The following is a 72,089-nucleotide window of genomic DNA, read 5'->3' as shown; positions in this document are numbered from 1 at the left end:
AAAGCTTGCCTACCAGTTTGCTGTGGCACACGAACTGAAGTTTGTGCCTTTGTGGGCAGAAAAAGAAAAGGCCAGCAAAGAGTGGTTTACAGGCTTTTTAAAGCAGCATACAACATTGTCACTGAGAAAGCCAGAAGCAACTAGCCTTGCCAGGGCAAGTAGCTTCAACAGAGAGAATGTCAATGCTTTCTTTGACAACTTAGAGAAAGTGTTATGCAAATATGAGTTTGGACCAGGAGACATTTGGAATGTTGATGAAACTGGGGTCACCACTGTACATAAACCAGACAAAGTGTTGGCCAGACGTGGATTCAAACAAGTAGGGTCACTGACCTCTGCTGAAAGGGGAACCCTTGTCACACTGGCCTGTGCTGTCTCAGCCATAGGGAATAGTTTACCTCCATACTTTATTTTCCCACGTGTCCACTTCCATGACCATTTCCTGATCAACGGGCCACCCGGCAGCAAAGGAGGGGCAAATTCCTCTGGATGGATGAAAGACACACACTTTGTTGACTTCCTGCAACATTTCAATGAACATACAAAGTGTTCAAAGGAGAAGCCCTGTTTACTCCTTTTGGACAACCACGAGTCTCATCTGTCCATTGATGGACTCAATTATGCCAAAGAAAATGGCATAATCATGCTGTCATTCCCACCGCACTGCTCACATCGGCTCCAACCATTAGACAGGTCTGTCTACGGGCCACTAAAGAGGCACATCAACAGCACGTGTGATGCCTGGATGAGGAACAACCCTGGGAAGACAATGTCTATTTATGACATTCCTGGGATTGTGGCAATTGCATATCCTCTGGCTGCAACCCCATTGAACATTCAGGCTGGTTTTAGGGTGGCTGGGATTCAACCTTACAACAGAAATGTATTTCTGGAAGCCGAGTTTGCACCATCCTACATCACAGATCGCCCTATTCCGGACCCTGTCCTGCCAGGCTCCAGCACCAACTCTGCACTGCCAGGCCCCAGCACCAACTCTGACCTGCCAGGCCCCAGCACTACCTCTGCACTGCCAGGCCCCAGCACTACCTCTGCACTGCCAGGCCCCAGCACCAACTCTGCACTGCTAGGCCCCAGCACCAACTCTGAACTGCCAAGCTCCAGCACCATCTCTATCACGAGCTCACCCTTACCCAGCACTGCAATTACTGACAGCGGACTACCAACTCCAGAGGACATCCGGCCATATCCAAAAGCTGGCCGCCGAAAACCATCCAGCAAAGGAAGAAAACAACGCAAATCAGCAATTCTAACCGACACGCCAGTGAAGCAGCAACTAGAAAAAGAAAAGAATAAGGCTGAATCTAGCAAAAAGCTGTTTCAAAAGAGAGGGACGCGAGGGGGGGAAACATCTGGACCTATGAAGAACAACGCAGCTAAAAGAAGAAAAATAATTCAAGAGTCATCATCAGATGATGAAGAGTGCTTCTGCCTTGTCTGTGTGGAGCCATTTTCAAACAGTTGTCCAAAAGAGACCTGGGTAAAATGCGTAAAATGCAACTAATGGGCCCATGATGCTTGCACCTCAGGCCAGGCAATTTATGTGTGCCAGAATTGTGACTCTGAAGTTGAGTCTGATTAATCAGAAATAGGGCATCTGTTTTGTTCAGAGGATAAACATGTTAAGTAAAGCAAGTTATTTGCAGCATTCCATTCATTTATGATGGATTTATGTGCAAGCCAGAGAACATTTGAGTTTAAAGTTCAAACTAAAGTTTTCTTTCTACTTAATGTTTTGATTAAAATGTGTATTGGATTGAAATAATTGTTTTTTTTCCAAATTCTCTTGGCATAATTGTTCAAATTTCCAGTTTTGGTTTGAATTTAACAATTAAAATCAATAATCACAATTAAGTATTTGTGTTCTTATTTTAAGATAATCTAGTGTGACAACTTACCTGCCGATGGGGCAAATTGTCACAAGTACACATTCTCCATTCAACAGTCTACAACTCCGTAATGAGATAAGATATGAAAATGTAATGAATACATCATATGTGCCCGAGACTTCCTTCTTTCATTTGGTGAAACATTTATTACGTTGTGATGTATGGTGCTCAGTAAGAGTTAGTCAGTGTGAAAAGTGTGACAAATTACCCCGCTCTCCCCTACTGAGGCAGGTTATTGGTTGGTAGTTGGAGGGGACCGGTCCCTTCTTGGGGTCCTTGGGGATCAGGACCATCCGACCTTCGGTTAGCCATTCCGGGTGTCTCTCGTTAACTAGCAGCTGGTTCATTTGTGCTGCCAGACGCTCGTGGAGTGCAGTCAGCTTCTTTAGCCAGTAGGCGTGAACCATGTCGGGCCCTGGTGCTGTCCAACTCTTCATACTGGAGACCCTTTCTTGGATATCTGCCACTGTGATGGTTACTGGACCCTGTTCAGGGAGGTCGCTGTGGTCTGCCCTCAGATCCACTAGCCACTGAGCATTGCCGTTATGGGTTGCGTCCTTCTCCCATATGCTCTTCCAGTATTGCTCTGTCTCCAGCCTTGGTGGTGCTGTTCTCTTATTATTATTGTTCCCTTGCCACTGAGAGTACACCTTTGCTGGTTCTGTGGAGAACAGCTGGTTTATTCTCCTGCCTTCTATCTCTCTGGTGTACCTCCTCAAGCGGCTGGCCAAGGCTATGAGTCTTTGCTTGGCAGTTTCCAAGGCCTCAGGTATGGACAGCTTGCTGTATTTCTTATGCACCTTCTTTGTCGCACCTTTCTGCAACTCCGTTAGTTGGCTAACCTCCCTCCGTGCTACTTTGATCTTGCCCTCTAGCCTCCTTCTCCATGGAGGGTACTGCCCCTTGTGGCTGTTCAACTTGTAGCCAAGCATCTCACTGATCACTGCTGCCGTATTGTAGATTAGCTTGTTAGATATATATATATATATATATATATATATATATATATATATATATATATATAGCACTTTTCTATCTGGGGACTCAAAGCGCTTCGCACAACTTGTCTCATTCTCTGTTCTTTCGATCTAACATGCACACCCATTCATACTCGGATGCATCCCAGAGCAACTTGACTTGAGCATCTTGCACAAACGGGAGGGATCTAACCACCAACCTTCCAATTAGCAGATGACCTGCTGTATATTTAATCATCATCCCATCATCCCCCCTCAAAATGCCCATTTTTACAAAATTTAAAAGACTTTATAAAAAAGTGATTTTGCTATTTTTCTTGCTGTTTAATGACTTCATGTACAGTTTTCCACCTTTTCCTTGTTCAGTGTGCGAAATCTAGTCTTTAACTAGATATTGAACCTGAGCTTTGAAAGTCAGTTTTTGTGCAAAGTTCGGTTGATGTTAACTGTATTATTTACACATATAAAAAGCCATTGTTAATTTAGTAATGTAGACCTGGATGTTGAAAAGATTGTGAGTTCAAAAAGTTCTGTTTACACTGTAATATTCATACTGATTTTCCTAAATCTTGCATCAAGCATTTGCCATAAATACAATAATACTTAAGAGACATTTTCAAACAATAAAAACTCGAGTGAAATGGGCAAACCTGCTCTGGAAACTAACTAAAATAAAATGGAATTAAAAAGAGAAACGTAAAAAAAAAAAAACTAATAAGAGAATACAAAACTATAATAACTTTGATATGTACTTAACTCCAGTAACAGACCATTCTCTGGTGTTATCTCAACTGCAAAGTTGATTAATTGTCGGTATTGCAATTGAAGCTCTGTGTTTCTGGCTGTGCCATCGATCCCTTTTGTTACAGGTTGTCCAGAGACGGGCACATTTTTGAAGACTTCTTTTTTCTTAGGACACATTAGCGAGGTAGTGTCGATCAAGCCCTCATTGCTAAACTCCCCATCAGAGAGTGGCTTACTGCTTTTTGTGATTTAGTGGGAAATTACAAAGCAGGCCTTGAATGCTCCATCCCTGGGTGTGTAAAGCTGGGTAAACAGTTGTTCTTGTCAGATGGGCATTTGAATCTCATCAGTCAGGTTCATGTTTTTTTCTGTAAGTTGAGTCTTCTAATAGTGATTTAAATCATGCTCCTTAAACGCAGCAAGCTGCTCTTCATTAAATAAATACTCAGGAGTGCAAATCTTGTTAAAAAACCATACATTCAGAAGAGAAACTTTTGTGGTTGTTCCATTCTCTTTAACTAACCAGACCAAAACAGCACAGAACCACATCATCAACTTTTTTATATTTACAGTTGCTTTAATTTCTGTATGATCTGTGTAATACTGAATAATATTCTTGTAGCTACAGAGCAGCAGATATGTCCATCCTACACTGATGATCTTGACAAGCATGAAGAGGCTATGACTGAGGAGAATAGTCTTAACAGAGTCATTTAAATTAAGTCATTTAAATGATTTATATGTATTTAATTTTAAATCATATCAAAGGATTCAGATCATGTCTTCATAATGGCTGGTAGCCTTATTTATTTGAGCCTACCAGGACAAATAACTTATATTGTGCATCACAAAGATGAATTGTAGACTAATTTGTTATAAATTGTTTGGTTTTTTTTTTAAATCCACTGTGGAAAAGGTGGACTGGGTTTGACAATGTCTGCAATCTGATACAACTGCAACTAGATAGTAATACGGAGACGTGTCTTTCTCTCACTGCAGCTGGACAATGTCCATGACGTTTCTGCTCAGATGTTTTTTTGTTAGTTAGTAATAATTATTTTGTTTTATTTTGTCCAGTTGCTTTCTTTTTTCAAGTTAATACAACCAAGCCGTTTGATGGAAGTGAAAATGATCAACCTAGGTGAATTCAAAGACACCTTTGTGCTGATATTTGGTACTCAGTAGTTTGTATGACCCCACGTGCTTGTATGCGTGCCTGATATCGGGGCATTCTCCTAATGAGATGTCTCCTGGGGGATTTCCCCCCAGATCTGGATCAGGGCTTTGATAGTGTGAGATGTGATCTGGGGATTTCAGATGGACCAAAACATCATCTCCTAGAGGTGTTCTGTTGAATTTTAGGTAGCATGGGGGCCAGTCAATGGTATCAATCCTTCATCCTCCAGGAACTGTCTGCATACTCCTGCTGCATGAGCCCGGGCATTGCTGCGGACCTTCTCCAGATCCTTTATCATTTGTTACATGTGCTCAGGGTGAACCTCCTCTCATCTGTGAAAACCACAGGGCACCAGTGGTGGATCTTTCAATTTTGGTATTCTGTGGTATTCTGATCCTAAAGTGAAGGGGGAAAAAAAGAAAATGCGAGGAGAGAAAAAAAAAAAGGCCTCTACTTTAAAAGCAGATGGGGATTGTCTCATTGTTGCCCTTCTAGTGTAGCTGCCGTTAATTTAATTAACAGCAGAGCAACAGAAACAGATAAAAAAAAAAACCCTCTGCTACTTAACTCAGCATATCAATATCCCAGACGTTTAATTGACTTCATCCTATACTCTGATTAAAAACTGTTTTAGCAGTATTTATTCACTAGAACAAAAATCTGTGGCAAAAAGAGCACTTTGATGCTGAGCAGTGGTGTGTGCACAAGAGAAATGACATCATTTATTATCAGGAAAACAGAGGTTTCTCTTCTAACTGTGGACTTGACTTATAACTCAGTGGGGAGAGTTTGAGAATTTCCAGCTCTGTGTCCTAACTGCGAGTGTCAAAGAAATGCATCATGAACCGGGTGTTTTCATCAGAGGGAAGCATCTTTCCTATGAAATGCAAAATGCTAACAATAGACTCTTCTCTTGTCAGGGTGTGGCTGTGGGCCATGCTGTACTGGAGGCTGACCCAGAAATTTGGAGAGCTAAAGCCCACGTTGGATCTGGACCAGTGCATGCTGAAGCACAGTGGATGAAAGTAACAAAATGTCCCACAGGCCTGCCTCTGATTCACAGTACTCATTCTTTCCTTAATGCTGTGATTAGACCTCAGTGCTGACTGAATGCCAGCTCCTTCCTCCCTCCAGGTCTGTGTTTAGTAACTACAGCTAAGGCATTGCCAGTAAAATAAAACAGTATTGTTTCCAAAACAAGAACCTTCTGTCTTCATTCTTTTAGGATTGTAAGGAAATGTATCAACTCTTTATACAAGAGATCATTATTTATTTATTTTTGCATTTACTACATATGGAAAATAATGGTGCCTCATTGGTGGCCAAGTGTTGTGGTAATAGACTACCATGTTCATTGTATTTCATGTAATTTAATAAGTATTATATACAGCAGTTCCTGTTAATCCCACACCTTTAATCATTGCATACATCCAAAATCGCAACACTAGCTGAATTTTCTTTTCTCCAAGTTTTAATTATTACTCCATCTGCTTGGAATGTGTTTAAAAAATCACCACATTTCATTATTTGTAAAGCACAAAAAACAACCTAGGGGCAGAAAAATCTAAGTTGAACTTTGCTCAACTTTATAATCAGAGACAAACATTGGTGGAGCTTCTTTTTAATGAATTTTTTTGTTTTTAATTATATTGAAGGCAATGGTTGACTGTGCTGAACTGTTATAGAGGAGACGACAGAGAACGGTCTGCGAGAGGCGGGGGATGGTATTGGCTTGCTTTAGAGGAAATCTGGAACCTATAAACTCGGGCAACTTCTGGGACCAGAAACGTCAGAGCGATTCGTTTCACTTGGTTGTATGGCACACCTTTGTCTCCGCCTCATCCTTTGATCCAACCAATCAGTCAGAATTCATTTTTTTCTGTTGTCTTGTGCTCAGCTGTCCCCCAGAAAAAGAAACCTTTGGACCAATCAGTGAGTCAGATGGGTGGGCAGCTGAAAGCTTCATGCTCCCTTCGCTTTAAAAAGTCTGATTCGATTTGCTGTTGTCTCACATGCTGCAGTGGGAGTGGGACATGAGAACGTTCTAGCTTTGCTGATGCAGCGTTCTCTCAGCGAGTATGGGAAGAGATTTTTAACATGTAACGCGACAGAGCTGATCAGAAAAACTGAACTCATTACTTACGTGTTTTGGTTTGGCATGTCTGGATATGACAATGTGAAAAGTTGGTTGGCGAAGAAGAAGAACCCAGCAGAAGATCAGAGAAACCCGCGGCTGTACTGAGGGAGTTCCCGACAGCAATCGGAAGGGAGGGAAACTGCTGTTACGGGTGGAGGAGTGGAGAGAGACATTAAAGGAAACTGGACAAAATAAGAGTGAAGGATACAGTGAAATAAAGAAGACAGGAGATAGAAGAAGAACGTGGCCAAGCATGCGAGAGGAGGAACACTCAAATGACCATCCTGAGGGAGGGGTGGTGTCCAGCAAGGAGAACAACAAACGACCACTTTCTAACGCCTGTCCTGTTGTGGTTGCGACGGCGGGGATCACCGGGCGTAAGCGGCAGATGGGTGCCCAAATGGAGGATCACATTTCCGCAATTACACCCACCATGTCGGCAGACGACGGCAAGGTCAAGCCAGTAGATGACATTCAGAGCTACAATCCTACTGGCCCCAAAAAGCTCAAGAAGAGTCCTCAGCATCACCCGCTTTCCCTTTCTCCTGCGCCCGGTCCCAGCCCTGAAGGTCTTTCAAGCGGCCTCGAGGACCCACACGGCCAGCGGGTCATCGCCAACATCCGGGAGCGCCAGCGGACGCGATCTCTGAATGAAGCCTTTTCCTCGTTGCGCAAAATAATCCCAACGCTCCCGTCTGACAAACTGAGCAAGATCCAGACACTTAAGTTGGCGTCACGCTACATTGACTTTCTGTACCAGGTTCTGCAGAGTGATGAGATGGACACCAAGCTGGCAGGATGTAACTACCTGGCCCATGAGAGACTGAGCTATGCTTTCTCTGTCTGGAGGATGGAGGGAGCCTGGTCAACCATGTCTGCTGGTCACTAGCCTTGTCTGGAAGCCTAAAAAGTATGATGCAAAGGGGCTGAGGAGATGTCCAAACTGTGTCTGCTCACTAGTGGATTCACACTACTTGACACCTCGGTTGCGATCTGGTTGCCTCAATGAAAAGACAGCGTAACACTTCATGAGAGGAAGCTTTCACATGAGCATTTGTTTGATTGGTTATGAACTTATGAGATGTAACCGTGGATTATTGTCATTCCACTTATCTGCTTTTACCAAAGCAGCTATCACTGCTCACGAATGCAAATGCAATGAGTTCAAGCAGGGACTGCTAGCTTATTTAGGGATTGTTTTCTCTCTTTTTTTCTTTTAACATGTGTATTTTGTTTACATGAATCACAATGGAAGCTTTCATTCAACATGCATTCGCTTCATCAAGCTGATGGTTAAGGACTCGATCGTCTTTGACGCTTCATAGCAGCACAGCTAATTCTGCTGGAGCCCCCTGACCCACCAGCTCTCTCAGGTACTGAAGCATGACAGCTGGTTTCATCATCATTGCCATCACCCCTGATTTTATCACCTTAAATAAAATCAGTATTATCACTATTATCAGTAACATAATCATCACCATAGGTCTACATACAATGAGCCATTTTTTATTTAACTTTCTTTCTTTCTTGAGGTAGAAAGTGTATAAAGGTTTGTGTAATATCTATAGAGCAGAGGACTTAAAAGAAAGAAAGAACTGCGAACACCATACTGAATGTTGCAAGAGTTGTCAGGATTTTGACTTTTCCGTGGGCTTTCAGCTCCTGGTTTTCCAACATTGACATTTAAGGAATCCCTGACTACCTCTGAACCTTAGCAAAAGTTGGAAGAAAAAAAAAAAAGCAGCCACGGCCGTCCGTCACTCTGCCTTAAGTTTCTTGTCCATCCCAAAACCTAGCCCCTTTGTTTCTTTCAGTGCCAAAAAAACCTCTCCCCTTGACGTTCTTTCCTCTCGTTCTGGCCCGAATTTGCTTGCGTTGCACGAAACCGCGATACAGCTAGCGAGCTGACGAGGAGGCGTAATGAAAACAAACGGTCTCGGAAAGCCATGAATCATGTGTGTCACCATCAAAGGGGAAGGCTGATGTGGCTCCCTGCTGGGCTCCCATAAACCACTGGTAGTGATGGAGGAGGTGAGAGCTGATTTATACACACAAATGTAGAGGTGCACACATGCAACTATGCACTTAAAAAAATACACTTTTTTCAATACATTGGCTCCACTAGGGAAATGCTATTGGAGTCCACATCATTACCAAATGATATACCTTTCTTTCTAATATTGTAGGCTTTTGTTTTGTGAGACGCAATGAACATTAAGTGTAAGGTTTACAGTTATTTCAAGACAACAGGACTGACATGCTGTTTGGCTTCAAAGCACATCCATGACAATCCATTTCTCCCCTCACTGCCAAAATACATGAAGACCGGCAACCTATCATTAGAACGTCCCAGGGAGGTAGCTAATGTTTCCAGCTCTTTTAAAGACTTATGGAGATGTTTACCGGGCCCCACAGTCAGCACAGTGCGGTCTCTGAAGGCTAGACTTCACTGACATGTTAGAAGACACTTGACATTTAGAAAGAATCCAGTTGTGGGCCAACAGAGAAAAAGCAGCCCCTGTGCATTTCTATGTGAAATGCAAACATTAAAATGAGTGCATGGCCTTGCCTATTCTCTATGTTGTCATGTAATTCAAGTTGTATTCTAAATTTTCATTTATGGATCAAATTGAAACTGGAAGTGACTCATCTCTCGCTTGAGATGCCTAAGAATAACATATAGTTATATCCTGCCTTTTGCCATTCTTACTTGGAAACAGGAATTTTGAATTATCTTTATATACGCAACATCCAATGCTGATGTGTATAAGTGGTTACAGTAGTAATATGTCTTTCTTTGTCTGACCAGCTGCTGAATAAAGTGACTGTGATCTTTCTTTTGAATCTCTGTTCTGCTCCTTGTTCTTCTTTCTGCGTATGCACTTTGTATGTCATGCTTCAGAGTAATGTGGGAAAACGAGGATCAGCTATACATACAAAGTGCCGTCATTTACCGAGAACATTTTTTGACCACTTTCCTTCTGTAGTACCTTAAAGAAGCTGATATTATAGCTGTCGCTGTAAAAGATTGTGTAGTCGAAGCCAGGCTTTCATTTCAGAGAGCATTAGCGTATCCATCTCTTGTGCACTTCTCAGACTTTAAAATCAGGCTTTGTTTTTATGACTTATTACTTGAAATGTGTACAGTGTGATGCTTTACATACTGACACAGTATGACTTCGTAAAGCATCCTAAGCAGAAAACTCCTGAAAAATAAAACTATCTGCAAAACTTTCTTGAAGTTCTTATTTTCAGTGATTGGTGCACAGATTTATACTCTCACCACGCCTTCCTTGTCTCCTGTCTCTCTTGTTAAACTGTCTCCTTTCCTTTCCCTTCCTCCCCCTGCTTTCTGTTTTTTAACGAGGTCTGTGTGCCTTTGCCCGGTCAGGAACACTTAATTCTTCCCAAAAGAAACATGTTAAAGTGCAATTAAGTGCTCAGGAAATATTTATAGTATGTTTAGACCTAAATAATAACTTATAGCTTTATCATCTCAGTTGTGCTACTGTTTTGAAACTTGATGATTTAACAAACACTAAATGAATAAAGCTTTTGCACCACAATGTAAGAGTATTTTATTTTCATTTTTATGATCGCAAGGGAACATACAGTATAAAACTAAGTGAAGAATTTCGGTACAAAAACCCTGAATTGCAAACTATCCAGTGATGACAAAGCTCCCAAATAAAACAAGAATAACGTGATCTTAAGACTTGTGATATCTGTCTGCTAAGATATGTAGCTCCCCGATTTACAGCTTCTGATGTGCTGTGGTTTACAGAAAAATATAAACCCAAATGATTTTGACACAACATAAATACACTCACCAGCAACTTTAATCTTTAGTGTTAGCTTGTTAGCAGCCATCGTGCTGGATTTATAGATGCAAAAGTGACGATATTCAGATAACAGATGAAGTCCTAAGTTTTAAGCTAGTGCTAGCAAGTTTGATTAGCAATCAATTACCAACCATAACAACCATCTGAAAGGTGGGACTTGAAAACTAAGTGATTTAGTATTTTTAAATGTCTCTTATCAAGTGACACGTTTTCGCTGTCAGCTACGACACTACATCCTCACAGGTTAGCGACACTGACATGGCATAGCAGAGCCTGACTTATCCTCCCATTTTTCTCGCTAATGGAAACAATAAGTTACAAAACAAACAGAATGCTGTAGTTTGTCATTTCCTTTGTAATTAAAGGAAAGTGTTTACTGAGCTAGCAGACAAAAGAGCCTTAAGCATCATTAAGTTGCCCCCTGCTGACTGTTAGAAAGAAAGCAAATTTAAGGTACTTCCATTATCTTTTTACTTTTCTGACCTAGAAATGTCCACCTTTTATATACAGTATTTCAGATTTACTGCACTTCTTTTAGAAATGCAATCATCAGATTGAGTGGGGGCAATCAGGTCCGTCAGCTAAACGCTACTTTTATTATCAAAAGTATATATATTATCAAAAGTGATATTGCATGTATACACTTATTAAAACTTGTATTAAATGGATAAACAGTTCTAGCAGATCTCAGACTAAATGAGTCCATTATGTTCATAATTTCTGTTTGTCATAGGTGTATTTTCCTTTCTTACGATGGGTCTTTTCGTTTTCACAGTCTAGTGTATACTATTAGTGTTAATTTCTGCAGAAAAAATAACTTTCTGAAAAAAATGACACGGAAAAAATCAAGGGCTTATACTGGAAATTATTTTTTAATCAAGAGGAAAAGACAAAAGTACAAAATAGATAATCTTTCTATACATACAAATGGTAGGAAATGTAAGAAAATAACATAAGTAAATAATAAAGAATAGTATGAAATAAAGATTTCAATGTCATGTTTAGAGATACAGAGTTACTGTACGTCCAGTTAGTTAAGAGTTACCAATACACATACTACTGAATGCATCAAGGCACATGTGCAACGTGTATTTTGGTCTTTGAGTTACTATTTACAGTGTCTTTCTTTAAGAAGAAGGTACAAATTACATAAGTAATAAAGGGAATTAAGAGCTGAGGCAATACTGGCCTCTACATAAGACCAAAAACACGAGTATAATACAAGAGAGGTCATTTACAGAATTACAGACAAGCAGTTTAACACTTGCAAATCCATGCACATTATGTACTAGTGTGCATGCAATAACAACACACTCTCTCTCTCTCATACACGCACACACGTCAGATAACGTTGACTTCATACTTTACTTTCTTTTAAGAAAGACGCAGCATCGCGTTTCAATGCTGCCACTTTGCTGTCGAGAATACTCTGGTACTCTACAAGAAAGACATACCAGCTGCATTTATCGGAGAACAACGATCCTCCGTGCAACATTTTCTCAATAATTCCTGTTGAGATACACGTGTACTGCAGCAACATTGGGATAATAAAAAAAATTTAAAAAAGGAAAAAAAAATACATTTTGGTGTCCACTGTAATTTTTGTTTAAGGTAAAAGCTCCGAGGCCTCCTGTCGGGCAGAGTGTACCCAGGGTCTGATTAAAACAAATGCTTAAAGTTTATTTTACCCGGATTTAAAAAAATGATTCTTTGTTATTTATAAACATCAAAATCATGGAATACAAAAAAATCTAATTGTGCTGCTCAATCAATCAAATCATGGATGTAAAAAAAACCAAAGAAAACTTTTAGACAAAGCTAAAGAGTGACTGCACTGATCAGTTAAGAATTCTAGTAGTTATTCGCTGTTAACAGAGGTCTGAACTTTACACTTTACCTTCAAAAGCTCAACTAAAAACATTAGTACTGGTCATCAAAATGTGAAACTGGTCAAACCTCATATGATGGGAAAAAAAAATACTTTAACAAACTAGATTTTGCTACAAAATAACCTAGAAGAAAAACGAAGAAATACAGTCTTGGACTTTGACTGTTTGGAATGCCGAGCCCTTTATATGCTTCCCAAAAAAACAAACGTCAAATGATTGACAACATGTCAATTAAATTACAAACATCAGCTTAGATGATGGACTGACGTGTTGTAGCGTTGTCTAGGCTGATTGCATGATAACAGTTTGAATGAAAAGATTCTCACAATGAAGTTCACTTCAACATAGCATTCATTTCCTTAATTAGGCTGTGATGGATTATAGATAATGACCTAAATATTCAACAAAATAAAAACAAAAACAAAAACAAGTCACTGTACTCATTAACCAAATCAAACAATTTACAAAAAGACTGCATATGTGATGTTCATCTAAATCCACAGGTTTAAACGTTGTTTTACAAAAGTCAAGTCGCTGCGGGAGCAGTATCCATACTGGTCCTTTGCAGTGCTTCAACACAGTCCCATCACCAAGTGCAGGCTGTTTTAAGGCAATTTTCTTTGGGTGATGTCCTTTAAGTGCATTAACAGTATTGCTACTACAATAGAACAATACAGTGGTCCTCAGTGGTGCCACGGTGGAATGAACACTCCTTTAGTCTCAAATATAAACAATAATACACAGTATTGAATACTAGTGGTACATCGATAGTTTGTCATTGCTGTGTGTGTGTGTGTGTGTGTGTAGGCTTTTAAATGCACATGAATGTAAGACACTGAACAGCAGTAAATAATAATTCTGCTTTGAAAATATTGCCTACTTTCAGATGAATTAAACTCTACAGTATTTCAGCCCAGACGTGTCCACAGTCAGTCAGAGAACATTTAAGACATCTCAGATGAAGAGTGGGAAAAAGATAGCAAACAACATTTCATCCAAATCTTCAAAAAACCTTTCAATTATCTACAGAGAGGAGAAGTTTGTTTTTTTCTTTCCCAGAGCTTTGGAATTTCTCATGGTTCACATTATGGAATGAACAGTGCAATAAAACAATGAAGAACTGCCCGTTCTTTCTTTGTTTTGTGTCTTTGTTTCCTCTTCTTTGCTTTGTCGTCTTCTTCTAGTGGTTAAATTGTAGGTAATGACATCATTATAGCAGACGCAGCAACTAGGTCTCTCTTTTTTTAAAATCTTGTTTCTTAATGATGGGGCCACTTCTTCATGGTGCTACGTTTGCATCGTGTCCATCAAGCATATACGCCTTTACCTGATGGTATACAGTAGTTTTGTTCTGCATTGTTTTTCATCCCACTCAGTTCGAGTCTGATATGAGAAGCAATGTGGCAGAAAGAATTTATGATCTGAAGTTTCCCTCTGATGTTGGTATTAAGGCAAAGGTAAGGCAACAAAAACAGCTGCTGGTGCTCAAAGAGGAATCAGAGCTCAAGTCCACTTCTGATTTTTGGTCTGATCCTCAAAGGTTTGTGGTAACAGGGCTGTGGCCCTGACAATACGCACACACACACGGTCCAATGTCAGTAAGAAGACATGAGAAGACTATTGAAATCAACTTGTATTGCTCTTTGGTGAGGTTTCAGAAGGTTACTCAGCTGCTGGCTTCAGCTGAGTGGTTGAGGTGCTCAAAACGGCGGGTCTGTAGAGGTTCAGCATTGTGTCTCAGTTGGCCTGCGTATGTGTGAAGAAGGTCGGGGCTCAGTGGCTTTGAAAATATGTGTCCCCTTCATGTTCATATGACAACACGGGAGATCTGAGGCTTCTGAACGTTCTGCGAGGTGATTGGTTGGGTTTTCCTACATGGAGTCGCTGTCATGTTCCATTGGCTCATCAGGGAGGCTGGAGGGAAGTGTGAAAAGCACATGTGAGCAGAGACCTGGGAGAGTTTGCATCAATATAAAGGAAGGAAGTGGGATTTTTGACTGTGTGTGTTTGTATCCATGCACTGTACCTCTTGCTTGAAAGAACTCCAACAGAGAGCGAGGCCAAAGCCTTGACAGCATCCGTTTCCTCACAGTCTCTGCTCTGAGCAGCCATGTATGACAGACCCACTGATCCACTGTAGGCCTTCACACTCTGCCAGTACTGACCTGCAAACACACAAGACGTAACAAAAATGTCAAGCGAATTTCAACGTTGTAGTTTTGACATCATATCCACTGGTTAAGTGTTGATTACAACTGAAATAAAAATGCAGAGAAGAGGATGAAACATAAGCGCTGCTCACTTTGTATCTGTATGACAGTTTGTAGGGAGCGGACTGCGTTAGCGTTGGGCTTCTGGAGGAGGACATCTTCCGGCAGCGGTTCCTACAGGACAAACACACAACAAAACACCATCTTTAGAACCAAAATGGCTACGACAGTATCATTTAATTTCTACAAATTGAAAAGACATTATTTATTTTTCATTTGAAGCTTACACATGCACAAACTGGTTAAACAGAGAATGTTTCATTAGCCTGCCTGTTTTGCAAGACCTTTAAAAATAGTCTTAACATCCTGACAATAAACCAGAATTCAACTGACCCTGGAAAGAATTTCAGCACTGATCATCTGCTGGTAAAGTAGGACTGTGATCAATTCTGTCAAAACTTGGCACTATGTTTATTGAAATGGAAGCACCACTTCAGTGAGCACATTGTGGTAGCTGATCCATGATGTGACGAGTGACACTTGTACAAAATGAAAGAATAACGAACTCCGAGATACACTGTCCCTACCAAGTCCCTCTAACTGTAGTAAAAAATGGGACACTGTGCTCCAGCTAACTGTAAAAAAACCCCCCAAAAAACAAACAAACACTAGTAAAGAACTCCATTAGTCATACCTGTATGCCCAAGAGTGAACTGACACAGGCTTCAGATGCGTCACAGATTGCTGTGAGGTCGTGACCTCCCTCAAGGGCCAAAACCAGACGGCCTCCTGCTAGAGACATCAGCTGACGGGTCAGGAAACCAAAACCTGCGGCGAACACAAACACGCACACAGAGTTGTTAACATTAAATGACAACAAAGATTAGCAGGTGAACTGTTGCAATTTCCAATAGTCTCCAAAAACAAATGCATATTTTCATCCGTAGATCCTCCCACAGCAACATACCAATTACTAATTACTGTAATTATGGTAATATCAGCAGTGAAGCAAGACACAGTAGAAGGAACTTGAATCCTGCTCTTTTGTTCATGCTAAACATGAGCTTCAAGAAACTCAAATATCTTGAGACACTCAGGGTCTTAACAGAAAGTTTCACTGTCTCCTGCTACAAATAAGACAAAAGTTAAGGCCAAGTGCAGTCTGCGGTGGGAAACTGTTCTTACATTTGGCCGAGACCTTGTAGCCTCCTAGAGGAGCGGGGTTTCCCTCGGCGGCGTCAAACCCGGCTGACACCAGAACTACATCCGGAGAGAACTCCTGAGCGATCGGCATCACCACAGACCTGTATGAACACACAGAGTTCATAATGACTTCAAGGGACTGGGAAGGGATGGTTGTAGGGGACTCTGCTGGTTTCCAATACAGTCTTCAAAGGAGTGTGTAATTTTACTCAAATATCTTGTGTGTTTTGTACTTTTGTGTCATTTTCCTGGCTGTAACATGCGCCTACAGTTGTTAGAAACACATTGCTGTCGAGGAATAGGACAATAGATTCTGATGTGCACATTTGAGCCTTAATTATAAAGTTCAACAGGAAACTGAGTCACTGATTGATTTGAAAAATCAACACCATTGACAAAATTAACACAAAATGAACGTGAAAAACAAAACAAAAAAAACGATATATTGACATCACCACTGAAACATCGTGGGGGAAGTTAAGTTGCACTAACAGGACACAAAGTGATGAAAAGCAAAGAAGAACCAGCTGTAGTCTCCATCTCTGTTGATTCAATGTTTAAATAAACTGCTGACAGAAGCACTTCGGTGTGGATTCATTTCATTAGGGTGCTTATGAAGACCGGCCCTAGCATTCAGTGAAATATAGCCGTTTTCAAACACAACTGGGCATGTCCAAACTGGACACAAGACAAATATTTACCATTAAATCTAAAGAAGTCATTAACATGACAAGTGAAACGACGTACTGGCTGATCCCAGACTCAGCAGCCCGAGCACAGCTGACAAAGAACTATTGTTTCCTCTGTGGGAGAAGCTGCAGAGCTCGAGGAACACAAGCCAGCTCAACAAAGTCATATTGTTGTTTTGTCAGCTCTTATACTCGCTAACTTCTTTGTGGATTTCCAATAGATGAAATTGTCCTTAATGCTCTTGTTGTTAGGGAAGAAAGTAGTACTGTCCGGAGACGGGGAGAAGCTCGACTCGATGCTGTCGGCGAGAAGTTCAAAGCTGCAGCGTGCGAGTCTGTTTCCCATTAGAGGCTTGTCACTCTCCTCACGTCATTGACAACACAGGGAAAAAGAGGAAAAACAGTCCATCTGGGATCCATTTACCTTCATTATTCTGCCTGGGGACTTTGGAGACCTCCCCTCCTTCCCCCTTCAAGCACACGCACACACAGACACAGAGGCGCACATATCCAAATGCATACTGCTGACATGACTGCGTGCAGATGGACAACATGAGCTCATAGAGAGAAATAAGGTCGCCGAGATAAAACAAACACATTCCAAAATGAGCGTGCACGTGCAAACACGCACGTGCACTGATGCAAACGCACATCAGCGGTGCTTTGATTCGTCCAAAAATTGTAATTCATAAAGCAGGCCTCAGCTTTATCACACCGATGCAGATATGAATCAAAAGCGTGCGCACACTCCTCACTCATCCCCACACGCCTGACCGCAAAACCCAACCCCACCTCCCCTGTAGAGCCATTAAAGCTGCCACGGTCCCCCCAGAGAGAGAGATTGCAGACAAACTAATGGAAAGATGGAAGAAAGGAGGGGAGGGCAGGATTGGGGAGAGGAGGGGACGGTTATTAAAGATCAATCAAGGGAGGACAGGAAGAGGGCGAGAATGTGTGCTGGGTGGTGGTGGGTGAGGGTTGGGGTGATGGAAAACTTAAGGGTGGGGAGGGTGAGTGAGGGATAAGGTGAAAATACAACAAAGCTCCCCCTCTGCAGCTAAGCGCTTGCAAACTTAACTCATAAAATGGATTCTATTAAACAGCGCCGGCACTTTGTGTTTTTCCACAAACCCTTCGATGCTTTCAAAAAAAACTTTATTAATTACAAAGCGCATTCATAGCGCTTTAAATGCTGGGTGGCTGAGTGGTGAGGGAGTTGGGGTTTTTAAAAAGTTTTTCAGGCAAAGCACCTCCCCATTAGGGCTTAAACAGGGATTATGTTGACCTACAGGCTAACCATAATAGAATTATAAACATTTGCTTTCAAAATAGCTAAAAAAATACTTCCAGCTAATCCTCATCAGGAAATCCAGCACAGTTATTTATTTATTCTGAACACTGTCAGAAAAATGAGCTCACGGCTACATTTAAGACGTGCAGGCTGATTCGATTAGCCTGACGTTCTAAATAAAGATCTACTTTTTTCACAATAAGAATAATTCAAATATGTAGTAAATCTACAGTGGTGTTGAATGGGTGGGTCTCAAAATCGGTGCACCATACTTCACTGCACGTGGAAGAAATGTGAGTTTCTGAAGTTTTGCAACTTATATACGAAAAGCTCACATATTAGCATCAGTATTATTTTGAATAACTGAGAAGGCAATTATCTGAGAAAGCTTTGATGTCGTGATCTTTTGTCCTCATGGGGCTCCAGGCAGAGTGAAAAACAGAAAATTACTTAGAAGTTCTATTAGGTCCAGATCTGTGTTATGTACTAAAGATGATACTCTGAAGCAATTTCACTGTGTCCACTGCAGATGAGTCAGCGCGCTCCTCTCAAGTAAGATCTGATTACTTTAGAGACCCTTTCAATTTAATTTTGTTAGTGATCATATTTTTTTAAAGAACTAAGTCTGTTTTAAATCTGAAAAAAAGAGATCAGTATTTTAATCATGTTACTCTAGAAGGTACAAACATCCCAGATAATCAAAAGCGTCCTGAATGTTAGGGACGGCATTAAAACACTGAAGTCAAGGGACCAAACCTCAATACAAATGATCAGAAAATAGATCCACCGGCTTTAAAGGGAACAAAATTTCAAACTGAACTTACAGTAATGTTTCTCTTCACACTCGACACAGAAGTATTTTTGTCACCATATGCCCTTGGAATATAAGACATGCTCTGACTATCAATGTGCGGATAAACCCAAAAATCCAAATAAAACTAAGAGCCAGTCCTAAAACAAGCACTTTTAGAAATGCTCTAGAACTAAAGGAGCACTGCATAAATAAAACTCACACAGAGTGAGCTTGTGTATTATGGGGAGTAAACAGTCAGAACTAAATATTTTGGCAGATCACTGTTGAAGGCGCACGGCTATTTTGTCATTTCCTGAGTTTCCGGATTATGACCGATCCACCTGATACGTACTTGAATATGTTTGATCTTACGTGTTTGGGTTTAAACATTTGTGGACATGCATATATGCAGAGTTCCCCCACTTATGTCTTTGAGCTCACCACTGTGCCTCTTTTCCAGTAACCACATGGTTGCCAGTGTTTCCTTGGGGCTTGGAAGCACCAGACAACCAAAGAGCCCACAAGACTGAAACTTTATTGGTGCTAAACTCCCACCGATGACAATTATCCAACCCACCAGCAGGAAGTAACTGTTTGCAATCTGTCAAACACAAGACCTGGAGACCATTTACTGTAAACCATCTGAAGTTATTGGAAACAGGGAGGGCTAGACACATGCTCTCCAAATGACAAGGATTATTAATTACGCAAGAAGTACGTCAGAGGTAGCGGGGAGCTGAGTCTCTGATCGACTTCAGTGTTTCAGTTGTGGCTCAGTTTAGAGGAAATGGGAGAAATCTACTGATTACACTTGTGCTAAATGACACTGTCCTTATCAATCAAAACTACTGTCATACAGGAAAAGAGAAAATACCTATAAATGTTCATTCTTTCTACACTTTGATATATTTCCAGTCTCCATGAAAAAGCTAACGAATAAAGAACTCTGTGTAATAAAGCATGGCGAATGCAGATATTTCCATGGATGGCGCAAGAGGCCAATGGAAAGTAATGATGTGAATCATGTATCTTATTCAACAAGGCAACCTTCATTCAACCCAACTGAACATTTAAGAGAAATATTTCAGGGAGGTTTCCATCACTATATTTTAATTTGTCACCCATTTAGCTGCACTGTGCTGTAAACGCAGCCAGAGTTGGCTCTACCTGAAGGCAGCGAGGTATTCAGCATCTCCCATGGGTGGGTCCAGTCCTCCTGTCCACGCCACATTCACATTAAAGCCCTCACCAGCTCCAGATCCAACCTAAACGCCAAATAACAAAGACAATTGATGTCATTCTTCTCTGATAGCATTACTCTCTCAAAAGGGAAGCAAACAGTCCTGGATGTCACCTACCTCAGCGGGAGACCCACTGCCGGGGAAGAAGTTTCCGTCGTCATAACGATGAAGTGAGATGTAGAGAACACTGGGGTCGTTGTAAAATACTTCCTCCGTGCCATTACCATGGTGAACGTCCTAGCCACGGCGATGAGGAGAGATTACTTTAGCACAATAGTTGCCACAGTCATGTTCTAAGGGGATGGGTATCACACAGTAAAATGAGGCCACAGTTAACAGGAAGTCTTACCCAGTCGACAATGAGGATCTTGCTGACGCTGAGCTTGTGTTGGAGCTGTTTAGCAGCTATAGCTACAGAATTGAAGTAACAGAAACCCCTGAAAGACAGAGACAGAGCCAATGTTTAAAGACAAAGAATATAAAGACTTTAATCTTTAACTGACAAAAAAGTAAAGGTAATTGGTTAATGAAAAGACCTGTGTGATTTTGACTTTTGCCATTTCCTTATTCTTGGTTTCAGAGACATGCAAGGTGTTCAGTACTAATACAAATGTTTAAAAGAAGGTATCCGACTGGTCTCCAAATCATTCTGAACCATGAAAATTGTCCCTAGCATACAATCAGACAAACTATATTTACTCTTTAACAGGGTAAAGAGTCCTGCAAAAGTTATTGATGCACAAATATTGCTTAAAAAATTAAATTAAAAAAAAGAAAAGAACATCGTGTAAACAAACCCCCACCACAAAAATATTATATTCTGTCAGTTTTTTTCCTCTTTCACAATCATCCACAGAGGACGTGCTGACAGCGCAGTAAGAACAGGAAAACCAACTATGACTCACACACAAACACACACTTACATGGGATTGGAGGGGTCTGCATGATGCCCTGGTGGTCTGACAACAGCAAAGCCATTCTGCAAAGAAGAGATAGATGCCACTAATTAGCATTGTGACATGGTAAACTTTAACAGAGCTGTTCAGAACCTACGATCTTTGGCACACAAGACTAAAGACTCACGCGTGCCCAAAAAGGTACAATGCTACTGTCAAAAACCCTGCTAGGCTCAAGCTAACTGATAGAGGTCACGTAAGGAAGGATGGTTTACATCAGTGCTCTTTGCATTTATAGGAGTGAAGTAGCTTTCTGATCTCTTAATAGATCATTTTTAATCCCAACAAATGTTATAATTTTGGCAGTTTGTACTATTTAAGTGTAACATCTAGCTTTGTTAGCTAGCTCTACTATACCAGTGTAATACACTGATGCGGTATATTAGAACATAAGCACAGGTGCAGGCATAAGAACAACATTATTATATTAATACTAATTATGTGTGTAAAGCGCATGCATAATATGCACTGAATGTAGCATGCACAGTTTATGGAGCTGAACGCCAGGATGCTGCTTTACTGTTTTTAACACTGTACTTGACCTGCTCGTTTCACACATTTGTTTCATGCTCGTTTGGTTGGGTTTTTAACAAAAAACCTTTTAGGTCAACCTGCTATTTCATCTTTTTTTATTAAACCAATCATGTTTTTACAACAAAAAAAGTCTTTCATCCCAAATTTTGAGTGCAACGAGGAAAAGAAAGACAATTAAGGCCATAATATAACAGAAAAGCCCTTTTTTGAAACCCATCACCTTTGAAGTGGCTTCTGCTGAGAAACGCTTCTCTGCTCAGTTCTAGTCTACTAGTTTACTCGTAGAAACAAAGCACCGCCATGGTGGATATAACCTCCTCGAAAACAAGTTAGTTTCTCTAATTTGTTTTGGCCCACAGCTCAGAGCCTGAGGAGCATTAAATAAGTCATAAATACACTTACTGTACTACATGTTTTTAAAATACTGTTTCTCAGAAGGTGCTGTGCAGTTTTTGGTGAAGCAGTTGTTCAACTTACTGACATCATGACAGCTACACATTACATCATATTATAGCTGCTTAGAAACGTCAACTTTATTGATCGTTACCACCGACAGCTAACGTTGAATGCCAACTTTAAACTCGGTCCATTCAGTAGCTCAGTGGTTCCAAATAAAGTGCTTTACTGCAATTGCCGCAGGTGACTACATGTCGGAAACTACTAGTTTCCGACATGTAGTTTTGCAAACAAAACTACATGTCTGAAACTAGCCTGTCCATCTGTGGTCTGTCTCTGTCACACAGCGTTAGATGACTGCAGAGTTTTGAGTCTCACCTTTAGTTCTCCTTTGGCCACTCTGAACGCCAGCTCCACGACACTTCCTGCTGCCAGACGTGACGCCGTGGAGGTGTGCGACTCATTCCAAATGGTGTCATTATCAACCTGCCGATCCAAAAATACAAATGATCAGTATGCATTGAAGGAAGCATTAAAAACTACACAGTTTATGTCGCTGCTGCTGAAATAATCTCATTTTTTAAAACAGAATCTCCTGCACTAATGTGACTCGAGAGTAAACATGTCACTTTTCTCTCCCATGTTAACACAGATCTATATTTACAAGTCATTTTTCTTTCCATTGGCTTTTTTCTCTCTCCTCTGTTTGTTCGCAACCTGGCATAACTGCATTTGGCTCAGACGATGAAATCTAAGGCATTCCTTTCATCCCGGGTCCTGGACATGTTGTTCTCATTAGTCTGAGTTGTCATGGTTCGACTTGGACTGTCAGGCAAATGTTAGCGCAGGGCTGAGCCAGGTCTCTTTTCCACTCTAATATATTCTCTTTATTTCTGTCTGTTTTGTAATATTCGTGTCTTTGCTGCTTTTCTTTGAAACAGTGTTGACTTTCATTATTTCAGCGATTGTGGCATTTTCTACGGCATTCATTAAGTCTTGGTGTGTATTGTTGGTTTTTCTTACCCCTACACCGCCGCATGGTAACATCACAAACATCCTTTGAGACAGGATCCCTGAAAATCAAAGAGAAATATACATTTTTATTGTGCATTCATACATTTATTAGAAGTAATTGTTTTGTTTTTTAAGCTTGTATAATCCTTTTATGTCATGAGGAATCAGGCATATTGTGATTAAGCTATCATAATGCCATAAATGTCATTTTTGTGTATAAGACAGCATACACAAATACACGCTTCCAAAACACATTTATTTCATATAAATATTTAAAGAGAAGTGCAGAGTGTTTGTCTCCCCCATCTGGCAGTGAGAATAACTGCAGAACTGAAAACTTGTTTTTGATGATAAACTGTTTTTGTCCCTGCCATTAGATTTTTAACAGTTTAATCCCTCAAAAGACTTATACATGCCTGATCTTCATTTAATATTCTTAATTTCTTTAAAATCTTTCCACCATTTTTCCACTGCTGATGCCTCCAAGCAGCTCCTAACAAACTCTGTCTTCACTGCTATTGTTGATCATCTCTCTTCAGCTCTGTCAAACCAGCCTTTACTGGTTTGAATAAAATTAATCCATTTTGTCATCACTCGATTTAAAACCCAAGTACGCTGCCAAATACAGAGAGATCTGACTGGTTCTGATAGGCATAATCAGCACTGCATGAACTCATTTGGCAGGGATTGAATTCAAAGGACGTTTTGTGGATAAAAGTATAATTTCTTTCACTCTAAAACCCTTGAAATTACTCTTTGATGATTCTAAACACAATCAATATGAGGTGAAGCGTACCAGCCAGTTTGCGGTTATCCAGTTTGAGCCTGTTGAGCGGGTTGGTGCCATATAGCAACACGTGACGCTCCGTGTGGACGGACTGCAGCTCCTCCAGAGTGGCTTTACGGCCGCGGATACTCTGCAAGACGAGCATAACATGCATAAAATGATGATACATTCGAAATCAATATCTTATTAATAACAATAATGATACCTGACTAACCATATCCTGTGTGTGTGTGTGTGTGTGTGTGTGTGTGTGTGTGTGTGTGTGTGTGTGTGTGTGTGTGTGTGTGTGTGTGTGTGTGTGTGTGTGTGTCCGTCCGTCCGTCCGTCCGTCCTGTGTCATACCTCGCACTGTCCCTTCAGGCCTCTCTCCTGTAGTCGGGACCAGATGCTCTGTATCCTCCCAGCATGCTCTGGGTGACTGCTGTTATCTCCACAGGTACACTGGTGTTTCAGCATTTGAGAGTCATAGACGAGGCCTGTGTACAAAAAAAGGATTAATAACAACATGTTAGTCGAGATGGCCATTTTGATAAGAACTGCCACCAGTAATCACACACCCACTGTTGCAGATTAACCACTATTAACTGAGCATGCTCCTCACTTATGATTTTTGTCAACATATCAATATAAAGATTTACATTTAATAAAACACAACTAACTCTCGTGAGTAGACCAGCTATTACAGCACATAATTTGTGAAACCATCTGGAAAAACCCTGTCAACTGTTTGATAGATCTGACATGTTATACAGCCCCAGCCTAAAAATAATAAAAATTTGTACACAGAAGGTGCTATATGCATTAGAACACTGACTCACCAGTGGTGAAGCGTGGCTTGCTGCTGGTGTCTTGTGCAGGCAGACTGAGGGTTTTCTCTGGCAGAGTGAGAGAGGTGGAGGCTGGGGAAGACTGCGTACGGAACACGGGGCGATGGACGCCCAAGCCACCAACGGCCCCGCCGCCTCCACGCAACACAGGTACTGCCAGGGTCTCCATTTGTCGGTGGAGCTGCTGCAGCTGCTTCTGCTGTTCCCATAGCAACGACTAGTGGGAGAAATTGATAGGGAACATAGATAAATCAGATATACAGTCTATAGTTATCAATAATAAAAGAATAAAAAGGAGAAAAAGTTAAATTACACAAAGAAAAATGTTCAGTTGCTACTAATATGAAATATGCAGATGCCAGTGTTAGGCTGCCATCTACAGGACTGGATGATGAAGAAAAAATTTCCACAGTTGTGTTTTACCCAACTACCTGTTTGTGTTTGTACAAGAGTGTGTGTGTGTTTGAAGGTAGTCTATGTTTCCAAACCTGATTAAGTATGAGGGCATGCTGCAGGTTCATCTGCTCCTCTTGTGTCTTGGATGCTGATGGCTCCACTTCCCTCAGCGACTCTGACCGCCCTCTGCTGTGATAGGCTGGCTCCGTGGGTGACGTCCCGCCACCGTCCTCTGAGTCCATATCCTCAGAAGGTATCTGATGCAATCTGGGCTTCTCACTGGACTTGGACATCAGCTGTACATGGACATACACACGTTAAAGATGGATTTAAAAGTAAAAAATGTTTGTGAATCTGTGTTCAGTTCACTTTAATCCATTAAAAAGAGAGAAAAAAAAAAAGAACGGCTCAGAATGGCTGATGTCGCAGGTAAAGTGAATTTAACGAGTGAAGGGCAATGAGCTGTGACAAGAGGCTTAATAAAACAATCTCAAGAAAGGCTCAGCCTCCCCCACACCCCCCTTAATGACAAACCTGGGTGTACCTTTAATCATGTTTAAAAGGTTACAGGCAGCCAGTTTTATCAGTCTTGATGCAAATGTGGCAAAGAGGAGATCATGTATGATCTCAAACAGCAATGAAAGGTGCACATGTATTCCTACCTTGCCCAGGTGTGTCTGCTGTTTGAGCCTCTCCAGTAGTTGTGTGTTGTGCTGTTGTTGTAGGAGATGTGTGTGAAGCGCGTGGGGACTCTGAGGAAGGGGTTCTGAGCGTGCTCTGCTCAGGGGCTTGTGTGATTGAGCACCTCCAGCAGACAGGTGGTCCAACGGCTGCGCAAACTGAAGCGGAACGGAGTCTAGGCCTTGAACTGCCAAGAGACAGGGTGATAAAGAGGAAATTCACTTGCGTGAAAGCAAAGACATACGTTCAAACAAAATGAAAAGAAAGAAAAGTTACTCAAATGAAGCACACAAAAAAGGTGAGAGATTAAAAATAGTCTGAAAGTCAACAAAAGTGCATTCCCAATGTAACCACCAGGTGGTGCTGTAACATTTCATTCACTAAAACTAATAACAGGGTTACACAACTGTCAATACCATGGATGTGCATATTTTGCAGCGTTGTGCTTCTGTTTTAATGCTGATGTAGTTTAGCAAATAAATCACACATAACATTAAAATGAAAACTTTTCAACTGTGAACTGCAGAGCTTTTGCCTCAACACTGTGGATGAGTGCAGAGTCTCACCGGTGAGTAGCGGAGTGCGGACCAGTCCAGATGGCTCCAGGATGATGACAGGTAGGTGTGGGTTCATCTGCCCTGCCTGATCTTCTCTGCTGAGGGGGAGGAACACTGAAGAGCCGCCGGCAGTGACCACGGGTACTCGGCTGACCTTCAGCGAGGACAGCTCTCCTTCAGTCTGCACACACAGTTGAAAAAAACTTTGTAGTCACAGCAAACACACTAGTTTACGTTCAACACGGATGAATTCACAGGACAACAAATAACAACACACATTTCATTGTGACAAACATTTCTGTGTTGATCAGTTCTGACGACACTGATGTAAAGCGGAAGTGACATAACCGCCTAAAGTGTCTTTTAATTTCATCACGCTGTAATGTCAGAAAGCCAGAGTTTCAGGTCATAGTGAAACAGCAACTCCTGAGAATCAAGCTTCCTTTAATTGACTTACTTCCTTTGTAAAACAGGATATGTGAAACAGAGATTATTTCATTCACTTCAGAGAGATTTTGAAGTCACTGTGATGTGACTTAGGTTAATTGTAACACTACAGACTGCACTGCACAGTCATCTCAACACTCAGATTTGAGTCTAGATAATTTATTATAACACAAATTTAATAGTGCAAACCTCCGCCAAATCAGCTCACTCTCTGCGCAGCCTTTACTTTCAAGGACACAGTGAAGTATTTTGTATATATCTGTTTTGTTTTCTTTGTTCTCTTTACATTCAGAAGTTTGGAGTGCCATAAGAACAAATACAAAGTACAGGCTTTTGTTATTTGCCTTGCTGAAATCCTTTTTAATATACGGTTTATAATATATTGGGATATAGTAAATATATAGCATTCATTTTACTGTTAAGTTTTTTTTTTTATGTTTAGCAATAAATAGCAAAGGAAAAAAAAACCTTATTCAGAAACAGTGTACATTAATTTTTTTACCTTAATGTACATAACAAAGTCATAATAATTAATATGATATTTAGAATCCTTATATAACATTCCCTGTATGCCTGTATGTTGTCAATACAAACTGGTAACTGGAGTGGTTCTCATGTAGTGCTTTTCTACTCCTACCTACAACATGACTTAGTCACCCCTTCACATCCAATCATAAAACCACTTTTTTTCCTATGCTTTCTAGCTAACAGTCACACACATCGACACTCTGATGGATGCATCAGAGAGCAACATGTGGTTCAGTATTTTGCCCAAGGATACTTTGGCAAGCAGTCTGGAGCAGTCAGGGATCAAAGCATGAACCTTACCAGTAGTAGATTAGTTCCATCGCCTGAGCTACAGCCAACCCTAACCCACCCACACAAGGAAATTAAGAAACATAGTTTTAAATAGCTCTATATCGCATTATGACTTTTCACCTTCATATCAATCTATTGTGAGGTCAGAGGTCAAATGTGTCACGATATTTAAAACTTCAATCACAGTTTCTATGTTATAAGGCTTTTTGTCACTTTTTGATTAACAAATAATCAAGTTGACCTTGAACAGATGTTTAACATGAAACTGCTCTACACCCCTAAAAAGTTCAGTCAGAATTCATCCAAAAGCTTTCGAGATGTCGCGTTTACAGACAGAATGACAAAATGACACGCGCACACACACATAAACGCTACCAGAAACATAACTTTCTTGGCAGAGGTAAGAAATGAGTTCAGTTTTTACCCTCGAGTTAGCCGGTAGTCCCAGTGTGATGGTGGGCAGGGTGGAGGGACTCTGGATGGTGAAGTTAGCTAGAGTACCATCTCTGAGCAGCAGTTTCTGGGCCTGAGAATACCAAACATAAACATGATGTAAAATTGAAATCCAACTGAAACTGTGCTGATGAAAATAAACTTTCCTAATCTACACCATATGTGAAAAAAACAAACAAACTGATTTTCACATTTTAAACCAAAGCTGGTATACTGTCTAACATTTTCTACTGTTAATAATAACTGAAAATGTTATTATTTAGAATAATTTCAGTCTGTTTTGAGCTACTCTACACCAGCATGGTCTAATGAAACCTAAGCTAATGTTTTGTCTCTAGCTGCCTCTACACTGGGAAATCATGAGTCAGACATTCGCAGCAGGTGTGACAGAGGTTGCTTTGTTTTGACTTTGATGATTAAATGAATTATGTATAAACAGCTGACAAACAGTGTTCCCATACTCTTATGGATTTAAACATATCATTACCCAGCATCTCAGCAGCAGCCAATGCATGGAAAACAACTTTTTAACCCTGCTCAAAATGCCTGTTTTACTATTTTACTAAAACAAGTGTGAAAATAACTTAATATCATTACGTCAACTTAGATAGAGTTAATACAGTAAAACTGAGAGGACTCAACAGCACTGTGTGTGTGTGTTTCTTGTCAAACCTCATGTGAGAGGCCGCCTGCAGATGGCAGCAGTCCATTCTCATTAGGCAGACTGTCGTTAGGAGAGCTACAGCCAGAGACTGGAGTGCTGCTGCTGCTCGGGGACGAGTCTGCAGACAGACAGACAGAAGGTGAGTTTGATATTTGACTATGAAGCTCGATTGTGTTTCAATCACATCACAGCAGATCAATCAAACAATCATGTACAAAACAAACAAACAAGGCAAAAAAACAAAAATGAACAAATGAAAAACGTTGCTCGCATCGGTAATAATTGAGAACAGCTTACGGCTACAATAATGCAGCGCTCTTATGTATTGCTGCATTTGTGTGTCTGTAAGGTTACCCAGTGTATCAGGAACTCTGTGCTTGACAGTGGGTGGGGCACTGTCTTTGCGGGTGAGCGGACTCTTGCGGGTATTCAGGTGTTTCTTCAGCTTGTTTTTCACCTTCAGATTAGGCTCCGACGCTAGTGAATAAGAGATGAACAAAGGAATATTACTTCATGCTGTTTGCTGACTGTAAAAGCTGAAAATGAATCAATTTCCATGTAATGAAATCCCAAATGTTCACAATGTGTCGTAACAGGAAAATGTTAGTGTTACCAAATACTTAATCCACAGGAACTCTTACTCTCTGGACTGAGTAAAGATTATTCAGTAGTTTTTGATAGAAAGGTTGGAGACAACCTTTCAAAATAAACATATATATATATTTTATTTTATTTTTTTAAACAGATTTTGATTCCTCCGGTTTTGGCATGAAGTCAGGAGCAGTGCAATATTTCTTCCCTTCTGAAAGAACTAACTGAAGTAAATATTTCACTTTGCTATTTGAATGATAAATGATAAATGACCAGGCTGTCTTCGGGTCTTTCACGTCATAACTCACTTTCACTTCCCTATAGTGTCAATTCATAGCTTCCGCCATGATATGTATTCGTCAGATTTCTCCTTAATAGGATTTTGCGTCAAATGTTTCACCTGCTCTGCGCAGCGGCGTGCCCTCTGGACCCTCATGAGGGGGCTGCGTTGAAGAGGAAACAAGAGTGGGTATGCTAGGGTCAGGGCCCAGCTTTCTGCAAAAAACACAACATAACAACAATTACACATCAAGCCATTCATGTAAACACCTGGTACAGCTTTACTTCAAATTCACGATATAAAGTGCATTTAAAGAATAACACTATTATTATGATGAGACTGTGTTGTACACTTAGTGTTTTGTGTTCTGCTTGTTCACACATGCTGCGTTACCTGTATTGGACAGGAGGTGCAGTCAGAGAGTTAGCGTTTGTTCTTTCCAGCTCAGCCTTTTTCTGCTTCTTAAGAATCACCTCCTGGAGTTTCTGTTTCACTAAGGAACTTGCCACCGCGCCTGTCAATCAGCCACAGCAACCAATCAAATCCACAGAAACATTTACCAGCTGTATCAGCATGAAGGGAGGAGCAAGCCCTACCTAAAGCACAGTGTTCACAGCTAGACATTATTTGCATAGTTGTGCAGGAAATAAATACATAAATAAAACGCAAATACTATACATGCATGTATGCTTCCGAGTGTCGATGCATTTGTGTGCAATGCACTGTGAAGTCACCGGTTAGGCCTGAGACTATGTTTGCTTCCATTCTTGTGTGTAAGTGTGCACACCGAGGTGGCAGCTGGTGCTAGGAGTGATCAAGTCAATATTGACCCAGGGACTTTATGTGCCTGGATGCAAAACTATATTTATCTCCACTTTTTCAGGTTATATTTAGATCTCACTTCAAAGAAAGCAGCTTTGCAATTGAAGAAACACTGTGTAGCAAAGATGAAGATGATCTCTTGCAGGGACTTTCCTCTCTGGCCATGATTAGTACTCTGGGCCATAATTATTCTTAAATTTGTGGAAATGGTTTTATGAAAAGTGAAAAAAATAAATAAATATTAGCTGGAGTCTTGTAGAGACCTGTAGAGTAGCAAAGTTAGAGTTTAATTTCCAATTTTGTGTGTGGGTGTGTGTGTGTGTGTGTGTGTGTGTGTGTGTGTGTGTGTGTGTGTGTGTGTGTGTGTGTGTGTGTGTGTGTGTGGACTCACTCTGTTGACTCTTGTCTTTGTGCTTTAGCTGCTGCAACTCTTGTTGTTTCTCGTGATGTTCGTGCTCTCGCCTCCTTTGTTCCATATTAAACTACCCCACCAAACACATACACAGATTAGCAACATTTATAAAGCAAAAAGTCAGGTAAGACTGCAGTGTAATAAATATATTGTACACAAGTTTTCCCAAGAAGTCTTTTATGGTTTTACTCAGTTTTTTCCCCCTTACCCGGATTTGCTGGTGAAGCTGTTGTTGGGAGAAGGAGCTGCGAGGTTGTGGGGAGAATGGTGAAAGGTGTAAAGGCGGGTGCAGCGGGGTGAGGAGCACCGTGTCCGAACCAGGGCGCATCCCCCGCTCTCCCACCCTGAGATCCATGGGAAACAGCAAGGATGTGCGCGACACTGCCACTGCCACTGAGGAATCTGGGAAAAGGCAAGGATAAAGTGAAGAGAGAGAGACAGTTTGCCCAATCCTCAATGAGGAACAGTTGATGCTCTGTGGGAAGTGCTGAAAAAACAAACATTTAGGATTTCAAGGAGCACATGGGAGTCGCTATGAAGCAGGCTTTATATAAATTGCTTTACAATAAAAACGGAAAAGCACAAAATTATTTGGGCCTTCTAGATCTGTGCTTGAAATAGCTTTCAGGAACCTTGGGACAAATTACAACAGGATTTGAAACTACAGCAGTGAAAGCATGAAAGGCTCTTCAGCAACTACCTAAGCTGATGCCCAATGCAGTACACCAAGACCCAAAGTGAAGGAATAATAAGAAACTGACACAGGAATCAAGAAAGTTGGGTTTATGTAAACACAACAAGTAGAAACAGCATTCCTGAAGCATTTATGGCATCTGTGTAGGTCTTTCATTACCAACACTCACACGAGACACACACACACACACACACACACACACACACACACACGCACGCTTTTTGCTGTTGGGATTATCTGCATCGCACAGCTGAGTCAATGGGAAAGATTGCCTCACCCAGTGCTAAAACCAAGATCCAGGGAGGGAACAGCTTGGGAACAGCTTGGGGGTGGGGGGTTTCCGTCCATGAGGCACACACAGACACAAATGTCTACACATGACTAAAAATAAATAAATAAATAAAATAATATACAGTGGCTCAAACCAAAAAAGAGACAGAGCTGTAAGCACATATAGGTATTCAAATATATCTCACCACACATGTGGATAATGCTGCAGCAGGTGACACACATTCACCTGCATATGTCGGTTTATTTATTCACACATTTGAATAACCACCCACGCATAAACAAGCTTTCCGAAAGCAAGCAGGCACACGTACGGTAAAAAACATTTACACACAATCACGAGCTGCACACAAAATAGGCTTGAGTAAATACCGATTGCACAAACCTGCCTAATGCTTAAACTTGCATGTGTGCACAAACACGCGCACGCGTGCACGCACACACACAGCACAATGAAATAACTTCATATGACATCATCTTGGGTGCCGCTCAGATGTCGGGCTGCAGAGTGTGAAGTAAATGTCACTCACAGCGTGGCCTGGCCTGATGCCAATAGCAGCACTTGACTGGATATGGGCAAAAGGGAAATGAATAGACGCCACAGTCTCAGGGGAATTTGTAAAGTAATCGCCAAAATTAATCTTATTTGTATTCGTGCAAACAAAACGATCTGCTTCCAGTCTGAAAAACAAGACCACCTTACGAGCCAGGAGCCGGTGGTGGTCGGGTAAGTCAAACAGCTTTCACCAAGGAGACTGCAGCTCGAATCCCACACTATCATAAAAATAAATATTTTTACACTTAAGCTGCCTTTTCTCTCACTGTTTGGTTAGGTTTGAGAAAAGATTGTGGTTTAGGTTAAAAGAAGTCCTTTACCGCATGTCTGACAGCTACTACATTTTGTAGGTTACCTCAGTCACGAGTGCTAACAGAGGAGTTTAAAGAAAGAAAAAAAATACTCAATGTAGTCAGAAAACACACTTTCAGTTTCAAAATCTTGCTGCCCTTCATGAAATACAGGACCATTCATGTTTATGTGCACCACATAACGTCAAGCAAACTGCCTGAGGGCCAGAAACTCACCTTTAAAAGCAGCCAATCCAGCCCCTTTAGTTGGCCTTGGAAAATGTAAAAGATTTAAATAAAGGAGGGAAGATTTTTCTTGTTTTTTTTGTCTGAACTTTTAATTCCGTCCGAGCCAGAAGTCTAAAGTTTTACAACAAAACTATCTGGTTAAGCCAAGAAGCTGTGCTGATGCTTTTTTAAAGTTTATTACAGTGACCGCAGAATGACTGAAGATGGAAATTTAAAGCACCATGTTGACATTGTGCATCTCACGCTGATCATCATTCGCTTTGTAAATGGATGATTTATTCATTGTGAATAATTACATAATGTGCATGGACTTCTTCAGAAGGTGACTATTTTTACAATCTGCGACAAGGCTGGGCATGAACACAACAGTACAGAAGACAGATGATGTCAGTAGTGCTGTGTCTCCTAGAACAAACATTAAACCTCACCTACTGTATTAGATCGTCAGTACTCTTCCTCCATATTAGGCTACAAATGCAGAAAGACATCCCGAATGCCGGCCGTGGCTGGAATAATAGAAATCCCTTGGCAAACACACACATTCACAAAGACACAGGCGGCTATGCACACATATTTTCTTTAATGACAACACAGAATAATAACGTCATTATTCTGAGGAAATGTAGAGGAGAACATGCTCGTGCAAGGAAACAAAGGCTGGCACAGTACACACACACACACACACACACACACACACACACACACACACACACACACACACACACACACACACACACACACACACACACACACACACACACACACACACACACACACACACACACACACACCAGTGTCTGTCACCCTGCTCTCCTGAGTTATAAATAGCAAATGGCACTCTATTCCAACATTTACCTACATAGACGTCTTTGTTTCTACAGGGAAACCACAATCTCTCTTCTAGAGTAACCCAGTGATGTCACCTGCAGCTTCTAGTTAGTTGTCAAAAAAAATTAATTAAAAACAAAAAAATAAATAAAAAAAACACAACGAAGATGTCCATGAAATGCTGACCCACACACACACACACACACACACACACACACACACACACACAAAACAGCTTTCTCTTATTAATTTCAAGAGTTTGGAAAAATCCTCATTACTGCCAAATGTTGCTAAACTTGCTTGTCTTTATGAAGAACTTACAAAACATGAAATCACTTGGCAGTAGAGCGCAATTATCTCAGCAGAATACAATGTAAAAAAGTTTTTTATAAACTTGTTACTCCCTGATGTGTAATCTGTGTACCAAGCTATAACTTTATTTGACACTGTTGATATCCAGCAGACCTCTAAGGAACGTCTGTTACATGTTACTCTGCATTCAAACTAGACTGACCAGGGGACTGGAATCAGTTGATTTCCAGCACTCTTGACCCTGACCAGACATTGTCCGGTAAGCCCATGTGAACGGGAGTGCAGGACACACACACTCACAGCCTCGCACTGACATGCCGTTAGCGTGGAACCTCACTGTGAATGAAGACCCAAAGTAAACGCAACCATCCTAATATCTGGTCTTTGTCCTTTAACAAGATATAAACATTTGCCAGTAATTATTTAAACACAGGACAATCATTTTGTTTTTGTATTTCGGGGGGTTGAAAATCGTGTAATTATACTGGTTTTGGTACAAACTACTGCATTTCTAGTATTGTGATGTGCTTACATTGGAGTATCCGGTTGTTCAGTGATGACGCGACGAATCCTACTTCCGGGTCTAAAGTAGTCTGCGTTTAATATGGCTTTTGTGTTGTTAACATGTTTAATGTTATGTATTTTCTTCTATTTGATCTCAAAAAGCTCCTAAAACAGTCAGTGATCACTGTTGACCTCCCTCGGCTTTTATTACCGCTAATCATTTATTTAAGCTCAGTTTTTAAAACCTTAGGATGTAACTACAGCCCAGCCCATGCAACAGTATATGAATGACTAACCTCGTATTGTGGATGGATTATCTCAGTTGTTCTCCTGGCTGAAGTTTGGTCCTTTTACAGCATCCTGCCATGCGATTACATTTGTTTCTGACCACCGAGAACACTCACGGTAACTTTTATCGAGTGGAAAAAAAAGTTAGCTTGTTTATATTATGCTAACATAGCTGTGTCGCTAGCGGTCACGCAGCACATCATTATATACCAGCTAGCCCAACTTCAGTAACCCTACAAACGTCACTGCTGTTTAGTTTTCTGTCTTCATTTATGCTGGAAGTGATAACAGAGCTGTACGTTTTAATTTGTTTCCAAAACCCCGCAGTCAGGACATGCTATATTGTATTTAGATAGAAGCTAGCGAGCTAACTCCCTGCTAACTTCTAACTCCGTTAAATGTCATAAATTCCGTTTTCATGGATGCCTGGATGTTAAACTCAATTGTTACACCTGGTAGAGCAGAACGCTGATCATTTTATTAAAGATGAAAGACTTTAGACAGTTTTTCAACTCTCAGTAATGCCACAGTGATCGTTTGATATATGGACCTGCAGCGGAGTTTAGACCCAGACACGGCTAGTGACGTCAGACTGAACAACCGGATAGGACTCAGTAGTCATCATGGTTGAATGCCTCATGAGCTGCCCATGAAGCCAACATGACTTTAAGGCTAGACACCATGTAGTGGTTTAACTTCTGCAGGCACATTTAAATCATTCAAAGTCTCTCTCTCTGGGGCCTCTCCCAGTAATACGAGGCTCTGGTGTTTTCAGTTCCCTTAAAGAATGGCATTATGTTACACTTCATTACATCTGCATGTTGCACTCAGATAGAAATAACAAATCTTGGCCTTGTGCTTATGATTGCATGTTGATTTTATTTAAAAAGCACAGCTATTTTCTGCAAATAGAGCTGGGAATGCATGTGCTAAAATAACATGCATATCATGCACACATACATTTAAGCAATAGGTCCTTTTTCGAGCATTAGTAACATGATACTCATGAAAGCCAAAGAAAGTTGAGAAACTAATTTTAAATTTATTTTAAAACCCCCACTGCATTTGGAACTTGATGGGTTTTATGTATTTATTTGTCCCAAAGTTCCGGAGGAGTACCAAAGAGGTTATGTTTTTGGTAATGCGTGGTAATTGTGTGTGTGCCATTCTTTCTGTGTGTAAACATGACAGTTTGGAAAGAATTCTGGGGTGTAGGGCGGGGTCATCTTAACTATCCATTAAAATATGACTTTCATCCATCAAAGTCTTCAAGGTCGACTTAATGATTTATTTGAGAAAAATGTTTACTGAAAGCCTGATAACTATGATTTTTAATAGCTGACCCCAAAAATATGTTATATCACTAAAGGAAGTACAGTCAAGAGAGAGAATGTGCTGTCTAATTATTTGGAAATATACTGAAGTAGTAAAATACTATATAATAAGGTCAAGTTATTTATGTCCAGTGACAGACACACACACACACACACACACACACATATATATATATAAACGATAGTACTGTTTCCTTAACAGTAAATACTGCCCAGAGAGTGAGCTGTGCTTCTTGTTAATGTGTTTTTTTTTAGCCTTACACTAAATCTGAGACCAACATTCAGAAAACAACGTGGTCGTGCATTCAGCATCGGCAGACTTTTATACTAAAACAAAACGGTGCCCACATCTTCCAGTCAAGGGTAACAAAGTAACTACTCTGTGTGTTTAAATGTGCACAGAACTCCAAGACTTCTTGTTGCCAAGATTAAAACTTCAACATACCTAACACTGTAATAGGTTACGTTTTATTTTGAAATTTGGATTTAACGGTGACACACAGCTAAGCTCTTTGTGAAACAAAGACAGACAAATTCAACTGAGAGGTTTACATTCAGTGAGTGTGTTTGTGCGAGTGAGAACGTGTGGGAGTGTCAGTGTGTCATTATGAAAATTACCAAGGGTGCAGTACGATACTGCTCGCCTAGTTGCAGAAACCGTTGGGAATGTGCTGAATTATCAGGCAGATTATGTAGATTAGGTGCATGTCCTCAATGAAGACAACATGAAATTCAAATGGGTGCGTCCAGATGTGTGTGACTGATAGAGAGAGACAAGGAGTCCTTCCCACAGCAAGTGATTTTGGGTAATCCCTTACATCTGAGTCCTCCCTTCTTCTATTCTTTTATTCTGTACTGGTGTACAGCTCAGTCTGGACTGGTTTTACAGGTAAGACAAGGATATGCAAAGGCCTCTCTCTCGTTCTCTCCCTCGCTTGGTATTTTCCTCTCTCCCTTTCTTCCTCAAAACCATCTTGTGGAGTGGAAAATGGGGCGAGAGAGAAAAAGCCGCTGCAATAAAACTGAGGAACACTGGAAAGAAAAAAAAACAACCCCAAAACAAAACGAAAAAAGTACAAGCAGACAAGAAAGGTGAAGAGGTCCCCTCTCTTTAACACCGTGTAGATAAGGCGAGTTATTCTCACTCACTGAGAGCTGACAGCCAGAATAGTGCCACAAGTGAGAACCACTCACTATAAAGTCAACAATCAAGAGAGCACACAACCACTTTGTGTCTTGTCACACATCCAAATATAGTTAGAACTCCTTCTCTTTTCTCTCTGCTGCATGCGTGTGTGTCTAAATCACACTACACCTTTTAGAGGCACCAGCTAATTTCAGAAGATAAAAATGTCATTACCGCAAGGTATCTGTTGAGCTGCAGGCACAAAAAAAGACTCCAATGCAAATTAGGACCTTTCAGATGAAGGAAAGAATAAGCACAGTTAACAGAGGTTCAACGACATTCAGAGATCAAATCAAATCAAATCTGAAAGAAGGCTGCCTTTTGACTCCGATTTTCGAGTCTCTCTCTTTAAGCCTGAGACGGCATTCATCCATGTTATTACAGTGCTTTTTCAAGCTTATGTAATAGAAGAATCCACCTGTGTTTATAATGTGGAGTCAAATATGATTGCGCACACACTCTGAACACCTGTCAAACCATTGTGCGCTTAGTGTGATGGTATTTGAGGATGTGCGCGTGAATACTTGCTCCATAGAATTCCTGATCCAAGCCTGCAGCATGTCTTTGGAGCGCTTTGCCAAGGAAAACAGTTCCAGTTTCATCCAAAGCAAACAAATGCACGATCAGACCCATGGGGTTTAAGCCTGGCTCTTCTTAAGTAAGCAGCTTCTTATAATCTGCAAAAACTAAACTAAAATAACACACTGCAGCAGTTATCGGAAGCAGGATGAGAAATGGTCAGCTCTTGAAGCCACATGTTGACACAAATAGAAGTGGCTTTATGAAACTTTATGTCACCATTTTCTGATGCAATGTAAATCTGGCAAATGACAGCACTTAGCAGCGTGACTTTTGATCTATACTAGGCTACTACTAGAAATTCCCTCGATGCTAAATTGCACACTCGTGCAACGTATATTCCTGAAATCCTACTACTTCTCACTTCCTTATTTGCCAAACCAAAAATCTGAACTTTATGCTGGAAGTGCATTTTAAACCTTCCTCTATGTTGCTGACTCAACCAGAACCATCCATCGATAATAGCAGCAGAAAACTATGTCAAAGGCAGGTTTTACTGCATAGTATTGCGGGCACATGGAAGTTGAAGTAAACGCTAAAAATCTCACATGTTGATTGATTTCATTCGATTAATATTGCCACCATTCCCTCACAGGAACCGCTGGCACGTGCAAACAACCAGAGCAGTCATCCCAAAACCATTTAAGTGTATAAAAGGTGTGTGTGCATGTGTGTGTGTGTGTAACAAACAGATGGGACTGCAAGTGTGTGGTTATGTCAGTATACGTGTGTGTGTGTGTGTGTAATAGAAGAAGGTTGATGTATAATGCACTGAGGGTCCAGTTTCCCAAGTCCTCAACGAGTTTCCATAAACATCCAGTGCTGCTGTGTGTGAGATCAGCAAGAGCACACACACACACACACACACACACACACACACACACGTAAACTGTGCTGCCGCTGTTAAAAAAAGTTTAGTAGTAACTGTCGAAGCACAGTAGTGCAGTATCAAAGAAAAGTGAGACACAGGGCTGAGAATTAAACAACGCAAGAAAGAAGCTCTTTAACTTTCTGCACTGCTCTCTTTAATACACAAGCTGGGCTGATTGAGGTCAGTCATCACACTCTCAGACGCACACATCACAGCAGGGTTCTAGTGCGCGGTATCCAGTGAATTTCGTACAAGTTTTCCCTCACCGTACTCTCTCTTAAAAAAAAACCAAACTGTCGCATGCACAAGTACACACATGGAAGTAACAATAAAAAAGTCAGTGGCACATACCCGTGTTTGTCTTGTAAATATCCGGCAATGTGAAAGCCCCAGTAGCACTTCTGCCTCAGCCAACTCACAGCAGGATCTATAATTAGACAGAGAGCTCCACTCCCCTCCAGTCATCTTTTACTGTCGGCCACATCCTCTTTTTTTTTTTTCTTTAACTCCTTCTCTTTCTTTCCTCCCTCCCTCTCTCTGCCTCTATTTGGCGAATCTCTCTGACACCAGACTGTTCATTTCATCATTTTGCTCACACTCCCTCACTCACCTGGAGCAAAACAGTCCTAAGAATATCATAATTAGTATAGTAAGTATAACAAATAAAATCTGAACTACATAAATTAAGTGATAACTCACATCTGTAGTAACACTAAAGGAAGCGTTCTAAATCCTCACGAGCGCACACCTCTGTACAACTAAAAGCATATTTCAGCCCCACAAACACACTACACATTTTCCGCATCACACTCTTGACACAGCAGTGACCGTTAGTGTCTTGCCACCAGGGGATCTTTGAAGTCCATCCCATAAACAACATGGATTGCAACCATGGTAACGGGGGCGGTCATGTCAGCAGGAAGTCGAGTCTATAAAAACACAACAATGAGAGAACCAGGGTGGCTTCCTGTTTAAGAGCTCAGTTTAGACTCCCATTTCCTCCCCTCTCCTCCTCCCCCTGCTGTTGTTGTGACGCTGACGCTGCCACAGTGCCCTTGAGCCCTACAGCTGGAAAGTTTCTCATTAGAATAACACTGCTTTCTCTGAAGGCCTCTTTGTCGGACACTATCGCCCGATCGGTTCAAATCGCCATTTCTGTTCACGATGAGCCGAGAGTCTGACATCCATTAACGACTCAGATTAATGACTAACACTGGCCCTGAAGGCAACAGACTAATGTAATGAACACACACGTTATAGGCACATGGAAAACTACTAAGTCAGCTATTGACAGCCCAGATAAGTTGTGTTTCATCCATTTCAATTGTTTGTAGTACTAAATAGGCTCAGACACAGCTTAAAGAGTTCAAGAACTTTGCAGTGCTACTTGACCAGGACATTTAGTTTTTCCACTACTCAAGGAATACTTTGGCTTTTTAGGACATTATCTCAGCTAATTTTTAGGAAGCAGGAGTGGTGCAAGAAATTTTTTCCACTGTTGTCAGTACATGTTAACAAAACACATGTTACAGGAATGACTAAAACAAATTTTTTAAACAGCATATTAAAAAAAAAAAAAAAAAAAAAATCTCAGCTGTAAAGCTTACTATAACTTTTTTTTTTGCGGGGGAGAAGTGCCACTATGGGGCAAACTGGTCACAGCAATTCGACATCTTTTTCAATGGATTGTTCAATTCCTTCCTGGTTTCCACAGGTGGAGCTGTTTGTTTTGTCTGTCGGCCATGGCGACACCTGATTACACTGTTAATTTTTTCTTCTTTTCCATTTTTGGAAAGGAAGAAAAGAAGAATGATTTGTTCATCTTGACTTTTAGGTTCTTACGAAGCGTCTTACAAGGAAAGATCCAAGTCACTGGGGGAGGGACTCAGAAAACCTATTGCAAATACAGATTTTGTCATTTAGCATTTAGTACAGAGCAACAATAGTAACAGCTAATCAAACAGAGTAGAAAGCACAAGACATGGGGGTGTATTCACAAAAAAAGAAAAATCCACGAAGTTGCTAAATCAGCCTTGTGCAACACAGGATCTTTATAAATAGTCTGGTACTGACAGTTAGAATCACGTGCTCTTTACTCTGGGAACGCTCTGCGTTTCTTTGTTCTCTCTAAGAGTACCAACTCAACTGTGTGCTACATCAAAAAGTTAACTGCTGCCAGGACATGTTTACATCTCATTATTTAATCTTTTTCAAACCTGAAATAATACATTTATTTTAAAATGAGACACATATTGATACTAGGATACTTTTTAGGGCCATGGGTAGGTTATATTGATCAGCTTTGATATTACTCTGCTCCATAGAGTGCGGTTCAATTTGCAGGGAGTTCGTTGAGGAAAAAGGAATTCTGATGCACCCCACGGGTTTTCATTCATCCCAATCTGTGTTTTTCTTTGTCATTCCCGCTCTCCTTTTCCACCACTTCTTCTCACTCGCTCATTCCTTCAGCAACTGATCCCCCTTCCTTGCTCACATTTCCTATCTACTATCTCCCTTTCTCCCTCCTTCATCCAGAGGAATCCACAGCTGTCACTCCCATTCAAAACCTCGTCTTCCCAGAGCAGCTGGCCAGACTGTGGTTTGTGTGTGCATGTGTGCACAAGTGCGCGTGTATGGGTGTGGGCCTCCCTGCCTACAACTGTCGCCAAAATATTTCTATATTTATGATCTCGCTCTGCTGGTGCATAGTTGGAGTATCCAAGTGTAAATGCTAGTGTGTGTGGCTGTCAACAAGTTTAGGAACTACCCTCTGCTATGTGTATGCAAGTGTGTGTGTCCGTATGCATGTGTTACAGCAAAAATGAGGACGACCCTCTGAAGTGAAAACATCACCGAGTGTTAAGTGAGGACACCAGAGGCACCTAAATCATCCACAAGCCTCTGAAAGATATCTGGCTGCAGGCCTTCATGTGAGAACGACAGGAAAAATCCACACTTGGATTCGTTTCACCCTCCTCCAAAACATTTGCCAAGCTCAATACATAACTACTTTGTAATAAATCAATAAATAATTCATGATTTTCTTCCCGCTTTAATACTTAGATTGCAGGTTACCTAAGAATCCTGTTTGCCAGCCCCCGTACAGTTGGCGTGGGATTAAAATGAGATGATAATGGTTCAGTGTGTGAGGTTTGACTTCTATTTATATAAACAAAAACCAGCCTGATGAATAATTTATTGATCGTTCAAAAATGAAGTTTTCATTGCCTCTGTAATCAGCGTGTTTATGCAACATCACAATTTTTATATTTTTTTTCCAAAAATAAGATAAGAGCCAGCTGCCACTGAAATAATAAGTCTACAAATAAACTATACTAGCAGCTTCGACAGGACCAACCACAAGCTAACAACAGTTACAATGACGTTATACAGCTACAGCGTTTACCACTTTCACCATAGCAATATTGTGTTTTAATGTTCGCCAATTAGCCCTAAACCTGACTGAATTTATATATTTCAGTAGCCTAATCTGCCACATGGCATTTTTCTTATACCACACACACATGGTAATTCTTTCTTTTACATTCACATGATGATACATCTGGGACAGTCTTTAGAAAAAGGGACTTCGACAAACAGACAGAAAGAGCTCCACCTCCTGAATCACAGTGAAGATGGAAACAGTTTTAAAGTTAAGGACATAACAGAGTTATTACCGAGTATTTCCAAATCTGAGTCAAGGGCAAGGTATTTGAAACAAAAGCCACTTTATTTTTAATTACACATTTTTAAAATTTGTCTCATTTCACTTTTTCCATCAGGAGATTTATGAACATCGTGTGAGGAATCTAAGTCATTACATCCTGTTCCAATTCATCTAAACAGGTGCTTTGGGATTCCACCAGCTCAGCATACCAGCAATACACCCATTTACATAACTCACATACAGGTCACACAGATAGAAAAACTCTGACAGAGTGCATCTCTGTCACTTTGGGGGTTTTTTTTTTTTTTTTTTTTAAATTATCTTAACCCAGTATTATAATTTGCTTGAAGGTGGAAACAACTCACTCATCTGAATGCCTCCGTCTGTCACAGAGGTGACACCAGGTGTGCTCTCCTGTTTGACAAATAACAGTCGACACAGACGTGGTTCAGAGAGCCACATTATCTCCGTTTCCTGTATTCCGCTGAATGCCACACACTAGCTCAGTGACACATTAAAAGACACCAGATCGTCTGCCATTTTTCCCCATTGCTGTTTTACATACTGTCGGTTAAGATATTACTCCAAACACTCTTCTAGCACGGGGAAAGTGATACTTTTTGTGTTTGCTTTGTTTTGCAACAAACAGAAGAACTGTAACTTGGGAAATGAGTACTATGACTGACTGACAAATGTTCTTAAGGCCCAAGTTGGTATTGCAACATGTTAATCATAACACAGGTGAGGAAAGGTTCTCTTTGTGTTGCACGAACTCAGATTCTTTGAGTTTTTGTTTGTATGACATCGGACACCTTCATTGCTCAATACAGGCACTTTGGTTTTTCCTTGTGTCATACTTTTCAGGAGACCAGAGGTTAAACTATGAAACAAACGAAAAATAAATAAATCCTTATACTCCGAGACTGGGGTAATGTGGAGACTTAAGAAACTGAGTTCCTTCTTTGACAGGAATAGGACCGTTTATTTGCTGAATGGCACTTCTCCAGCTGATGAAATACAGCTGCTCACCTTCCAAAAGCAGCACTGGTTGTGTTGGGCATGTTCCTGTTCCCAGTGTAACATGAGGAAACTATTCACCATCGAAAAAATACGATTACATTTAAAAGTTGTGTGCTGAGCCACACAGGAATAACATTTCCTGTAAAATTACAGTAAAGTACCGGCAGCTGCATTTCTAGTCTTTAAGCTGCTATTTTACAGTTTCTCTACTATAAAAAAAACCCAAAACAAAACAAAAAAAACCCAACACAGCAATATGTGGTATAAAATATAAACTTTACACTACAATAACTGTTTGATTGCCATTATACTGCTGTTTTAGTGTTCCTACATCACACCAACACAAACTGTTGTGAACTATAAATGGATGACACTCCCTTGCAGCCTGAATGATTACTCAACTGTGGCCAGTATTTTTCCCCTCAATGCCATCTGCATTTACAGTACGAGAACAGCAAATTGCTTTTTTTTTTTTTTTTTAAATCATTTTTTTCTGTAATTTCTCACAGAATTTTAAGAATTCATTGCACTAATCTTCACAAACTCTACTTTAGAGATCAATCCAACTTCAGTTCTGTTGCACATCTGTATACATTTTCCTTTTCTCCTTCACACTCCTGCTGTCCTTCACATCAAACACATTCTTCACATTTCCCAACAAAAAACAAAAAAAACAAAAAAAACAAAAAACCCACACTCGACGGGATCTCCCTCTTTATCTTTTATAATACACGTTACACACACACACACACACACACACACACACACACACACACACACACACACACACACACACACACACACACACACACACACACACACCATAAAAAGCCAGAAGAAAAGGGGAAAAAAAACAAAACACAGAATTCACACATTTCTTAAACACAGAGCCAGGTAAGGGAAATAAATAATAATGCCTTAAGTGTCTTGCTCATATCTCTTCTCTCAAATATTGTGTGATACTGTAAGCACGATTATTTAAAATAAACTAATATTGCTGGTTGTAAGTGAAAACAGTGAGTCATCAAAATGACAGTGGTGACTGATATGCTGATAGCCTGTGGCTATTGCCATATCTGGGGGGAAAAAAGCCTGTGGTAGTGAGATTGGTGGCTACAATCTGCAGCAAAGGCCTTTGGCTGATAAGAACAACACAATATATCTGCTTATCTGGCTGAAGCCTCAGCCCGTCTTGCATGGAAGACGTAGTTTGACTTAACTCAGCAAAATCGGACAAAACTTACATCAACATCCAGTTCAGCGTAAACAAGTTTGATGAGCGTTCCTGAAGGATAAAGAAAGACTCCCAATTTAATTACTTGATGAACGCTGCTGAAATGCTGTGTACATCGGCGCAACTTTGGTTTCCCCCTCTACTTGTTTTATAACAGGTTTCAAGATGCAAAGCTTGACTGCGTGACCTGTTCACATGGAGATTTTTTGGAACGGTGATAACATGCTGGAGTGGCTGACTGCCAGAGCACCCAGCTTTGGTGCCTGTTGCAACTGCAAAACATTAATGAACTACAATAAAGTACATGTGTGAAATAGGATTTGGGAAAAAACTGAAAAGAAACAAAATGAGAAGAGAGAGAATCTACAGTATCGCTCTACTCTATCTGCTTCTCTTAAATTTAAATCTCTTCATTTCATGGGAGTAGTTAACATGTTCCAGGAAAGCAGCTTCATGAATATGCACCATCACACTCTGCCGTCTGCACAGATAACAAAGGAAGAAGGCATTAACATTCCTGCACATGCTCTGCACTCTGGTCAGGGATGAACACACAAACACACATGCGCGTATCTAACAAAGGAAAAAAAAACATTGATTCTGGAAAAACCCAATTCCATTCTTAATCGTACACAAAGATGGAGGCCAAACATTAAGTTGATGATGTTCAAAAAGAGAAATTGTTTGGTAATCAAGGGTTGATCATATTTTTAAAAGAAAGTCTCTTTGTTTTGTTTTTTCTAATTTTAGTAGATCAAATGTGGAAATTTTCTGGTTTCATTTGATTTCTTTAAATAAACAGATGTTTGTTCTGCCCATTGGACAAAAAAAAAAAGAAAAAAGAAAAAAAAGCTAATACTTGTAGATGATTTTGTACTCATTTTTGTGAGATTGGTAACATGTGACGCCTGCCTCTTTGGCTGTTGGATGGTATGACAGACATAACAGCAGTAACGTCTATGGTGTGCAATATAAAAACGTCACTACATAATGCAGAAAGCCATCCCATACTTTTTGCCACAGAGCAGCTCTGGCTCTCAGCACTTCCTGCAGGACATGTAGCTGCAAGCATCACAGCTGAGCAAATGGTGGTATGGAGTCAAGTGGCATCTTTGCCCTAAGTTGCTAACTAGTTCGGGAAATACATTTCTGGAAAGTCAACAAACAGCAACACCATTGTTTTCCCCTTTCAATGCAATTCCAGCACAACCTCACTTTACCCTTCAATATCGGAATGTTTTACTCTCTAAAAATAGGCATCTGCCTCGGGCCCAAAACTCCTGTACGTGTCGGGTTTTAGTTTACTGGAGATTTCAAACTACACAGCAGCTCTTCTCACCTCTGTTGCAGTACTATTTGTTTTCATCATCCTCGGTGAAAAGGGGTGTCTCACAGAAACTTGTCTTACATATACTGAAACACACACCCAGACAGACACACTGACCACAGATGGGCATTGTATAAACCTGTATCGTGTGGTTCTCCTATTCAATTACAAAGAAATCAGCCTGAAGCTGTAAACGTCACTGAAGATAATCAAGACACACACACACACACACACACACACACACACACACACACACGGAGTCACATGTAAAGTCAGGAGTCCGGTCAGATCCTATTACATCCGCACCTACAACAAGCCATCTGATCCGAGGTCAGCATCAGTCGGTGTGAGCTGAATCATGACTTGGTTGAGCTGTTTAGGTCAGACGGTATCATCTGGTTCGGAGAACTTGTGACTGATATGTGGCTTCTACAGTATCAGGAATCAGGCTAACTTATTATCTATGAGCAAGATGATTAGCATTAATGATGGACCTGTATCTCCAAAGAACTTTAATGCTTCAGTTAACATCTAAATTTATTTTTTGTTCAGGGCTGTTACATGAATGTTCTTGATTTTTATTTCTACATATGTAATGTTTAGTCAGCAACTAACCATTTCAAAGAAAAAAGAACAAAGACAAGGTCACTGATCCTGAATATTTTAGGATCGGTGACTTAAGTATTAATTGTATAAACAAAAGCAAATTAGCTTTAAAATAAATGGTACACAAATAGTAAAATGTGTCCTTTGATTCAAGTTTATTTCAATGAAAGTTCATGTATATAGAACCAAATCATAACAACAGTCACCTCAAGGTGCTTTATACTGCAAGGTGAAGAGCCTACAGTAGCTGGAGAAAACACCAACAATCAGATGATCCCCTAGAAACAATCACTAGGCAACAGTGGGAAGAAAAAACTCCCTTTTACCAGGAAGAAATCTCCAGCAAAACCCAGCCACTGGTGGTGAGGGAAAGATAAAACAAAAAAAGAAGAGGATACTAATTAAAGCTAGGACATCTTACTTTCCGTGTATTTGTTTCTCACCAATAGTGGGAAACGGGAACAACCCCAGCTTCCTTAAAGTTTGGAACTCAGAAACAGATTTAGATCCAGGGCTTCTCGTCTGGCACAGTTGCTGTAACTGAGGTGAAAATTGAGTGTTTCGGGATTTTTTATACCCTGAATGCCACAGGAATAAATCCTTAGAAGAAAGAATTCCATTGACTTCAGTAAATTTAATCCGAATTACGTGCCTCGGCATGTACACGGCTGTGTGCATGGAAGTGAGAGAGAAATGGGAGGGGGAGGTATCAGAGTGAGGCTGGAGGCCAATAAGAGACCAGTTACCCAGCAGACCACAGCAAAAAGATTTTAGCTCAAAGGTTAATGCAACGTGAATTGATTTGACACAGTAATAAAATGTTGAGGACACTCTTACCTCAAGCCACAGCGCACACTCTTACAGTCTCTCAGTCCCCTTGCAAGAAAATATTTTAAATATGTGCAGCCTGTCACACAGACACAGAAAAACTCACACACACACGCTCTAAAATGAAATAAAAAGTAGACAACTGCACCACACACAAACACAGTCCTGTGAGCCCCCCTTGGAGAGTATTATATAACATTACCCCTGACATATCAAGTGATTTCATGCACCTCGAGGCAGGACAATTGAGCCATTTGTTCAGCAGGTCAAAAATAGCCGCCAAACCTCCAACGCCGTCTACTGTTACAACCATTACTACCTCGACTACTGAACAGCTTGTGTCTGCACTCCCATTTGGCTTTAATGGGTATTAGAGTTCAAAATCACCTTAATGTATATGTTGTTCATTAGTACAAAATGTCAGTACGTTTTTGAATTTGCAGCTGCAGAGGATGAATGACCTAATGCTATTTGGGTGCCAAAGCGCAAACTGGAAATTCAAGAAGGAGCACAATTAAGCTCTAAATAAACAGTCTAGCAGCTGCAACATTACAGTCTTCTAGTGATATATCAACTCAATAAAAGGCTAAACCTGCTGATTAAATGTTTCAATAGGAATCATGTTACTTAGATATACAAATAAGTGAGAACGATTACCAGCATTAGAGGTAATGATTGATTGATTGTTGCTTATCAACTTTCCTCCAGTTGAGTCTTTAATTCAACAGGAACCGGTAACTAAAAGAAACACAGTACCCAGATCAGCTAACCAATGTGGCTGGAAACCACAACTAGGATATGTGATCTCCACTGCATGACTGTTGGAGTTACTCCATTTAGCGATCCATAGAGTAAAGGCCTGAGAAAATGAGCAGAGTACACATGCAAACTGCAATAAGTCGTATTTTCTATGAAGAAATTTGTAAGGAATTTTTGTTGATTTCACTGACAGCCCTGAAAAAGGCAGTTTTTTCACTCCTTATTAGGAAAACAATTATTGAAAAATAACATTACTATGGTCAATCAAAAAAAAAAAAAAAAAAAAAAAAAAAAAAAAAAAAAAAAAAACTGAACTATTTTGAAATATCTCTGTTTGCAGGATTAAGAGTTGTGTCTTTTTTCATTTCTAGGGCGTGTAGAGGAAAAGGCTGCTGGAGGAAGAAGTTGAATATGAGGTGAAGGTCTTTTTATTAATAGACATAGCTTTTGAAAGCCATTGTGAAACTTGTCCGAAATCATCATTATACCTGTATGCTCTCACTTCTGGTAACTGCTACAGGAGCCAAGTATTACAAGCTATTCTTTAAGTGAACAGCACTTCTGCGTGTTTTCTGTTTCACGTATGTGGAAAATTAGGGTTCAAGGTAGAGCTGGGCGATATGAGATTTTTTCATATCACGATATGTTTTTTTCATTTCAGGCGATAACGATATCTATCACGATATCAGCCAAATAACTATATTTGTAAGATTTAAATGTGCCGTTGCTCACAAGTAAAACGTGAAATAATCAGCAGCTTGTTTTTAAATATTTATTTCCCATAATAAGTTCAACAGGGTAGATGTACTTAAGGAACATGAGACTTTTTCAGATAAATAAAGGCAAATATTGCAAACTACACAAAAGGCAGCCGCTAAAGCGTTTAAGTTTCAAAATAGAACAAACGAAACAGACTAAATTGTCAATTCCACTTAGAAATAAAGTATTAATTCTAAAAATAAATCTTAGTTTGTTTTACAGAAGAACAGACAAAACTGACTAACTTTTGTCAATATCAAGTAAACTGAGAACTAAAAGGAAATTCTCAATCTCTCCTTGTTGTATAGCTGAGCTTTTCAAACAGTTGTAACAGTTACTTTAGTCTGACAAAAGCCGAATGATGAATTAGCGCTTCCAGTCAGAGACTGAGGCTACGTCCACACGTACACGGGTATTTTTGAAAACGGAGATTTTCCGTTTTAAAAAAATAATCCCGTCCACACATAAAGGCAGAAATGAAGGAAAACGCTGCTATGAACATGCCAAAGCAGCAGGTGGCGCTAGATTCCTAACCGTGCAGAAATGTTGGCCAATCAGAAGTCTAGAAGCCTCGGTGGGAAAAAGTAAACAAAGCTGGGGCATAGAAGCAGAACCGAGTCGTATGTGTGGAGGGACAGTAACTGTGTGTATATGTAAGCATTTAAACACTGCAGAGAGTAGAATTAACAGTATTGTAGAAATTCATTTCACCGAAACAATAACGTGGCGCACAGTGTGACGCATGCACCAGTTTATTGTATTTCCAGACTTGTTTTCGGCACAATTTACAGTGCACGCTACTCTGTTTTTTGTCAGACTTGAAACAGCCGAAATACCTTCACACTACGGAACTTCTATGGCTCTTCCGTTCGACAATCTCTCCGGCATTGGAACCATCATCTGTTTTCTCTTCGGTCACGCTCGGTTGATTTTTCTAGTCGGCACACTCATTTCCTCCATTATGCGCTGGCTCCATTACCCGCTGGCTGCTTCCCAAACAAACACACGTGCGGCTTGGCACTTGTGCTGTACGTAACAAGTCACGCGACGTGACGCTGCGGCTGTGATTGGTTCGGCTCTGCGCTACTGAATTTGGATCGGCTGACCTTTTTTTTTTTTTTTTTTTTTTTAAGAGGACAAGAGCGGCGAGGTCTATCGCGATAGCTTAATTTCTCTATCGAGTAAAAGTTATATCGCGATACATATCGTTATCGTTCTATCGCCCAGCTCTAGTTCAAGGCTATTACAGACACAGCAGGACAAGTGGGACGTAACCCTGCAGGTCTATTATAGCACTCTGTGTAGTTTAAAGGGCTGTTTGAGCTCCAGAGGCTTTTAAAATGGTGGTTTCACATGTTATGCACATCTGGCGCAGACCGCCGCCACCTTAGATCGCTAACCAATCTCCGACTTCAGACGTCTGGCGTAAGGGCAATGCACTCCACAGGCCAAATGATTTAAAGCGAGGTGTGCATGTTTGAGATGGAGAAATTAGAGAGAGGAAGACAAAGGATAGAGAGCCAGTGCCAGTTGCCCTGTGTGGACAACACGCATGTAACCAGACTCTGCAGTTACGGCCATGACCTCAATGGGGTTTTTTTTGTTTAGTTTTTTTTCCAGAGACATGCACGCAGACACACAAAGCCCATAGTGGGTCCTTGGTTAGCATGCAGTCAGCAGAGCCTGGCACAGCGAGAGCCGGCTTTCATTCAGAGAGTCATGCATTGTAATCCTACACAGCGTGATCACACAGGCATGCTTCACAGCAGAGAATGCTAATCTAAACTAAAAATGCAGGACTAAAAGTGCCAGCCTGGGTCACTTGTTTCTGATGCTTGGAGCAGCAGATCAAATACTTTTTGAGCTCAGGTTTAAGAACAAAAGCATCAACTAGGCTTTTTGTTAAAGAGAGGCACAACAGATGAATACATGACAGGAAGGGTTGCTGAAAATTGTTGAAAATTTGACACGATTACAAAGAAAAGTAACAAGCCAGCTCTTATTTTACTGGAAAGATGGTGGCATCTTGAAATGAGTGCTAAAGGGTTAACCTAAGTTCACGTCCTGCATCACACTAGTAGTCAGAGCGAACATTTTCATTATCTAACCATGACCACATTGTGAAAGAAACAGTTGCAATCAGCCATAATTAGGGGGAAATATGTTTTGATATCTCCAGATGTTTATGTGAGAAGCTTTTGTGCCAAGAAGAATGACCGTCAGAATCCTTACTGATGACTCTTACACAATCCTGGAAGTGAAAATATAAAAAAGTGAAGTGAATCCCTCTACTGTACTATACACTGGTACCAGTGATTTCCTAATATTAATTCGAACACAGAACTAAGTCTTTTGTTTTAGTAGGAAACTAACTAAAACCGGATGCTATTGGACGTTTACTAAACAATAAATAGCTCATGTGGTAAATTTACATTCACACATTTTTGTAGGACTGCGTGACGCATGTTCAATTAAACTTCTGCATGACCTGCAGCAAAACTAACTTCTAAACCCACATGAAAAACACAGCCGAGGAGGCTGCGTCTTTCCAACTAGGCCAGCACCTGTTCTCTACTTTTACTGCAGCTTAGATCATTGTGGAAAAACTGCTGTCACCCAAATTGCATACACTGTGTGTGTGTGTGTGTGTGTGTGTGTGTGTGTGTGTGTGTGTGTGTGTGTGTGTGTGTGTGTGTGTGTGTGTGTGTGTGTGAGCACGCGCACATGTTAAAAAGAAAATGATGTAAAGAAAACAAGATGTAGTCGTGAGCAGGGACTGCCTGGAGAGCAGCAGCATCTTTTTCCACAAGAGCGTTTCAGCGCTAATGGCTTTTGCCTAACTTTAAGAGGTTCAAGTAAAATATTACCAAAAAACCCAACTACTTATTAAATCAGAACTGCATTCTGAACATTTTCAGCAGAGGTTTAAGGTCTAACCTGCCACTGTGGGAAGTACGCTGTCCTGTCTGTCAGTCTTTACGATGTTCCCAGAGGTGCCGATTCCATCTGTGGGGACAAAGACAAAAGTATATCACTGAACTGGAGCTCATATTCACAATATCTAACAACAATGAACAAAACAACAACAACAACAACAAAACAAACACAGTTGATAACTGGCAGCTTTCACCTCTGAACCTTTCCTAAAAATGTCACAATAAACAAAGCAGTTTTAATACCAGCCTTAAAGAGAGAGGTGACAACGTTTCTTGCAGGTGTGTGTTAATAGATTTCACCACTGCCATGTGCTGGCACTTGGCACAATGTGAGCTGCTCATGTGATGTATCAACCACAGGTCTAGTGCACTATTTTGACCCACATGTGGATAGAAAAGATGAGAAAAGTGTGTGGTGGTCTGGGCTGTACCACGCAAGCGCGCGCGCACACACACACACACACACGCGATAATCCCAGTCGTAGAAAAGTACGCGAACAGTGCACCTGCACTTTAAACTGGGTTGCGGAGGTGCTGCTGCTAAACTGTGATGCTGGCCGACATCTGCTCAACCTCACTGGGGCCAAAAGTAAATAATATTTGAATCTTATCTTAAGAAATGACTGATAAGAAACGTAGGTTTGTGGTTAACACACCTCCGGCAGTTTCAACAAAGCACTCCTTACTCTGTTTAGGAAGGCAGACATTATTTACGTGATTTACAGCTTGTCAACGGCACTTTGCTTTAAAGTCACTTTCTTGCTTCATAATGACTTGAGCTGTAATGCAAATCATGTTTTAAAACGACTGTTGGAGTTGATGGTGACTTTATGTAACATATGTACAAAAGACTAATGAAATAAATTAAAGCTCGAGAAAAGTACCAAATTTTTTTTTTTTTAAGTTTTCGTCAAAGATGCGCGCGCGTGACACTTTTCCAAGCGCTCGCGAGCAATTAAAAGAGTGCACCTGCGCACGTAGCTTAACGCCATACTGCACCTGCCCGACGAGTCGAAAGCCCGACTCAAAACAGCCCGAAATTTAAGAACATTTATCAAACTTTCAGCTGCTCGGACCGTGTCACCACCAGCGCTTGCCTACCTTGTAAACTGGAGCCCGTTTACACCTAACCGCCCCTTCAAAGAGTCCAGTCACACTTGAAGATAATCCAACTTGTATCGGAGTCTGTTTTTGAAACGTTGAACAAGTAAAAAGAGCCAAAAAGCTGACGGAACGTGATGGAAGCGAGATGGAGAGGTCCGCTGGTATTGTCAGTGAAGCCTGTACTGACTGAGGAGCCGAAACAGGAACTTATCGGAGGCAAGTTACAGAGAAGTAAGTCCGGCCCCCTCGAAGCCCTGCTCCCTCCCCTTCGCTCTCCTGCTGACAGAAATAGCAGGCGAGGCGGGCCCCACCAAAAATAGCCTTGACTTCACACAGGACCTTCTTGACTATTGTTTTCCCGCACCGACTCACTCCCTTTAAGTGCACGCTCCGCGTTTGACTGCTCGTAACTTGTATGGCGTTCTTAACTTTATTTCTTTTTCTTTTCTTTTTTTTTCTTTTTTTTCTTACTTTTTCTTACAAATAAGATGGGGATTTTGTGCCACATAAAATAATAGCTCCCTCTCTGTGGCTCCATCTGCTGTCAAGAACTTCCAGCAGCAAGCAGAGTGACTCGGCTCTGGGATCTCCAGGGTTCTTTTGGAGGCCCCCAGAAAAAAAACCAAAACAAAATTAGGCTCTTTTTGCGAACATTTACTATTTGTCATAAATGCTTAAATGTTTCCAAAACAACAAACAACCCACACAGTGTTATTCATGTCAGGATACGGCAACATGTGACCCTCCAAGATGAGACAGATGTTGGTCAAAATGGAACTTCCATCACTACAGCACTGACTTGCACAGATCTGCTGTGCAATACCTTTCTTAGCGCTCACTTTATTTATAGTACAGTGAATATAAATAGTTGTCCTGCATATTGATTCCTGAGCTTGTACTTACAGTAAATTACATACTGTTGAATAGCGTTTTCAAACGCCTCATACCCCCCACTCCATTAACTTTGTCTGTCTGTGGTGTAGGTGTGGACAAGAAAATCTCTGATTACAGTCATACACCATTGAGCTAATGTGCAATGAAAACCATTATAGCACCGAACAAATTAGCTTGTTTGGGTGCACATTAAAACTCGAGTCTGTGTGAGTTTCTGCACAAAACCATAAAAGCTGCAAGTATTTTCTCAGGAAACAAAAACAATTTTTGAACCTGGTTTGGTTTCCTTTGTAATTCTGATTTCCTGCCTGCAGTGCTCAGTTATGAAGCTATTTCAGATTTGTTTCCTAAATAACTTATATAGACCACTATCACAGTATTATATAGAATCACAAAGGTAAGTATTAGAGATATTTCCTAACAAAACTGAACTGTGGGAGCGCAGGAAATAACTTTACATTAATCTTTGGAAATTAATCTGCAGTTGGAGCTGAAGCTGAATAACATTCATTGCTGTCCCAAAGAACAGCAGGAAAAACAAAGTAAGGCTGTTTAAAGGGGCCCTCATAAAAAATGTCTCAGATAGTTTCTATGTGCCAAATTACCAATGCCATATACTGTAGTCTCGATTCTACAAATACAAATGACTTTACTTGCTCCTGTACGTGAAGAATGTAAATCTGTGTGTTTAAAACTGCACCCGATTCACTCGTGTGGTAGAGCAAGCAGGAAGTCTGTTATGAAAGAAAATGCAGTCATGTAGAAACATGGACATTTTGTGTAGTTTTTCAATAGCTTGTTCACGCTAATTGAGTATTAAGTGTGAACAAGCTTCCTATTGTGCTTTCAAGTATGTTGTGCAGAAAGAGAGATCATGGTTGCTGGTGGCTTGACGTGATCAGTCCTGCTATTTATGGGAAAAGACTTTATCCATAATCCTCTCTTTAAAATGCTTAATTTTCACGAAGAACTTTGCTTTCAGTCATCATTTGTCAGCTGTTTTTGATGAACTTTTAAGTATTACAGGCATAACAGTAAAAATAACTCCACTGTAATCGGTGTACACCTTGCCTTGATACAGCAGATACTGCTAATATCAAAAGAAAACGGGGGTAATTAAGAGCAGTTACGGTTAAACAAGGGATGTGGCAGTAAATAAAGCAGGCTGACATAATCCTTAACAAAGTTGAGTCATAATAGACTTTTACAGTTGAAACAGTTAAAATCAGGGTAAAACTATCCAAATAGATGCTCTCGATGTCTAGCTATCTTTATTTTCCCTCATAATAACGAAGGACTGAATGTTTGTAATTCTCTCCTGCGGTAATGCAGACTACTTTTTTTTTTCAGAGATTAAAGACACTAAGTTCTGTGCAATGTTCAGATGTGCAGATACACATTTTTTTCTTGACATTTTCAGACCACCAAGGAAGTAGAGCATCCTGTCAGTTTTCAAGCGCACACACTTGCAGTACAACACGCTGCTGTGGAAGCCTGCGTGACGCAGGAACATTGCCTTGTCAAATCTTATAGCCCAAAGTCTTCCTAGAATCAAGAGGCAGTTTTCTGGTAGAGGCCACTGACAGTGAATCGCACACATCCTCGCGTCACAACCACTCCACTGTGGTCTGCATGATTCAGTAAACCTCTCTGGCCCTTTTCTACAATAATTTGCAAATCTGTAATTTCTCCAGGGTAGCACCATAAAAATCAAACCTCTGTTTGTACCTGCAAAACAAACTTCCTCCCAGAACTTCCTGTCAAACATTCACATTTAGAAGACATTTTAAAACATAAACTAATACACCAAACTGCTAGAAATTAGTTTGAATTATTATTATTATTATTTTTAAATAAGGCCGCAGGGAATGTCTTCATGCATGGCGGAGGTGCTTGGAGACGCTATCTACTCCCTGTTTTTCTCACTCTTCTTAATTCAGCACCATCTGTAGAGTACCGTTTAAATTTTTTTTTTTTTGAGTCAGAAACTGACATTTATAATAAGTTTCACAAGCACTTCACAATGTTTTTCCCCACTTTTAACCGTCCTTTTTGTTTCCACAGAGCACGAGCGTGTGCAAGCGTTTTATCCTTTTTCCGATCTCAGCGTAAGCCAGGTCAACAACTGATGTTTAAGACCAATATTGAAACCAAGAAACGAGCGCTCTGTCTGCTGCTGGTGGTGCTTCATCGTCCGCTCGCTCACCCTCGGGTGGCTCTTTGAACGGGGGGAACCCAGCACTGTTCCCAGAAACCCTCAGTGTGTGGGTGTATCTAACGATATAACGGTGTGTGTGAGAGAGGGTTGTGTCCTGTGTGTTTGTGTTTGCATCGTTTATGCGATTGTGCGCGTTCAAAAAGTGTGTGTGTGTGTGTGTATGTGGTTAGTCCATTCAATTACACAATCTAGCATGCAGTCTGAATCACATCCGGTTTCGAGCTGAAAATAACCAAACCACAGGGTGACAGAAAAGCAGCGCAGCAGGCAACCGCCCACAGGGAGAGAGGAATAGATACATATGCATACACACTCTGTCCAGCATTGGTCACTTGGTATTTTTCACAAACAATAATAGGAACTGGCGTCTATTTCAGTGTGCTATGCTTTGATTCCTGAGATTTTCAAATCAAAATGATTTCACATTTTTGTAAAACTCATCGCATGTATTAACGCTTTTGTAAGAAATCAAATAATCCATGTTATCTTCTTAAGATACAACAGGGGATAACACAGCTATGAAGACAGTGCAGAAAAATGATGCAATGCACATCAGGTTTTTTTTTTTTTAGAAACATGATCAGTCATCCTTTAAGATGTAAATTAATTTGAAATGACATAGAAAAGTTTGACGTACGGCTCTTTTTTTTTGTCAGTTTAGTATATGGGGCAGGATGTGGTCAAATGTGTGCTACAAAGTTGCCTCCCACCTGCAGGGATGTGCTACTGCTAAAGCAACAACATTTGACACAAGAAGTGATTCTTCACAAAAACAACAATAAAAAAATAAAGAATGTGCAAAACTAAACTGGAGTCCTCACAAAATAAAAGGCAACTGATTAAATTCATTTAGGATGCTTTAAATGTCATCTACTTTACAGGTAAAGTGGATGTCTGTCTGTGTGTATGTGTGCGTTGGGTAACTTGGGGGAGCCTTTGCTGTGAGCATCTGTGTCTGATACTTGATCTACCATGTGCAGACAGTGTGTCGTTAAAAAACAGCACATGCTCTGGTATAAACACAAATGAGTCTGTTGTGCGTAAGAGGGAATGGTATGACCCTTATTTCCACTAATTATGAGAGACAGCAGTCTCAGTAAACTGGTTTAACATAGTTAAAGTCCGAGCTTACAGATACTATCAGTAAAATGGAATTAGTGGAGGCTTAAGAGAAAACGAATAAAGGAGTGAATGTTGAAGGGAAGGGATTAAAAAGTTAAAGGAAAGTCAGGAAGAGGATAAGAGGACCTGAGCAGTGTGGTTTAGGAGATAAGCGAGGGGAAAAAAATAAGACAGATAGGATGAGAGAAACGGAGAGAGCGACAGAGAGAGAGGCTGGGAGCACTGTAATAATGTTTGGCCTTGGTCTGCCAGCGGGGTCCTTCCCCTTATGAAGCCAACAAGAATGTGAGGAATGCTGCATGAGAAGAGGGAAGGAGCTGAGGGAGAGAAAACAGAAGAGGATGATGGGAATGAAGAAAAGCCAAGGAGGAGGAAGCAAAGAAAGGTATCCAGATGAAGACGGAAAGAGGGAGATGGGAAGATGCAGAAGAGGGAGGGTAATAAGAGGAGGAGGAGGAGGGGCAGACGGGGAGGAAAAGATGTATTATCTTTAGTGGGGCTGTGTAAACACAAGAACAAAGAGGATAAAAATAATAAGGCTGGAAAATATTTGGTAGGAAAAGCACTGGGATTTTATTTTTGTGAATATTGCGGACATAGATGTATGCACACAGCCATGTGTTTGTGTGCGTTTACATATTTTCATTTCAGAATTCTCTTTGCTAGTAATTTAAGCAGCTAAAATTATATATGTGTAACATACTGAAAATGCTTCCCCCCACCATGTTTGAGTCTGCCTTAGTCTGGTGATCATCAGTTTCTAATCATGATATAAAGACAGAAACCTTCAGACATGCTTTTTAAAGTTCCACCAAACTGAGCACACAGAAGAAATGCATTTCTTCACAAATTTAAGCTCAGAGCCTGCATTCTGAGTTATACCAGAAACTGCCAATACCCCACCCACACCCACACAAAAAAATGCATTAGCCACACATTCAAAGCATAAAACAAGAAGCTTTTATAAAAGGTCAATGTATATGTAAGTAATCCCTATGATTTGAAAACTCAGACATCAAACTGCTCCAGTTGTCCAGATGTCCTCATTTTAGAGGGATGAGATGTCCTTAAAATCAGCGGTCACCAACCTTTTTTGTGCCACGGACCGGTTTATGTCCGATTATATTTTCACGGACCGGCCTTTAAGGTATTGTGGATAAATAAACAAAATAAAACCAATACCGGTACCAAAAAAAGAAGATTTATTCATAACACACAGAAAAAGACCCGGGGAAACCAAGTTAATGATAAAAATGCTAAAAAAAAAAAAATGCTAAAAACCAATAAAAACCCTGAAAACCATACATTTCACACCCGAGCCTCAACTCTCGCAGCCCGATATCTGGGCCAGATATATGGCCCGGGTCCATGGGCCACGGGACCACAGGGGTTGGGGACCGCTGCTTAATATGGTCTTCTCAGGCAAACAGAAGCCCCGCCCACCTACTATTTAAGCTTGTGAGGGGCAACCAATCAGAGAAAAGATGCTTAAAGTAGTTGTTTTCAAGACAGATGATAAACTGAGACCCATTCATGACACATAAGGATTATTTTGAACTCTAAACCATATAAAGCTATTTTAGTAAAGGACAAGAGTAAAAATATGGATGTGGAAATTAGAACAATGAGCTTTCACTGTTTCCTCATTTCGCTCATGTATTAAAACACGGACATGTACGTTGATTTACGATGTTATTCTTTTTATGTTCATTGTATCACTATATATAGGTATATGAGGTGGCAAAAATGGCTGTGCATAAATACTAAATAACTAAATAATTGATTTATATATTTATTGTTCTTCTTCTTCCAAGCTACATATTCATTGGTAATCAGGGTACAGGCATTATTAGCGCCACTTTTTCCACACTTATTTACAGATGACAACACAATTCTCAGACCCCAAAGTTTCACTGTACTAAAAGTACTTTATCAACATGAGTTTAGAAACAGAGTACACATAATGTACACAATATACGTATAATGTAGATCTAATGTTTTAAGCCACCATTCACATAATATATATATGTGAATGTCAAATTTATATAATTTGAAAAGCTCAAATTATATAAATTATAAAATTAATTTTAAAAAGCTATTTAGATGTCGACAGTGCTGGTAACCTGGGCAATGTATATAATATAAGTTTAATCCAGATTGATTACCTGTCTAGGAGGAGTTAAGGAGGAGCAGACACAAATGTTGCAGTCGTCATAATGGGTCTGCCTAGCCCAACATACTGTACATACCTGCACACAAAGGCAGTATGACTAGACTAAAACAAAAAAGGACACAATGTTAAAAAGCAAAACCTATAAAAAATGTCAGCAGATGTGAAAGAAACCACAGACTCAGCCGACTTAATGCACCGAGGAAGACTGTTCCACATTTTAGGAGCTACAACCTAAAAAGTGTGGTTGCAGAATGGGGAACAGCTGAAAGACCTTGATCTGATAAACGGAAAGCGCGACTGCTGTAATAAGCTTTTGGCAGTTCTCCTGTATAAGCGGGGATAAGGCCATGAAAAGGCATGTGCACTAATAAAATTTTGATATGAATTCTGAATTTCACTGGAAGCAGAGATGGGAAGCAGGGATCAAGGCTGATATGGAGTGGCAGGTTTTGCAGATTTTTGTTAGCGGTCTAGCTGTTGTGCTGTGGACCAATTCATATGAGGAGTGAGTAACAATGAGCTGCATGGGAAACCATGTATTAGGAAATCCAAGCTGTAGGTCGATAGCACAGCGTTGATTGCAAAATCATTCTTAATTGAAAGAACTCTTAATGATATGAGAATAAAATGCGTAAAAAAACATAAATATAGATATAGAGATAAGAGATAAATATAGAGATATTTAGAAATAAATATAAACATGAGAAGTTTGCTTCCTCTTTATTGTTAGTTAATTAGGTTGTCTTTGGGTATTAAGAGTTGGGCAAAACAAGAATCCTGAACACATTCCCTTGTGAAGATTGTTACCTTTATATATTATCATTTACTAAAGATTTATGTTTTTATTTTATTTTAGGTTTACTCTTAATTTACTTAATTTTGCTGTGAGTCTTAAATATTTACGTTTTTTCCAGCATCAGTTTGTTAGTCCCGTTGTTTTACATGAGACTGTTAGCATCTTCAAGCAGAATCCTAATACATAAATAAGCTAAGCACATACATTATATACAGTACAGACCTTTGAAAGTCTTTCAGGTTTTATTCATGTTGTGTGGACTGTATTTATCCAGTCACATTATAGGATGTCTTTGTTCTGGGGACTTGCATTTTTTGTTAGTTAAAAAAAAACCCTTTGATTAAGATCAAAGTGAGGGAAGTTCCAGGAAATTAATATACATCTTTCTACTTTCAAATTACAGATATGTGTGAAAAGACTGAGGCTGAACCAGTGTCTGAAAGGACTCAGTGCATGGAAAGCTTCGGTGACATATGCAGTCCACAGAAACACAATGGATCGCTGACAGGCATTTTCCGCAAAATAGCAACAGTGTCATTTGTGCAGTCATCACTAACCACCACTGAAAGGTAAAACAAAGAAACAGTGTTACTTTTTTTCCAGCTTTATGTGCAATATCTCATCATCCACTTCGGTCTAAGAGGCATTACCACACACACCAGTCGTATAGCATTATTTATCTATACAAACTATACATATAGCATCTTTAAACTGCAGAGAAACTTTTATCAGCATTTTAAAAATCCGAGCGCTACCAAAGCCATTAAAAAAACTAAGAGATCTGTGAGAGGTTTAATGCAGAGCAACAAAAGATGGCGGTAAGTACTTGAACACAAAGACGGTTTTGACTAAATGAATTACAGCCTCTCTTTTGGACGTTTGATCTGGTTTGATTGAAAGTGAACTGAGGTCAGCTCCGGTGACGGCACAAGAGGAGTATATGATGAAGGACCGAGGATCCCTTAACACCCCGAGGACGTTTGGAGTTATGGTAAGTTATTCAAAACACCACAAGAAACCATAGCTACCACAAGAAAATCCCAGGGATGTCAGCAGCCAGCTCACACACACACACACACACACACACACAAGCACATACGCACACACACACACACACACACACATATACAAAGCCTCAAAACGTAAAGTCAAATCAAATCAAAACTCAGCCTTATAACACCCACCGTTCTGAACAACAACAAGCCTGAGAAGCGTGAGCGTGTGTGTGTAGGAAACACCCAGACAGGCCAAAAATAGCTCTACTCTTGTTCCCCCTCTCTCGCTTTCAATCCTTCGCTCATTCGTTTCGCTCTCCGTCTGTCCCTCTGTGTTTCTCTGTGTGTCTTGTTTGTGTCATGATTAACCACGGGTAGGAAAAAAATAAGTTAATTTTTCCATATGGAAAATGTCACCCTCTTAAAGAGCGCACTCGAATGTGAGAATATCAGGCTGAGTATGTGATTCAGCGAACGGAGAGAACAATGACTATACTTTGGCATAACTGTTGCATAAGGGGAAACATGAAGGTTTTCACAAAATGGGAAGAATTAGTTGGTTGAAGTCTGTCTGACACGTTGAGCAAATGAGGCAGTTCTCTGAAGAAACTGTAGAAGATCATAAAGTAGTATTTATCTTTTTTTCCCCTCTAAATTCCTGTCAAAATAAAACAATCCAGGATAGACTAAAATAGCTGCTGGCACACTCTGGCCATGCACATACAGTAAATTATGATTGGCCTGTGTTTTCCTGCATCTTTTTCACAGTGCTGTCACGCTCACGGATATTTAACCGGGGTCCAAAGCATTGTGGCAACTTTGTCAGTTTGTTTAGATTTAGTATACCCAATTACAAGTGAAGCAGCCCCTGTAAACAAAAGTCACATGGACTCACGAGGTGTTTACCGGACAGTTTTAGTAACCTGTCATCCTGCGTTGTTACTGATTTTTTTTTTAAACAAATATAATTGCAGTCCTTGTTAAATAAGCAAAACAGGCTGGCATGGTTTTGTTTCTCGGGCAGTGTCAGCCTGGGCTTTGTTAAGCCAGCTGTGTGTATGCTTAAAGCATCATTTTGAATTATTAGGGTCTTGCTTTCTGTTATAGTAGAATCCTCCTCACTTACAGTAAATATGTGAAAACAAAAGGGAGCTCCAACAACAGAATGGGTTGTAAACAAGCCAGAGTTTAACCTGGTTATTTGAACCACTTCAGTTCAAGGTAAAAAAAAAAAAGAAAAAAAAAAGAAAGAAAAAAGTCTTTGAATGTTTACAACTTGTCTAATCTGGAACAAGAAGCTTCGAAGATCCTAAGGCCCATAACTATAAGCTCATCGTGCAGCACAGAACGAGACAGTAACATCATTTACATGCAGATACAGATCAATGTCCCCGAGAACATATGTGGTTGTCTGGTCACATCCATTTTTAGACGGCTGGGGTATGTACCATTTAGACCTCTCATCTACATAAAAATCATCTGTGAGAAGCTAATGTTAAGATTGACTATATGCCTTTACCATATACTGATATTGATAGTGTGATCTCCAGACACAGAATCATGCATTCCTTTTAGCTGCACAGAGAGAAGATGCAAACTCCACACAGAGCAGGTTTGAGCCAGTATCCTTGCTTTGAGGTGAGCGTACTAACCACTGCACCGCTGTGCTGCCCCGTGCCAGATGGGACAGGCTAAAGTTGGATATCTGGATAAGAAAATGGCTAGACAGATGTGCCGCCATTAAAAGACGAGTACATTGTGGTCATAAATTGATGGACATGGTCAACAACAATAACCAGAGAGTCTGTAGCATTCAAAATTGGTACTAAAATATCCACACCATTATGGCAGCAGCCTGAATCTTTGAAGGCACATTGGACACGTGCTTTGGTGTTGTTTATACCAGATTCTGACTGTATCATTTGAATTACACAGAGACTCATCGGACCATCTTTTCTGGTCCGGTTTTGGTGAACCTGCTTGTATCCTCAGTTTCCTGTTCTTAGCTGACAGAAGTGGCACCCGGTGTGGTCTTCTGCTGCTGTAGCCCATCTGCTTCAAAGTTTGACATGTTGTGTGTTCAGAGATGCTCTTCTGCAAACCTTGGATGCAGTTTGAGTTACTGTTGCTTTCCTATCAGCTTGAACAAGTTTAACCCTCTGATATCAGCGATGCATTTTCTCCCACAGAACTCCTGCTCAGTTGATATTTTCACTTGTTCAGGCGATTCTCTGTATAACCTAGAGATGGTCATGTGGGAAAAGCCCAGTCTTTGGAACACTTACACCAGCCTGACTGGTAACAACCACCACATTCAAAGTCACTTAAATGGCCTGCATTTGAATAGCGCTTTTCTAGTCCCTAAGGACCCCAAAGTGCTTCACACTACATTCAGTCATTCACCCATTCACACTCACATTCACACACTTAAATCACCTTTCTTCCCCATTCTGATGCTCAGTTTGAAATTCGGCTTGGCCAACGTCTACATGCCTCAATGCATTGTGGTGCTGCCGTGTGAGCATGTCTGAGTTGAACAGGTGTGCCTAATAAAGTGGCCGTGAGGGTATACCATACTTTACTATCACAAATGCGCTTCAGACGTTCTCCCTTCATTGGTTTCACAACAACACGTGGCAAAGAAGCAAATGAGATGGTGACACCTTTGAAGCAACAAAACCAAAAATCTTGTGCTCTCGGTAGTTTCCTGCTATTAGATGTCTTGACAAACCACAGTACTGGTTTTCTTAGAATTGCCTCACAATTTCTGGCATTGATTGCGCTTGTAAGTCATTGTTCACACCGGTTCAAATGAAGGAAAACATGTATAAAAGTGCCAAGTGCCGTCTGATACAAATACCTTTAATATATGACAAATTTCCATTAATTCATTTTCCTCTTCCATAAATGGGGCTTAACTGCGACTGAATAACAGTTCTTTCTGAGTAGTAAGTTGTTGATATCAGTTTAAGGCATGACTGACTGAAACAGAAGAGGGATGATTCATTGTGTTTTTTAGACACTGTCTGGTTAAGATAAGATCAACTTTGCTACCCCTGTAGGAAAATTCCCTCTAGCTGCTGAAGCCCCTGAAACAAGTGGATAAAAACATCATACAGCTGTCATCGCACACTTATATAAAACACTCAGTGTGCTCCGAGTTCTGCTGAAGAAGAAGAACATGAAGTAGGCACATACATCAGCTGTCTGGCACCGATGACTGATGAACTTGTGTTTTCTCAGGGGTTTTCATGGAAAGGTTATACCTCTGCTTACTGCTGTGCCTTTTGTGGGAATTTAAGACAGAGAAGGAGAGGGAGAAGGAGAACCAGATGGCTTTTCCTTGCAGGATATCCTGTTATAAGTTGAGCTAGCCGGGCTCTATCTGACCTCCTCACCCCTCTTGACCCTTAACCCGACCGCAATTTAGGTTCATATCTCCGCTGTTTCCTAATCGCCCAAATGTCTCAGCATCCTTTGCTATGGCATTGTTGCTTTCTCTTCTACTCAGCTGCTTAGTCAAACTCACAAGTAGCTGCCTTTGCCACTCTTCTGTTTATTTCATTAATGTTTTTTCCCCCTTCTGACTTGTGTGGTTAATTACGAGAAAAACCAAGTTATAATGCTAGGCTTTAAATCCAATATCCATAAAATTTAATGACAAGGGCCACAACCTTTAGCATCAATCCACATCCCAGGTGCAAATTATCTTTTTTTTCACCATCTGGAAAGTGCAGACAGTCATAGTATATGGCAGATGGCTGCTCCTCCCTGAGCCTGAATCCATCTGAGCTTTCTTCCTCTTAAAAGGGAGTTTTTGCATCCCACTTTCTCCATGTGCTTGCTCGGACTGCTACAAGGTTATCCGATTGACAGGGTTTTCTCTGTATCATTGTAGGGTCTTTGCCTTACAATATAAAGCTGCTTGACTGTTGATGTGATTTGGTGCTATATAAATAAAATTGAATTTAATTGAATTAATTTAAAAAGTAGATGTGTCCTTTTCTCATTATGCAAATTTCTAGCTCGTAAAGTTTAGTAACATGAGACCTCATCCACTTCTGTCACTTAGGCAACACATTTTCCACCATGCAAGGGTTTTGCGTGAGAGATGATGAATGATTTTCATAGATATATAGACACACACACACACACACACACACACACACACACACACACACACACACACACACACACACACACACACACACACACACACACACACACAGAAAACACCGGAAAATAATAATAATAAGAGCAGCACTATAAAAACTCTGTGTGTGTGGTGTTTCATACTTAGTCGCTCTGACTTTCACAGTTCCTGCTTTCTCTCTTTTTTCTTTTCTTTTCTTTTTTTTGCCTGTCCCGTTTGGCTCTTCAGAATTGTTGTCTAAAGGCAAAGAAAGATGCCCAACGGATTTACTTTACCAAATGGACCATCCCAGCCTTGCCATAATGGTCTATTTGATTCACCTTTTATTGTTTATTTTATTTTATTTTATTTTCACTTGCTAAATACGGGACAGACTTGACTGGGGAAAAGAAAGTGGAGAAAGAAAGAGGGAAAGAAAAACAGTGGGGAAGAGGGACGGGGATAAAGGGCAAAAACCAACAAAATAAGCAGACAAAAAATACATATATCAATCACCTGGATCACCTGTTGAGAAAGAAAAAAGAGAAAACAAGCAGAAGAAAAAAAAGAGCAATATAATAAACAACATCATTGCGATGATCTATGGGAATATAACAGTAAATACTAAATATTAAACATTATTGTGCAGCACGTAAGATCGACAGTGCACAGTGTGCTTTGAGGTAGGAGCCAAAAAGGGTGTAGTTTGTGTGTGTGAGCACCCGTGTGTACACCTGTGAGCATGAGCACGCTTGTATTTAAAAGGTTCCTTCATGTAATGATCTGCTAGAGGGTGTGGGGGGGCCACAGCCCCGTCCTCCAGGGCATGAAGCAGGTATGGAGGAGATCAAAACTCCAGACATCCAGAGACCCTCAGAACACAAGAGACCAAGGAAGACCAAAAGAGGGGCAGCCGTGCCACTGTCCCAGAAAGAGCTGAGGAGAGCCCCAGATAAGGGGTCACTCAGCAGCCGCGGAGCAGAAGCCAGGGGGGTTGCAGTGACGTGTCCGTGAGCTCCGCCGGCAGTCAGCTGTGCCGGAGTGACCGAGCCCCAGGCCGAGAGGCCGGGGGCACCCCACCCCCGAAGTGGCCCGAGCGAGCCCCAGGCTCCAGGCCCCGACAAGCAGCCACCAGGAGTGAGCCGGTGTGTACCTGGACGCCCACCCCCGGACACAAACAACCACCAACGCACCGACACCTGAGGGTGTCTGCCACTGGCAGGGGAAGTGGTGGGGGGAGATAGGCCTCCATACCTTGGAGGGCCTGAGATGTCCCTACAGAGGTGGCGTCTGATACCCAACCTGACATATAGACACAGACAAACAGGCACACACATATACAGACATCCATTCTCACCCTCATGCTCTCATATGCAATTACTCAACACTCACCCAACGTGGAGACAGACATAAATAGACACTGTACACACAATCACACTCCCCAAGCGTACTCTACGAACTGGGTCTAGGTACCCTTGCCCCTGGAGGGGGGAAACTGCACCCAGACCCAGGTAGTGTTACCCTTTTCCCTGGGGTGGAGAGAAGCAGACCGCCCCGACTCGGCAGCAGCAGGGAGGCCCCACTTTCCAGACCCCAATCGGACGGCCAAGTCCTCCTCCTAGCCCCCCCGCTCCAACAGGCAGCAGAGAACGGGGGTGTGTGAAGACTCCAAACCTCCCTCCGCCCGCTGTGTTCCTGCTTTCTCTTACAAATCCTTGATTCAGAATTCAAAATAATTCCACTTGTTTTTCTGGCCATGTGCGTCACTCGCTGAAAAATAATATCCTCCTAATACTATCTTGGAACAAGTTTTTAAAAAACCCAACTGAGTGGGTCTAGGATTATTTGATGCCAATACTTTCCCAAATCAAATATAATTTTCTCAGTATTGCTGCTGTGTCCATCTGTCTTTCCCTCTTTACCTTGTTTTCAGTTAGTGAAGATGTTGTTCAAGCAACCTTTAAAAAAAGAAGTCATGACCTCACTTGGCAGTGCAAATTTAAAACACGCACACACAAAGATATCATAACATCATAATAATCTTAACATAATCAGAACAAAAACAAGTAAGAAAACGGAAAAATAACCCTTCAGGTATCGTTTCTGCCCTAATGCACAACTTTTTGTCTTCCCCATCTTCTCTTTATGTCACCTCTTTCTCCCTCTCTCTCTCTCTGGCTCACACCCAGCCCTCCCACCCACCAGCGTAACTGGAATCCATTAGCTGATGAATGGTTGTTTGTGTTTTTTTAAGCTCAACAGCGCCTCCATCCACATCAGTGGCCACAGAGGGTGATAACAAAACATGCAGCGTGATTAGGGAAATAATTAGCCAATCATCCTGTGACCTGCAAGCCAAGCCTGAGGTCAAAGAGACGCAAACCAGGCTGCTTCCCAGGTGCTTTCCCATGAAAATCAGTCAGGAGGCACAGCTGCGAAGCAAATGCATACTGGGGTCATTGTGAGCAGACAGCTTCCAATCACAACACATGCGCTTCTTTGCCTGTATCCCAGGCTCGCTGCGATACGGCTGAGAGTGCGAATGAGGATCCCAGTGGACTCAGTGCAGAGTTTGCCCAGGGAGGCTGTGGTGGAAATCAACACTTCCTGCTTCCTGTGGCGAGAGGAAGTGCTACCGTCGCTGTCCCCTTATCGCTGGGTATCCAGGCAGAGCAGAGGGAGGAAGGCAGAGCAGGGAGGGAAGAGGAAGAGGAGGAAGTAGAGGAGCTGGAGGAAGGTCATGCAGGCTAAACAAAGGGAGAGGACTGAAGAGACTGACTGGGTTGTGGCTTATGTTCTACAGGGTTACATTCTGGCATTAAATTACTTAGAAAGCAGTAAATATTTAAAGGTGGTGAGTGATGAGAAAGAGGAGAACATGTGTAAAATGTCTGTTACTGGCTTGTAAGGCGCTGCTGATGGACAAATCAAATTTCTTTCTTTTCTTTTTTTTTTGTGATATCAGCTTTTTGCCTGTTTTGTTAACCATCAGCCATAATCTCTCCCATGGGACAAAACAATAGCCTTTGGCTGTGACTTGCTGTGACTGAATCACAATGTTGCACAGTCTGTGCTTTGCCTGTGCTTCTTCCACAATGCATTGATACTGTTTTATATTATGCAACATGCAATTCAAAAATGCAGCAGGGCTTCCCCATTCTCTTAGTTTTATGTTGTCATGTTACATCTAACATGCTGGCAGTTTATCCACAGGGAAGCAGAGGGGAAAACAGAGGCAGGACGTGACAAAGGATATTTAAAGAAAGAAAAGGCAGAAGGAAAATAATAGCGGCATGTGTCTGTAAATGCAACAAGTTGGATGCCTTCCACAGACTGAAATCAAAATGTATCCACTTGCATTTTATGGTGAAGGAGCAGGAGAGAGACAATGAGAAAGACAGAGGGAGTGAAGGGGGAGAGAGATGTTTGGGATCAGGGTGGGGAAGCTTTCAGCACTTGGGATTGTCCCAGATGGACACAAGCCGCTCCCTCCCTTTATAAACAGCCTCCTCTCCTATCCTCTCCTCTCCTATAATGCCTGTTATCCACAACTCAGCTCCCACTTTGCACAGATTCTGGGACCCTCACCAGAAAATATGAACAAATTGACACTTTTTGTTTTTCTTCTCTTTCTCTTTTTCTGACAACTTCTTCTGTCCCCCTGCACTAGCACCACCACCGCCCCCAATCCCTGCCATTTCCAAAGTCAACACACCACTAAATGCCGGGCTGACTCACTTCCACTGTGGGTGGCTCTGTTTCCAATTTTCTCACTACCCCACCACCTTGGAAGAAAAGAGAAAACTTTTGTCCAGAAAAAAAAGTAAGCAACCAGTGCAAAAGGAAGATCCATTTTTCCAAATTGCTCAGTGCTAAAAGGGACAAAAACTTGCACGGAGGTGCAGAGAGAGAGACGTGGAGCGAAACCGTACCATGCTTCTCCCACTTCTTTTGTGGCTCTGAAATAGTTATCGCCGTTTCCCTTCCTTTCTTTCTCTTTAAGAGAGCGTGGGAGCGCCCTCAGAGTACTGCAGAGAAACCACGGGGCTCATAACAACAGGAGGAAGCCGGTAACTTGAGTAAGTTGGGCCGGGCAGAAAGAGGGGGATACGGAGAGGAGGTGGAATGAAAGGAAAGCAAAAAGACAGAGGAACCTTCTGCAAGCGTTTTTATATCTTGAAAACATTAAAAAAAAAAGTTCGCAAAGCTCAAAAAACGCAGAAACACACCACACATTTGCAAATAATCTGCTGGATTGCTGACAGCATTTCCCCACACGCAGACCCAAAAACACACACACATACACACACATATAGACACACACGGACACTTTTGCATTTGCATGAAATCAGACAGCTTTCCCAAGAACAGGACTGCCTTACCAGTCTGCCTTGTAAACATTCAGCGCGAGGAGTGCTTCACAAAGTCCCATCAGTCATGTTCATGTACAGTTCCAGAAAGTGGTGAGGATTCTCCAACATCACACACACACACAAACACACACATGCAAAGGCACAGTATCAGTTCCCTCTGTCCAAGAGTTGAGAAAGTGAGGGGCCGCAACAAAAGGCAACAGAGGGAGGGAGAGACTGAGGGAGAGAGAGCGAGAAAGAGAGAGAGAGATTAACCCCTCTGAGCTGACTGGTGGACTCTCTCCCTCCCTCCCTCCCTCACACACACACACACACACACACACACACACACACACACACACACACACACACACACAGAGTTGGTTTTGCCGTATCACTGACTTCTTGTGTTTTCTCTCAAGTGCCAAGAGGAGGAAGGGAGAGCAGAGGGAGGGCAGAGACAGAGAATGTGTGTGTGTGTGTGTGTGTGTGTGTGTGTGTGTGTGTGTGTGTGTGTGTGTGTGCGCGCACACTCATGGTCATGATGTGTGTGTATGTGTGCTTGTGTATTTTAAGGTAGGAGGGACTGGCTGGCTCAAGTCCAGAGGCAGCTAGCCTGGTAGAAAAAGACAATAGCAGGAAACACTATATCAGGAGGCAAAATACCAGCACAAAAATAATTAACAGACATTGAAAAACAATGACATCCACAGTGGAAAACACAGCCTGCAGCCTGCTTCGAACAATGATAGTGGAAACAAAAAAAAACGAATGTATTTTTGTTATTCTAACCACAGGATATAAAAACACTATAAGAAAAAAAACAAAAGAAAAAATGTACACAGATCAAAAGCATTAGCTGTAACGAATGTAAAAAAATGCCGCTATTATTTTTGTTGGCGCAACATTGGATGCAAAAATTATAAAAAAGTGCATTGCTGGGTCTCATGGGGGGGGGGGACGATAGTTCTCAGCTTCTTCTTCTTTTTTATTTGCATCATTTTAAAAGTTGTGTACTTGTGCACCATCACAGGCATGTAGACACACATTCCCCACGCAGTCATGACTCCCACACAAATCTCACCACCACTCCCACACACACACACACACACACACACACACACACACACACACACACACACACACACACATTCCCTCAGCTATAATCATATCTGGTGATAAGAGCAGCTTCCCCCAGCGGTTACTGGTTCTCCAGGCACCGACCACAGTGTCTTACAATGGTCCTGTATTCTAAGCCTGCGCTGATTACACACACAAGGAGCTGCATTACACACTGCTAATTCAATTTCCTCCCCTCGGGGTCAACCTTTGTGTGAGTTTATGTGTGTATGTGAGTCCATAAGGAGGAACTGATTAAGAACCTGATGAAGAGACCAAGATCCAAACTGTGTGTGCGTGTTCTTCATCCACTTATTGCAATTTTGCATGTCAAATGAGGCCAGAGTGGAGATGTTTGGCTTTAATGCACAGTCCCAAATTTAGTGAAAAGCAAACACAGAACATCAGCAAAAACACTTCATACCAACTGTCACGTACGGTGATGAAGTGGTGATGATCCAGGCTTGTTTTGCAGCCACAGGACTAGGGCAAGGGCACCTGACCATGAACTTGTCCAGGTCAAGTATTCTGGAGTGAAACGTGAGGTCTGACAGCTAAAACTTGGCCTAAACTGGGTCATTCATCACCTATGGTGAGATTTGAGGTAAAGCTATGTGGGATCACCAGTGGTAATAGGATTCAGCACTTTGGAGATGAACTTCATAGAAACGTATCCAGTAATCTTTGTAATGTTTTAGCTCATGCTCACCCTGGCTGCTGTATTACACTTAATATTCTAGACCTAAATAAACCTTTACTTTCTGACTTTGGCTCTCCATGTTTTACTCCACTGCTCTTCTTCCTCTCCTACCTTTATCCAAAACTAAAATCTGTACCTCAACCTCCTCTCCTCGTCCTCTTTCTCACATTAAAACAGAGGTTTAAAACAGTAGGTGACATCACAGTGGCTATGTCTGTCTTTTTTATACAGTCAGTGTCACCAATTTTGGTTAAGAACTGGATCTTCATTATCAAAGTAATGCAAGCTGTGCAATACAGTAACACTGCAAGTTAGTAATTCTTTCAGATGATGCTCAGCGAGGGGAAGCATTGTCAGCTGCAGATTCTGTATTTAGCAGATTGTTTAAGATAAAACTGTATTTAAACCACACCACAGTACATTACAGGTTGGATTGCAGAGCTGTGTGCAAGATTCTGACATCTAGATTTGCTGCTTGTTTATTGCAAGCTCTGTGACAAACTAAACGAAAAGTATAAAATAGCCACAAACTAAGGAGCGGGCAACCATATTTATGTATTTACATCCACACTTCTAATTTATACCTTTACAGTCCAGCTGTAAGAGCACTAAACACTAATTAAAGCTCTGCGG

The 72,089-nt window shown here is 40.9% G+C and overlaps 3 protein-coding genes across 4 annotated transcripts in view; 2 read left to right on the top strand and 1 right to left on the bottom strand.

The window, feature by feature from the left end:
* LOC308406610 (TELO2-interacting protein 1 homolog) overlaps nucleotides 1-5,922 on the top strand; it is a gene marked incomplete at its 5' end in the record, with an annotated part of 18,471 nt that extends 12,549 nt beyond the window's left edge. Inside the window, one exon of the mRNA XM_080897690.1 lies at nucleotides 5,726-5,922. Coding sequence (XP_080753816.1) covers nucleotides 5,726-5,911 — 186 coding nt within the window. The 3' untranslated portion in view covers nucleotides 5,912-5,922. The remainder of the gene's footprint in view (nucleotides 1-5,725) is intronic.
* A 767-nt stretch (nucleotides 5,923-6,689) lies between these two features.
* LOC308407280 (twist-related protein 2-like) lies at nucleotides 6,690-10,325 on the top strand. The gene has a single exon (XM_080898844.1). It carries the CDS (start codon nucleotides 7,196-7,198, stop codon nucleotides 7,829-7,831), a length of 636 nt encoding a protein of 211 aa, XP_080754970.1. The 5' UTR covers nucleotides 6,690-7,195; the 3' UTR covers nucleotides 7,832-10,325.
* Nucleotides 10,326-11,641: 1,316 nt separating this feature from the next.
* On the bottom strand, nucleotides 11,642-69,856 carry hdac7a (histone deacetylase 7a). 2 transcript variants are annotated; one of them, XM_080899286.1, is made up of 26 exons: nucleotides 69,668-69,856; nucleotides 51,853-51,921; nucleotides 30,945-31,138; nucleotides 30,716-30,806; nucleotides 29,896-30,016; nucleotides 29,623-29,717; nucleotides 28,986-29,108; nucleotides 28,640-28,749; nucleotides 27,939-28,040; nucleotides 26,258-26,429; nucleotides 25,673-25,878; nucleotides 25,103-25,306; nucleotides 24,606-24,831; nucleotides 24,130-24,263; nucleotides 23,797-23,917; nucleotides 23,010-23,059; nucleotides 22,365-22,472; nucleotides 21,024-21,079; nucleotides 20,450-20,537; nucleotides 20,218-20,337; nucleotides 20,027-20,124; nucleotides 16,069-16,187; nucleotides 15,578-15,711; nucleotides 14,976-15,057; nucleotides 14,700-14,838; nucleotides 11,642-14,587 (listed from the first exon to the last, which is right to left on the bottom strand). In XM_080899286.1, the coding sequence occupies exons 1-26, from the start codon at nucleotides 69,684-69,686 to the stop codon at nucleotides 14,545-14,547; spliced, it is 3,024 nt and encodes a 1,007-aa protein (XP_080755412.1). In that variant the 5' UTR covers nucleotides 69,687-69,856; the 3' UTR covers nucleotides 11,642-14,544. The 2 variants fall into 2 exon arrangements, with proteins under 2 accessions (XP_080755412.1, XP_080755413.1); XM_080899287.1 differs by lacking the exon at nucleotides 69,668-69,856 and adding an exon at nucleotides 52,953-53,155.
* Nucleotides 69,857-72,089: the final 2,233 nt, after the last annotated feature.

Source organism: Rhamphochromis sp. 'chilingali', assembly GCF_963969265.1.
Source record: "Rhamphochromis sp. 'chilingali' genome assembly, chromosome: 12".
Lineage (NCBI taxonomy): Eukaryota > Metazoa > Chordata > Actinopteri > Cichliformes > Cichlidae > Rhamphochromis > Rhamphochromis sp. 'chilingali'.
This window is presented reverse-complemented; position numbering and strand designations above follow the sequence as displayed.

Bases quoted from the DNA above. Each gene is read 5' to 3' on its own strand.
- LOC308407280 (XM_080898844.1), top strand. From the start codon at position 7,196: ATGCGAGAGGAGGAACACTCAAATGACCATCCTGAGGGAGGGGTGGTG.
- hdac7a (XM_080899286.1), bottom strand. The intron at 24,264-24,605 runs GTGAGTCAGTGT...TTTTGTACACAG, and splicing joins CAAGCCACGCTTCACCACTG to GCCTCGTCTATGACTCTCAA. The intron at 20,125-20,217 runs GTAGGTGACATC...TTTGGCGTTTAG, and splicing joins GCAGTGGGTCTCCCGCTGAG to GTTGGATCTGGAGCTGGTGA.